The following is a 72,089-nucleotide window of genomic DNA, read 5'->3' on the forward strand; positions in this document are numbered from 1 at the left end:
CTGATGGAGCATTCAAAGGACATATTAAAATAAGAGTCTTTAACTTCAAACCTCCTGAACCAGAGTCTATAGTTGATGCTGTAGAAATAGTTAAACCTGCTGTTCAAACGTTGATTGAAAAAACACTAAAGGAAATGAAACCACTTAAATTTTATATGGGAGTAAAATTAGAAATGACAAAGGATGAAGGAGTTATAGATGCACCATACATGAGAACTGAGCCACACTTTATATCTTCATATCAAGATTTTAAAACATCAGGAGTCTATGATGAACTTATTAAACAAGAGCAAGATGTGGATAATTCAATCGTAGGAAGTGGATTCAATATAGGAAAAATTATTTACATAGACATTCATATTCTTAAATCAGATCCTCTAAAAGCTTCTTCTTACATTGATTTACCCAGTGTTATCAAAAATAGAAAAGCAGTTATCAATATCAAAAATAAAGACAATAAATGTTTTCTCTGGTCTATTTTAGCACACTTACATCCTCCACATTTTCATGATGAAAGAGTATCTCATTATAAAAAATATGAGAATACATTAAATACGAAAGATCTAAAGTTTCCGATGACTTTAAATGATATTCCTAAATTTGAAAAGATGAATAATTTATCAGTTAATGTTTATGGTCTAACAGAAACAAACAACATTCAGGTTTTAAAGCTTTCTGACAATTGTAAACAAACTCATATTAATCTTCTATATTTTAATTCAGACGAAAATTCACATTATACATACATCAAAGATATTGCTAAATTAATAAAACCACAAGTCTGTAAGAGAACAAATAAAATATATATTTGTTTGCGTTGTCTTAACTTCTTCAATTCACAAGAAAGATTAGATAAACATTCAAATTATTGTGGCGAACATAAATCAACGGTAATCAATATGCCTAAAGAAGGCTCAAAGATCACATTCAAAGATGAAAATAAAAAGATCAAACATCCATTTGTTATATATGCTGATTTTGAAAGTATTTTAGAAAAAATTGATACTGCTTCTCAAGATCCAAAAGAATCATACACAAATAAATATCAAAAACATACTCCTTGTGGTTTTTGTTATTATATCAAATCATCCGTTGGTGATAAATATAACAAGTTAGAGATGTATAGAGGCTCAAATACCCCAGAGGAGTTTGTGAAACGACTAGAAAAAGACTGTGTTCGATTAACCAAGATAATGAGAGAAACCAATAAACCAATGTCCTTAACAAGTAAAGAAAAAAGGGAATTTATAAAAAACAATGTCTGTCATATTTGTGAGGAGAAAATTGGTAAAGGTCTAAAGGTTAGAGACCATTGTCATCTCACTGGTAAATATAGAGGTCCGGCTCATCAAAGTTGTAATATTAATTATCAACTCCCCTCTTTCATTCCTGTCTTTCTTCATAACAACGCTCATTATGATACACATCTATTTATCAAGGAACTCTCAAAGACTTCTGGAAGTATCTCAGCAATTCCAAACACGGATCAGAAATACATTTCATTCACAAAAACAATTCACACATCTCCTATTACTCATATCAGATTTCTTGATACATTTAAATTCATGGCAAGTCCATTGGTTAACTTGGTTCAAAATCTAAAAGAGTTTCCATGTCTTTCAGAGTATTTTTTAGATAAAGATTTTCTAACACAAAAGGGAATTTACCCCTATGACTATATGGACTCATTTGAGAGATTCAATGAAACACAACTTCCTTCAAAAGAAAATTTCTATAACAAATTAAATAATAGTCATATATCTGATAAAGATTATGTACACGCACAAAATGTTTGGGAAAAATATAACATCAAGAATCTTGGCGAGTATCACGATTTGTATCTCAAAACTGATGTGCTTTTATTGGCCGATGTATTTGAAGCCTTTAGATCTGTTTGTCGCACTGGATATGGATTGGATCCTGCTCACTACTACACAGCACCTGGATTGGCCTGGAGTGCGATGTTGAAAATGACAAAACAAGATTTGGATTTGATAACCGATGTTGATATGCTTTTGATGATTGAAAAGGCAAAAAGAGGTGGAATTTCACAAGTCTGCTCGAGTAGATACGCAAAAGCAAATAACAAATATCTTCCAAATTATGATCCAACGAAAGAGAGTTCTTACTTGATGTACTATGACGCGAACAACCTGTATGGCTGGGCAATGTCTCAGGCTCTTCCTTATGGAAAACTTAGATGGGTAAAGGAAAAAGACTACAAAAACGTTTTACAAGATGTATGTATCTCTACACAAAAAGAATTGGATGAAGAAAAAGTTGGTTATTATTTTGAAATTGATTTAAAATATCCAGAGGAACTCCATAACCTACACAAAGATCTCCCATTTGCTTGTGAGAAAGCAAGTCCAAAGAAAGAATGGTTGAGTGATTATCAACGATCGTTTGATATAGGTGAATCAACAGAAAAATTACTTACTACATTATATAACAAGAAAAATTATGTTCTACACCAAAGAAATTTGCGACAATATTTATCAAAAGGTCTAAGAGTAGAGAAGATCCATAGGGTTCTAAAGTTCAATCAAAGTCATTGGTTAAAGGGGTACATTGATTTTAATACACAAAGAAGAACAGAGTCAAAAACAGATTTTGAGAAAGACTTTTATAAATTGATGAATAATGCGGTCTTTGGTAAGACTATGGAGAATGTGAGGAAAAGACAAAATATCAGACTATCAACATCTTGGGAACAAGCATCAAAATTAATTAATAGACCGAGTTTTACTCGAGCTGAGGTCTTTACTGAGAACTTTTGTGCGATCCATTTGATTAAAGAGAGTATTGAAATGAACAAACCTATTTATATTGGAACAACAATTCTTGATTTATCAAAGTCATTAATGTATGATTACTTTTATAATAACTTGAGGAAGAAATATCAAAATGATGTTAATCTACTTTATATGGATACAGATAGTTTTATTTTGAAAATTAATACCAACGATGTTTATTCAGACATGAAAAGAGACATTAATATCTATGACACGAGTAATTACAGTCCAGAGAGTGAGTTGTTCTCTTCTAAAAATAAAAAGGTGATTGGAAAGTTCAAGGATGAATTAGGAGGAAATGTTATGAGTGAATTTGTGGGATTGAGGTCAAAGGCTTATGCTTATAAATACATTGTGAATAACGTTGAAAAGACTGATAAGAAGTTAAAAGGTGTAAAGAAAAATGTTATTAAAGAAACAATAAACTTTAAGGATTATTATAACTGTTTAACAACAAAGAAAGAAGAGTTTAGAAAGATTAATGGAATAAGAAGTTATAAACATCAATTTTATTCAGAAGAGATAAATAAGAAAGCATTGGGGGCTTTTGATGATAAGAGGTTTATTTTAGAAAATGGAATTGATAGTCTCCCTTATGGTTATATAAGTATATAAGTGATAAGATATATATATAAGTGATAAGATATATATAAGTGATAAGATATATATAAGTGATAAGTTAAAAGGGGGGGGGGGTTGGGGATTTTAACGGGCTACCGCCGCCTTTTTTACTATTATATAAATGATAGAACCAAGTATCAACCAGACTAAAGAGTGGAGGTGTAATCAACCTTGGTATATAAATGGAAAACATAATGAATGTGAAAAATATCAAATAGGTATAATTGAAAAGGCAACTGGTAAAAAAGTTCACAAAACAAATAAGAGAATTAATTTAAATACCGGTGAATTGGGTAAAAAAGATGGAAATATTTTTGAGTGGACGGAAAACTTTGATGGTTGTCAGGAAAATATATACTTTAATTTAAAAATGGTATGTGGCACTGGAGGCGCTCAAGCAAGAACATTGAGGGAGGTTTACCATTTTATCTTAGCTCAGTTAAAATATCTTAATAAAGAACCAAACTCAAACATATTTTTTGTTAATATATTAGATGGTGAAGAGAGTTGTAGGAGAATTAAATTATTTCCCACGCATAAACAAATATTTGTAGGGTCGTTGTTTGAGTGGGTTATATTCACCAGATGATATTAAGAGTAAAAGGTTAAAAGGTCCATGAGGTCAGAAGGATCACAGGTGTTTAAGTGGTCTAATGAATAAGGATAACATGTCAAAAGGTTAGAAGGTTCGTAAAGAACAGGGTGAGAGAAATATAGGTGTTTAGGGGCAATGAGGGAGGGAAAGAATTAATATGGAAGTGAATGGGTCAATGTTTGAGTGGGTCAAAGATTAATCTGCCAGATGATATGTAGAAGAAGGATGATAGGTCTATAAGAGAAAACAAATATTTGTAGTGTTTGAGTGGTCTAATGAACAACATTAAGGATAGGTACTACAGACAAAAGGTTCATAAAGATGAGGGTGGGAGAAATAGAGGTGTTTATGATTTTTGAAAAAGACAAGGGGGTAAATGACATTAGATAGGGATTTCCCATGTTAAACGGAGGTGTCCCAGAAGCAACATTATTACACTACTAACATCAAGGCACAATGTCACACCCACGTCATGATGCGTCTCACATTCCAACATTTGCATCAATAAAAATAATAAAAACCACCTGGCATGGTGTGGAGTACCTGTCACCTCAGGTGAGTGGATGCAGATGGTGCAAGGAGATTTTCATCCTAACTACTTTCTAAATGACATTAACACGCTTTACACTACCCGGGGACTTTCCCTGCCAATCCATTGGCCAACTTACACTCTGGGTTCTAAAAACCAATTCCCATTGACCAAACTGTGGTGCTTCTCCATTTTGGGGTCTCACTCCCCCGATTCATCTCCCGGTGCCCTTGCACAATTTCTGGGCTGAGACGTGTAGCTCTCCCAGCAGGTCTACCCACCTGCACACCTCCACCACTGTAGTTGCCACCCGAGCTTACCTAGCACCTCACCCTAACCTAACTAACTGGGGAAGGCCCCTCCTGGCTCTGTCACCCCACTCGGTGCCCTCTGGCACTGGGCTACCCGGGTCCGTCCTCCGGATCCTCGGGCCCCATCCACAACTACCGGCTCCCAGAGCCCACCTGCGGCCTCACCTGGCCGACATCCTCACAATGGTGGAGTGCCCAAACCAACTACACACACTAACAGGCTACACGCCCAGCCATTTCCACAACACTAATGCACCCATCCAAATACCATTCTTCCACCACGCACCACAGATGCCAATATCCAACCACAATTTACCTATACCCTCTACCTAACACTTACACTACCCTCCCCGGGTATTCGTGATGGGGGTCCATCCTTCCCCCACTCACACCTTCGCACCATCCACTCCACTCCATAGTTTCCACCATACTCACTCCACGACCATCCATTCCAATACTCCATATACTCCACACTCCATGTATTCCACATTCCATGTATTTCACACAACCATTTATTCCATACACCTGTTGGTGCACACCTGTGCACTCACACCTGGTGCCACCTGCACCCTCCTTCCTTCCTGGACCATTTGGTCAACACCACACGCAATCACCACTACTCCCTCATACACTGCTCCATACACCTGTTCAGTTGCACACCTGTGCAATCACACCTGTTCCTCACACACTTTTCACAATACACTTCTGAATACACCTCCAACACTCACACGGCATCATCTAATCTACCTGTTGCCCTGCTAACTTAGTGCTCCCCGTCTTCCCTTTAAACTAAGCACATACCACGTCATTATCATCCACTCTAATCTACCTGCGTCCCCACTACAGGTGTCATTGTCACTACCTAACCTTAACGTCACCTAAGGTCATCTTCTAGGTCCCTACCCATTATCCAAACCCTCCCTCGGCGAGCTTACACTGCCATAAACCCCATATATCTAGTGCTCCTTTGCCCCCCCTGTGAGGGATGGTGGATTGGCCATCCCATCACATGGGGCATCTCTTACTATAAATTTTGCTCGTCCAATTTCCAACCAATCAAAAATTTGCCAATTACTGCCAATTCTATTCACTTTTCTAAATTTCGGATCAAAACCACTACCACTATTATCATCATCACAGTCCGCTATATCCTAGCCTCGGTGCATCATGACATCATTAAACTCGGCTTCGTAAAGCCGAGCAATGAATTCGGGTGGTTTGGTCGCCTGCAGGTTGAATCCGTCCGGCTTTCGGTTCAAGGGAGGTGGTTTGGTCGGGCCGAGATTCCACGCACCATCTCGGCGCGGTACCTTGCGGTCCCGGGCCCGATGACCGAGGCTCGCTCGTTCGGAACCCCGTCCCCGCGAGGGGGCACCGTTCTGCTTCCTCCCACTCGCCCTTGAACCGGACCGGACGCCTCGCCCGCCAAGGTCCGGACTCGACCGTGCAGGGCGGGGCCAAGCCCGAATCGGCACCGACGCTTCGAAGAGAAGCGACGCCGCATCGATCCGCGCCGGGCCTCGCATCCAACAAAGCACACCGCGCCCCGAGTGCTCGCATCGGCTATCCATCGCCCTAACCGCTAACCCGGTTACCGTCGATGCTTCACCTGCATGCTCACACGCATACGCTACCCCTTTCATCCTCACAAAACCCGGCGTTCCAACGCCGTCCGTCCATTCCACCAACGCACTCCCTGTTACACACCACACCTCTCGCGCACACTCGCCGTTCGCACACCTCGGTCCACACCTCTCCTCCGTTACGTCCTCCGTAACACTCACCATGGGCGTGCACTCTTGCATCCACCCACTAACGCGCTCAGATGGGCTTTCCCACACTCGCGCTACCACCAACCCCGGTGTGCTTCCTCGCACACGTTCCATCACCACCTTACTCTCTGTGTCACACTCCATACACCCCGACATGCATTCTCGCTCGCACTCGGTTTCACACTCGCGCTCCGATGTGCCCTCTCGCACCTGCGCCATCACCAACTCACTCTCCGTGTCACACTCCGTACACCCCGACGTGCATTCTCGCTCGCACTCGGTTTCACACTCGCACTCCGATATGCCCTCTCGCACCTGCGCCATCACCAACTCACTATTCGTGTCACACTCCGTACACCCCGACGTGCATTCTCGCTCGCACTCGGTTTCACACTCGCGCTCCGATGTGCCCTCTCGCACCTGCGCCATCACCAACTCATTATTCGTGTCACACTCCGTACACCCCGACGTGCATTCTCGCTCGCACTCGGTTTCACTCCCACACTTTATAACACACCCACTCGCCGACGCACACTTTTCTTTCACACGCGTGCCATTTCCACTCACACGGGACCCTTCACCAACGCCCGGATGCTTCCTCGATCCCAAGCGCGCGAAAATTCTTTTGTCGCCAAACATCCTCTTACAAAATCTACCCGCACAATATACAGCACGACTCACCTGGGGGATCCTTTTCTCCACGCGCACCTGCAAACTCTTTATTTGGCTAGTGAGCACATCATCATGATTTGAGCAGGGACTTTGTACATATTCCATTTCTCCCTGCAATTCCCGGGCTACCTCCGTCGTCTCTTCAATTTTAATTGTACCCACTACTGCTTTGTCTTTGTTCCCCTCGACGACCGTTGGCTTTAATAAAATTCCCTCTACCTCATCGGTCGCCGGCTTTTCCAAACCCCGTGTCGCGATTTCTACCCCCGTCATTGTACCCGCGCTTTCCTCCGCTTCGCTCAACCAGCGCTTCTCGACCCGCGTTACCTCCTCGTGCACCCCTGGGACCCTTTCGCCCAACTTGCGGTCTCTGTCCCTCTGCTCCCTTTCCTCCCTATCGGCCCTCATTCCGTTCGTTATTGCTTCAATTTTATTACTCAATCGCTCACTGTTCCTGTCCAAAAGGGCCTTCATTTCAGCCATAATTAATTGCATGTCTTCCACCATTGGTACAAAGGGCGCGGCTCTATTTGGTGCCGCTGTAACCACGTGCGCGAGAGCGCCATTTTGCGCACCTGAAACCCCCTCAACCACATTGCCAATGTTCTTCCTCTGGTCCTGGGTTACCCCTAACCCCTCTTCTAGCTCACCCACCTGCATCCGATCGCCTTGACCAGCCATGGCGCGATTTCAAAATTCGGTTTTGCTTTAAAACAACACAAATTTCCAGCAGCTCCAAATTTTGACCAAATTTTTTTCCTAGATGTTTTTAAAAATTTGGTTCGGGCCTCGAATCTCACTCCCAGCACCAATTGTTACGGTTCGCGGTTAAGGATGTTATATTTGCCGAGCGGAGGCCCCGCGACCTAACAGTTTTTCCCGACTCACCCGATTCACCCAGACGTTGGCCGTATCGCGCCACAGCTATTCAATGTGGAAAACTCTAAAGCGACCGAATGCAAAGAGGAAGAAGAAGAAGACGTACTGAGGAATAACAGGTTTTATTAATTATTTTCACAAGCCAAAGCAAAGAGAGCAGTTGGTTATATACAGAAAATGGAAGGAGCAGGCACACAGTGAAATCTTTAGCTTACCTATACAAGCTTAATTAATAAACCCCAGGACAACGTTGAAGACAGACAGACGATCACACTTACATGGGGAAATGCAGGCAGGAAGGAATGGCTTGGAGATGGGTGGCTTTTAGAGGCAAGGAAGGTTCAGCGGGTACTGGGCACGGTTGGGCCAGAAGGCACCGCCGTCATGAAGCCGAGCTTTGGTCCCTAACTGCGCGGGCGAAGTTCCTTTCTCTGTACTGGTGCCTCGTGCGCTCCTTGCGTTGCCCCGGTCCGCTTTTCCTGCAGCGCGGCACATCTCACAGCGGCTCGGTCACACCTGCTCGTCTCCAGCGCATCTCCTGGACCCATCTCCGTCAAAGCTCATCTCGTATCTCTTTGGGGAACGTCCCGCTGCGGGTTATATAGGCCCCGCCCTTCACCCTTTTCGAACCTTCCCCAAACGTTCTCTCTCCGCCCTCTCAAGCCAAACCCCTCGTTCTGGGTTGGATGAGCAGGGCTGACTTACTCCTCCCCTCTATGACGAGGTGGAGACCCGCCTTTCTTCTTCGGCGTTACCTCGTGCGTAATGGAGTCAAATGCAGCACAGTGGACGGCAGATGGAAATGCAGCAAAGTGCCTAAAGAGGCAATTGCAGCAAAGTGGCGAACCTGGCACTTGGAAGCTGCCATGGGGCGTCAGAGGGCCTACTCTTATTTAATTCGGTGCAATGAAGAGTCAAACTAGTGGGAAACACATCCTTAGCCTACACAGAGAATAAGCGACTAACTATTTAAAAGGATATATCGTGTCCTGTGTGTAGGTTTATGGAATTAACTAAGAGGACGAGCTGCGACCATTCTTTACATTACGAGGGTCAGTTACACACAACAAAACCATACTTTTCACATTCGTTACACTTTCTCAAAATTGTTACACTTCTCAAATCCGTTACACTTCTCAAATTCGTTACAATATATATATATATACATACACAGACTTGGCATTTAATATGGAATTTTTTTTTCTTTCTTGAATTGGGTTTACTTTCTGAACTCAGTTTATCAATCTGGTGAGTTTCTTTTACGCTTCGGTGATTTCTTTGTGAAAAGAACCATGTCACTGATTGTCTGTCGCAGCAAGAAGTCAATAACAGGTTTATATCACAGGTGGCGTGACAAAATGTACGGACAGGTACATTTGACGATTGGCCTCACAATCGGGTATATAAGGGTTGTTGCGTTCTGTATTAGTGGAAAACAACTGCTGCACGTCTACAAAAGTTATTGCCGCTTCCCCTGGAGATGGTCCGTCAAGTCGACAATGCTGTTTGTCATTTAGTGGTGGCTTTACGAAATTCCAGCATGAAACAGCGTGCTATTGCTCGGCAGTATGGCATCACTCAAGGTCAGGTGTCAAAGATCCAGAAACGAAATGCTCAGAGGGGTGTCCCTACTCCAATACCGAGGTCAGGACGTCCCCGCAGAACCACAAGGAGGGATGATCGCAAGCTGCACCGGTTAGTCTGCAATGGCCATACCAAGTCAGCTAATCGGCTTAGGGCTGAGTGGCAGCAACTGACAAATGTGCCTGCATCCAGAAGGCTAGTCAACCAACGACTGGTTCAAGCAGGCTATCGTGCCAGGCGTCCCCTGAGAAAGCCACGTCTGACCAGACAACACCGCCAGCACCAATTGCAGTGGGCCAGAGAGCACTGTCAATGGCAGCCAGGACACTGGAATCACATGATCTTCAGTGACAAGTCCAGATTTCTGGTCTATCGTCAATATGGCCGCGTCCGAGTGCGCAGACAAGTGCATGAAGCCTACAACGAAGATTGTATAGTGCCAAGAGTCCAAGCTGGAGGTGGTGGGGTGACCGTTTGGGCTGCTTTTCATGCAGGGGGCAAGACTGACCTCATTGTTCTGAATGGAAACCTGAACCAGTTCAAGCACAGGGCCATTCTGGAAGAAACATTGCTTCCATTTGTTCGTGCAGCCTTTCGAGGAAACTTTGTCTTCCAAGATGACAATGCACGGCCTCATCGTGCTCGCATGATCCAACACTTTCTTGCTGACCGTGGTGTAGAGCATATGGAGTGGCCTGCCATGTCCCCGGATATGAATCCGATAGAGAACTTGTGGGCAGAATTAACGCGTCAAATCGACAACTTGGACCAGCAGCCTGCCTCTGTGCGTGAATTGCAGCAGGCTATTGTCACTGCATGGCAAGCGATTCCTGTCCAAACCTTGGCAAATCTCGTGAACAGCATGCCTCGACGTGTACGTGCTCTCCTGAATGCTCGTGGGGGTTACACGAAGTACTAAACTGTAATTTTACTGTCCGTAATCCCAGTCGTAATTTAACTTTTGTTTTTGTTGAAAAAAAAATTCGGCTAATGTGCAAAATAAAGAGATACTTCTGGAAAACGCACAGAAGTTTGACACAGTACTGTCCGTGAATTGAGTTCGATATCAGTTTTCATCACTTTCAAGGATCAATTTATTTGCTTCGAAATGTCAAATGTGGTTTTTGTTTCTTTTAAAGGTCACATTAAGAAAACCTAGAATAATTTCAACATAATTCCAATGAACTTTTGGTTCTAAGTCATTTTGAAAAGTAAGTTCACCCCACAAAAAAAATATTCTATATTAAATGCCAAGTCTGTATATATATATATATATATATATATATATATATATATATATATATATATATATATATATATATATTTACATACATACAGACACATATATATACATTTGTGTTCTTGAATAGTGTAAAAAGTGCTATGTCAATCCAATGATTGGGTTTACTCTCCATGAAATGGAGAGTAACCTATTATATTACTGCTAGAGTTTGTTTTTTTTTCCGCCCTATTTTGCACCGCCGAAAACTTCATAATTAATGTTCTCAGCAACTGCTGGTCGGATTGATAGGAAATTTTCATCAAATGATCGTCTCGGCTCCTAGAATTTTAAAATGCTAATTATGACGTCATAGGTCACGTGGTGTGGGCGCCATCTTGTAAAACACATTCAACTTTGCCCCTCTGTATCTCCGAAACCGTTCAATGGAAAAATTTGAGGAATGGCTCATTCTAAAGAACTCTTCAATGGGAACAAAAGACATGTGTATCGAGTATATTAGAAATGCTAACTTTAAGAGGTTAGAATTCGTCAAACAAAACATTTTCTCCCACGAAAATGGGATTTTTTTTCCAGTTGCTTAGTTAAAAAAAAGTCAGAATGCAAAAGATTTTGAAATCATACGTCACATGGTTCGGCCGCCATCTTGTTTTTCGTGAAAAAACACAAAAACCCTTTTTTCTCCGCAACGGCTGAACGGATCGAGCCCAATCTTGGCATGCGTATTCGCAAGCGCATGACGAACAAAAAAGCCTTCGAGCACGATGTCATCCGACACATGGTTTCAGAATTATGACGTTTTTAAGCTCAAACTAGAAATGGTTTCACCTCCATAATTTGTGAAGATATCGAGTGGAAACTTTACACAAATGTTCCTCATGGGGGGTTGTTTCAATGTTACTTGAGACGTTTTGATAAGTCACATGGTTTGGCCGCAATAAATAATGGAAGGTACATTTTAAAAAGCTTGTAACTCTTGAACCACTGCATTGATCGACTTGAATATTTAATGCAATGTAGCTCTCATCAAGCGGAACAAGTGTGCAAAATGTCAAGATGATTGGATATACAGTCTCGAAGCTATAAGTCTTTATTTTTTGAAAGAAGAAGAAACGCACTATTTTGTCCTTCTAGGTCGTGATCACGATAACGCGATCTCCCGCGGTCATTTGAACCTCAAATAAAATTCCAATTGCAGATTTGTCAATAGTTGAGGTATATTAACAAACGAATGAAACAGATTTGGTCAAATTCTGACTTTTTAAAACTCGATCGCATTTCACACAAAGTTGTGCGACACGAAAGAAGAAGAAACCTCGTTTGGCTTCCCAGATAAAATAAATAATTCTGTCTGCAATTTCAGGTTAATTTTCATTGAAAAATCGCTTTCTCTGCAATCAGTGCATGGATTGACATGTGTGGATGTGTGTGTGGGTGTGGGGTGGGGGGGATGTGTGTGTGTGGGGGGGGGGGGGGTGGGAGGGATGTGTGTGTGTGTGGGGGGGGGGGGGGGTTGGTGTGTGTGTATGTGTGTGTGTGTGTTAGGGATGGCCGGTGTGTGTGTGTGTGTGTGTGTGTGTGTGTGTGTGTGTGTGTGTGTGTGTGTGTTAGGGATGGCCGGTGTGTGTGTGTGTGTGCGTGTGTGTGTGTGTGTGTGTGTGTGTGTGTGTGTGTGTGTGTGTGTGTGTGTGTGTTAGGGATGTCGGGTGTGTGTGTGTGTGTGTGTGTGTGTGTGTGTGTGTGTGTGTGTGTTAGGGGTGGGGGGGGGGGGGGTGGAGGGATGTGTGCGTGTGTGTGTGTGTGTGTGTGGTGGGGGGGAGGGTGTGTGTGTGTGTGGGGGGGGGGGGGTCTGGGGATGTGTGTATGTGTGTGTGTGTTTGTGTGTGTATGCATGTGGGGATGTGTTTGTGTGTATGTGTGTGTGTGTGTGGATGTGTGTGTGGGTGTGTGGGGGGATGGGTGGGGTGGCTATGTGTGTATGTGAGGGGGTTGGGGGGGGTTGGGGTGTGCATGTGGAGGAGGGGGTGTTGGATGTGTGTGTGTGCATGTGTGGATGTGTGGAGGGGTGTGTGTGGATGTGTGGAGGGGTGTGTGTGCATGTGTGGAGGGGTGTGTGTGTGTGTGTGTGTGTGTGTGTGTAGGGGTGTGCATGTGGGGGGAGGTGGAGTGTGTGTGTGTGTGTGTGGATGTGTGGATGTGCGTGTGTGTGTGTGTGTGTGTGTGTGTGTGTGTGTGTGTGTGTGTGTGAGTGGGGGGTGGATATGTGTGTGTGGGGGGGGGGGGGGGTTGGGGTGTGCGTATGGAGGGGGGGGTGGATGTGTGTGTGTGTGTGGAGGTGGGGGGGGTGTGGATGTGTGGAGGGGTGTGCGTGGGGGTGGAGGGGTGTGGGGGTGTTTGTGTGTGGGTGGGTTTGGTGTGTGTGTGTGTGTTAGGGATGTGTGTGTGTGTGTGTATGTGTGTGTGTGTGTGTGTGTGTGTGTGTGTGTGTGTGTGTGTGTGTTAGGGGTGGCGGGGATGTGTGTGTGTGTGTGTGTGTGTGTTTGTGTGTGTATGCATGTGGGGATGTGTTTGTGTGTGTGTGTGTGTGGATGTGTGTGTGTGTGTGTGTGTGTGTGTGTGTGTGTGTGTGTGTGTGTGTGTGTGTGTGTGTGTGTGTGTGGGGGTGGGGGGATGTGTGTGTGTGTGTGTGTGTGTGTGTGTGTGTGTGTGTGTGTGTGTGTGTAGGGGGGATGTGTGTGTGTTTGTGTGTGGGGGGGGTGGGGGTTGGTGTGTGTGTGTGTGTGTTTGGAGGGGTGTGCGTGTGGGGGGAGGGGTGTGGGGGTGTGTGTGGGAGTGGGGGGGTGGATATGTGTGTGTGTGGGGGGAGGGGTTGGGGTGTGCATGTGGAGGAGGGTGGGGGGGGGGGGGTTGGATGTGTGTGTGTTTGTGTGGAGGGTGTGTGTGTGTGTGTGTGTGTCTGTGTGTGTGGAGGGGGTATGCGGGTGTGTGTGTGTGTGTGTGTGTGTTTGGAGGGGTGTGCGTGTGGGGGGAGGGTGTGGGGGTGTGTGTGGGTGTGGGGGGGGTGGATATGTGTGTGTGTGGGGAGGGGTTGGGGTGTGCATGTGGAGGAGGGGGGGTTGGATGTGTGTGTGTGTGTGTATGTGTGGAGGGGTGTGTGTGTGTGTGTGTATGTGTGGAGGGGTATGTGTGTGTGTGTGTGTATGTGTGTGTGTTGGGGGTGGGGGGATGTGTGTGGTGTGTGTGTGTGTTTCGGGGGGATGTGTGTGTGTGCATGGGGGGGAGGGATGTGTGTGTTTGTGTGTGTGTGGGGGGGGGGGGTCGGTGTGTGTGTGTTTGGAGGGGTGTGCGTGTGGGGGGAGGGGTGTGGGTGGGGGTAGGGGGGATGTGTGTGTGTGTGTGTCCGTGTGTGTGTGTGTGTGTGTGTGTGTGTGTGTGTGTGTGTGTGTGTGTGTGTGTGTCGGGGTTGTATCCAAGGAGGTTGTGTCAAAGCATGTCCAATGAAAGTGGGGTTGTATCATAAGTGGGGTTATATCAAAAGTGGGGTTGTATCAAAAGTGGGGTTGTATCAAAAGTGGGGTTGTATCAAAAGTGGGGTTGTATCAAAAGTGGGGTTGTATCAAAAGTGGGTGCGAGTAAACCGGTCATCACTGCCAGCAGTTTTATAGTGGCAGTTCTAGTTATTCTTATTATCACTATTATTACTATTGTTCTTTCCTGAAACATCCTGCCAGAGAAGAACCAACCGTAGTGTATAGTTCAGTTGAACCCACATTAAACCCACAATGGACAGGTAATTTTACTCCATGTGTACATCTTGTCGGAAAGCCTAAAAATAATATTATAGTATAACAAAAAGTATTATAACATATCAAAATAATATATAATTATAATATATTGTAATCGTTTTTTTTTAATGTCAGAGTATTCTCGGCTTGACTGACGACATTGAAGTGGCAAGAGATTTGGAGGATGGAGCCAATATTGTTGAGTTTCCTGTTGAGGGCAACGTAGGATGTGCTTCCCTTCAATGTCTTCAGGTGGTGGCAGAATATTTAAAAACAAGCATTCTGAGTATTGCGCTGCAATACATGTCCCCTACCAAAGTTCAAAGTGCCATAACTTTATCAAAAATGATCGAATATGCAAATTTATGCACGGTTGATGCTGGTTTTCAAACTTGATCTGAGGTATGCTGAGACACGTGTGTGTCACGCCTCGCCTCGTTGATAAGCCCGCAAGTTCGCTCCGTGGAGCGGCCTGCACGTATTGCACTGTGTGAATTATATAAATTATTACCAACTCACGGTCTGAGGTACTAGCGATTCAAGAGATATCCATTTTTTTATGGCACATTGGAGAAGCCAATGCGAGGTTACTTCTTCCTCAGCTTGTCACAACTCTGTCAAATGCGATCGAGTTTTAAAAAGTCAGAATTTGACCAAATCTGTTTTATTCGTTTGTTAATATACCTCAGCTATTGACAAATCTTAAATTAGAATTTTATTTGAGGTTAAAATGACCGCGACAGGTCGTGTCCAACGATGCTTTCAGTCTGTACATGTGATAAATAATTAAATCCGCACACTTGATGCCTCTTCTTCTTCACGCAATAACAACTTCTAGCTTCCAGACCGTACATCCAATCATCTTGAAATTTTGCACACTTGTTACTCTTCATGACGTCTACTATAGTATGAAGTTTCACGTCGATCAATAAAGCGATTCAAGAGATATCCTTTTTTAAAATATTTTCGTTTAATTAACGATATCTGCCAAACCACGTGAGCTATCGCAAATTCCAAAAGGACATTTTAGTAGACTGACATGCGGAACAGATCTGTGACGTTTCCCCTCGATTGGATCAAAAATGAGGGAGGGGCTCGGTTTTAAATGTTCATGCTTAAAAACGTCATAACTCTGAAACCATGTGACGCATGACGTCATGCTCGCTGACTTTTTTGTTCATCATGGGTATGCGATTCTGCCTGCAAAGTTTGGCCTCGATCTGTTCAGCCGTTGCAGAGAAAAAGGGGTTTTCGTGTTTTCACGAAAAACAATATGGCGCCCGAACCACGTGACCTGTGACGTCATAATTACTATTAAAATATTCTACAGACCGAGTCCCTCCTATGGTGGAAATTTGATCTCAATCGGTCCTATTATTGCAGAGAAAATCTTTTTTTAAGGAAATTAAAACTTAAAATGGCAATGAGTTAAGGATCATCAGAATTATCAGAATTCCCAAAGTTCAAAGTGCCATAACTTTGTCAAAAATGATCGAAACGTCGTGAAGTTCGATCTTGATCTGTATCTTATCATGAGGAAACGATGTGCCAAGTTTGAAATCATTAGCATTAAGCGTTTAGAAAAAAAGTCCGGAAAACTGTTCTTTGCGTGACGGACTGACAGACTGACAGACTGACTGACGGACTGACGGACGGAGGGACGGCGTGCAAACCTATAGTCCCCTCCGGTGTACACCGGTAGGGGACTAATAACAAGCATTCTGAGTATTGCGCTGCAATACATGTCCCCTACCGGCAGTCTGTCTTCCAGAAAACTGTTGGGGAAATTACCAAAGTTCAAAGTGCCATAACTTTGTCAAAAATGATCGAAACGTCGTGAAGTTCGAACTTGATCTGTAAATTATCATATGGAAACCATGTACCAAGTTTGAAATCATTAGCATTAAGAGTTTAGAAAAAAAAGTCCGGAAAACTGTTCTTTGCGTGACGGACTGACAGACTGACGGACTGACGGACTGACGGACTGACGGACTGACAGACGGAGGGACGGCGTGCAAACCTGTAGTCCCCTCCGGTGTACACCGGTAGGGGACTAATAACAATGTATCAAAAAGTCTTGCTCACAATTTCAGTCCATAAGGGTTTCTGTAAAATGTTTGATTCGTTTTAGCACAGACTTCTACACCTGAACAAAGTGTAATTGCTTCATTTAACTAGTGAGTTAATCTAACACCTTTACCCCACACAGTATTTAAGCATATAATACAATTTAAATAAAATAAATATTTTAAAGGTCGTATAAAAAATTAATTCTGGTTTACCACCATTTTGGTTTATTAATAAACCATAATTCTGGTTTACCAATTAATTAATGGTTTACCACCATTGACGCAGCGTCGTTTACACCATCCTATCTAACACGTTACATGAGTACTTAGAGCCTGTTATCTGTGTCCTTTATAACGTCCATAAAAAGGTAAGGTTCCTGTTTGGAATGATTTTTCAATTTTGTTTGACAGGCAGACAGAGTAAAAAAAATTATCTCTCTCCTCTCTGCATATGTATGATTGGGATAAATTCAGAGCCAAAGTCCGGTAAAACGGCAAACTTGTCTTCCTATTCATGTTCCGATTCGTGTTCAAAGTGTTACATTCAATTTCAATTGAATTGTTCCTCGATCATAAACTGATGTTTGTGGACGGACGGTCGGACAGACAGACAGATGTGAACCATAATGCGCATAATCCCGCTTTTCGCTTCGCGTGCATCAAGTAATTAAGAACAATCACTGGTTCCATTGGGGAACATGTTTCATGGATTTAGGGACTGTTTTACCTCTTCAATCGTAAACAAGAAATAACAATAGCGTACTAGAACGACAATCAGTAGAGAGCATACCTCCGCCTGGTTGGCCATATCACTCAATGGTGAAAAATCACTTTAAAAATTCTACGAGCCGGATCTTCACCAAAATTGAAGCTTTTTCCTTGTCACACCAACAATCTGTCCAACAAGTTTCGTCAAAGTCCATCCATAACTTTTTGAGATATCCTGCTCTGTATCGTTTTTTTTTGGCCCTATCTCCCAATGATGAAGAGTTACTTAAAAAATAAATAATTCTCATATCCAAATCCATATTCAGATCTTCACCAAAATCGAATTGAATTGTCCTCATCACATGCATAACCTGTCCATCAAGTTTCGTCCAAATCCGTCCACAACGTTTTAAGATATCCTGCTATGTATTGTTTTGGCCCTATCTCCCAATGGTGAAGAATCACATAAAAAATTCTAGTAGCCGCATCCGAATCCGGATCTTCACCAAAATCTAATAATTTCGTCGGTGTCACATACGCTACATCTCTGCTAAATTTGGTCCGAATCCGTCCACAACTTTTTGAGATATTTTGTTCACAAACGGACAGACAGACAAACAGGGGTGAAAACATAACCTCCATCCACCTTTGGTGGCGGAGGTAACGATGAAATTCGCTCTAAAGTGTGCCACCACCATGAAAGACCTTACACATTAGTACATCAAACTGGAGCATCAATGTGTAATTAAATGGATACATTTATTAGTTAGTAAGGACTCTGAACTTCCTATTGGATATAACGCGTCACATGTCGCTGATGCAGTTTCTTTCAAAAGTTTAAAAACCGATTTCTACATACGTTTACGAGTTATCGTTATGTAGTACCAAAGCATAACTTGGTGCAATGAGTTGATACAAGGCAAGAAACTCAAGAACAAGTTTTTTGTGCGTTTTGGGAGTGGATTTAAAAACGGCTCAGTCAAAAGAGGTGCATTTGTAAAGTTTAATGATCATTTTTCAGGTGCGCAAAACATTCTTCTCATCGATTCGTCCGTAAAGGAAAGTTAAGGCAAGAACGATCTTGGAAATGGTTGTGTTGCGAGTCCAAAGAACATCGTTTCATTTTATAAATGCAAAGCGATTCAAAGTTCGGAAGGTGTGCGTACCTTGCAGGTATACGCTCAGCGCCTTTGAAAACGAGAGGTTCGCACACTGCAGGTAGGCAAGCAGGTATTACAAAGTCCTAGCAGCGACGAAGAAATCAAATAAAAAGACGACTTCGCGAATCGGTATCCATCGCCGATGGTGACTCTGACGTCAAACTTTTTCGTTAAAAAACCAAATTGTCCAAAATGGCCTCCCTCTCCCTCTCTCTCTGCACAGTTAGAGCACCTGGATGGCCACACATTCGTGTCGCTCTGCACACCTTCATGTACGGTGACGTCATGTTATTAAACGCCAGAAGAATTGAGTGATTGTAGATCCGTCTTGTTCCCGATGATGTTGTCGATCGTGAAGGCCACGGCGTTGGGTTTAGTGCGCGACGGGATGGGGAAGCATGGAGTTTCATCCATGGAGGATTGTCGAAAAGACAGAGAAAAAGCAGGGAGTGGAGGCACCTGGGAGACCGAGGAGGCAGGTGGAGCCACCTGGGAGGCAGGTGCTCCGAGGGGCCGACACGGGAAGCGCGACGATCCCACGGACAGAACGCAGCTCGTAAGAGGACCCGGGGCCGCCGTGATGGAGGTGTGCACCCCGGTGGACCACGACGTGGATCCGACGACGAGGTCACCTGGAACGAGACGCTTGAAGCGCCTCCTGCGGCGCAAAAACGATCCGTTATCGAACATGTCCGCGGAGTTAGGGTCCAGCGTCCAAAAGTTTCCCTTGCCGGGATTCCCGGGCTCCCGGGCCACCTTGATGAAGCAGTCGTTGAGCGACAGGTTGTGCCGGATGGAGTTCTGCCATGCGGGGAACTTGTGCCGGTAATAAGGGAAGCGCTCGCTAATGAAGTCGCAGATCTCGCTGAGCGTCAGACGCTTCCCCGGGCTCTGCAGGATCGCCATGGTGATGAGAGCGATGTACGAGTACGGGGGCTTCACCATCGCGGACTCCGAAGGACGACTCTTCGGTGACGCCGTTTGTTGCCCCCGCACCGACTCCGCTTCGCTCGAATCGCCCACGACGTCGACGTCCGAGTCGTCGCTTGCGGAGCCGGCGTGTTCGCTCTCGCCCGATCTCAACGGGCTCATAGTTGGAGAAGAAGTGCAATCGGGGATTGAAGGGCTGCGAGTCGAGGTTCAGGGGAATTATTAGGGACAAGGTTGACTCATTCGCCTAGAGTGACGCACGCTGCCGTGCAGGTGATGCTCTACCTGCAGCTCAACATCAACAGGATGCTTTCCAAGTCACCTTGGTGTAACCGAAGCTTCTGCAACGTTTTCCACCATCAGCCTTCTCCCTGCAGTTCCCCCGTTCTGCCCCCACCCAGCTCTTCCATTTCTTTACCCCCTTCCCTGCTGTTTCGCTTCTTCGCATCACTTTAGCGTCATCATGACGCACCAGACCGGGGACTCCCCATTCCCCCTCCCATCACCACCAGCCATTGATCCCACATACACAGTGTCCTATATTGCCTCCATGCCCCCCAAGTAGTATTACCATACACAATCATGTCCGCCCGTACTCCCTTGCAGACCAAAGAACAGACACAGGTGCGCCTCTTTCGACTGTCGACCACCTCTCAGGCTACAAGGTGGAAGCATATTTGGGGATCAAGGCAAGGTAACTGAACTATGGATGGTTTTAAACCATAATCCCTGATTTAAATGAAGGTTTTAAAAGTTCATAGGGCAATCAAAGAGTTTTACCAATGAGATAAATTAATCCAATGTTAGTTTGGCGCATGTGTTTGTTTGGTGGATGTGTTTGTTTGGCGGATGTTTGTTTGGCGGATTTGTTCGTTTGGCGGATGTGTTCGTTTGGCGCATATGTTAATTTGGCGCATGTGTTTGATTGGCGGATGTGTTCGTTTGGCGGATGTGTTGGTTTGGCGGATGTGTTAGTTTGGCGGATGTGTTGGTATGGCGGATGTGTTGGTTTGGCGGATGTGTTTGTTTGGCGGATGTGTTGGTTTGGCGGATGTGTTGGTTTGGCGGATGTGTTGGTTTGGCGGATGTGTTGGTTTGGCGGATGAGTTGGTTTGGCGGATGTGTTGGTTTGGCGGATGTGTTGGTTTGGCGCATGTGTTTGTTTGGCGGATGTGTTGGTTTGGTGGATGTGTTCGTTTGGCGGATGTGTTCGTTTGGCGCATGTGTTAATTTGGCGCATGTGTTTGTTTGGCGGATGTGTTAGTTTGGCGCATGTGTTGGTTTGGTGGATATGTTAATTTGGCGCATGTGTTTGTTTGGCGGATGTGTTAGTTTGGCGGATGTGTTGGTTTGGCGGATGTGTTGGTTTGGCGGATGCGTTGGTTTGGTGGATATGTTAATTTGGCGCATGTGTTTGTTTGGCGGATGTGTTAGTTTGGCGGATGTGTTGGTTTGGCAGATGTGTTGGTTTGGCGGATGTGTTGGTTTGGCGGATGTGTTAATTTGGCGCATGTGTTTGTTTGGCGGATGTGTTAGTTTGGCGGATGTGTTGGTTTGGCGGATGTGTTGGTTTGGCGGATGTGTTGGTTTGGCGGATGTGTTGGTTTGGCGGATGTGTTGGTTTAGCAGATGTGTTGGTTTGGCAGATGTGTTGGTTTGGCGGATGTGTTGGTTTGGCGGATGACGGATGTGTTCGTTTGGCGGATGTGTTGGTTTGGCGGATGTGTTGGTTTGGCGCATATGTTAGTTTGGCGCATGTGTTTGTTTGGCGGATGTGTTAGTTTGGCGCATATGTTAATTTGGCACATGTGTTTGTTTGGCGGATGTGTTCGTTTGGCGGATGTGTTGGTTTGGCGGATGTGTTGGTTTGGCGGATGTGTTGGTTTGGCGCATATGTTAATTTGGCGCATGTGTTTGTTTGGCGGATGTGTTCGTTTGGCGCATATGTTAATTTGGCGCATGTGTTTGTTTGGCGGATGTGTTAGTTTGGCGGATGTGTTGGTTTGGCGGATGTGTTGGTTTGGCGGATGTGTTGGTTTGGCGGATGTGTTTGTTTGGCGCATGTGTTTGTTTGGCGGATGTGTTTGTTTTGCCGAAGTGTTTGTTTGGCGGATGTGTTTGTTTGGCGGATGTGTTCGTTTGGCGGATGTGTTAATTTTGCGCATGTGTTTGTTTGGTGGATGTGTTAGTTTGGCGGATGTGTTTGTTGGGCGGATGTGTTTGTTTGGCGGATGTTAACTCTTTCACGAGCCTCGACTCTGTATCCAAAAAAAAAAAACCAAGGCAATGCTGTGTGAATATGGATAATTAAATAATACATTCACGCACTTTCTCACTAATCATGTAAATAAAAAGTACAGCTGTACAGATACATTCAAAGTACACCACCCCCATGCCAAATAAATAAATAACATATCCTCCAGCCTTCAGCGCCAGGCGATGCCACCGTGCAGCACATAGAGATGATATTGGGAGGGAGAGGTGTACAATAAATTGATTGATTCATTCCGTAATTAAAATAAATAAATAATAATCGTAAAATAATTAATTTCTTCATCAATTGGCTCATGGATTATCTAAAGCACCAGTGTTTCATCTGAATTTTCATCCAATAATGAATGAATCGAAAAAATTAGTTAATTCATCAATTTTTGATTAAACAATAAATAATTAATCGATTAATTGCTTAATCAATACATCAAAAATACCCTTTACAGCCAAATCATGGTCATTGTCATGTCCGAATATTAGCTTCCTAGCTCAACAGGTGCCTGAGATATTGCCCAGATGAGAAAGGAAAGAAATGAGTGATCAATAATGAAAATAAATAAATAATAATCGTAAAATAATTAAATTATTAATCAATTTCATAATAGCATACCTAAACCACCACCGTTTCATCAAAATCTGTAACTTTTTGAAAATCAATTAACTGAGTGATGAATCGAATAATTAAAAAATTAATCGATTAATCAATCACACTAAAATATGCAATTTGGTGTCTGTCTGTCTGTCTGTCTGTCTGACGATTTTTGACTGCGATGCATTCGGTCATTACTTATCCAATTTCAACCAAACTTGACAGGGGGACTAATGGTCACATGATGAAGGTTGTAGCAAATTAATTTGCCCCCCATCACAAGGGGGTTTTCCCCACCAATGGGGTTGCGTGTTGAGGTGTATATCTGTGTTCAGATAGCTTTATGGTGGCGTTTTTCCAAGGACACTTCTAATAACAATGCTAATGATAATAGCATAATGTTAATGTTATTACAAAACAATATTAATACTCATAATATCCCGTCTCCCTAGGGGGTTCCTTTCTCCTCCTTGAACAAACGCCGTGTTTACAGCTTATCAGCTTTTAGCTGTTACAGCTTTAGCTTATCGTGCCGTTTTCATGGGAGCACCGACCCCAACCGGAAGTAAAATGATCACAAACCACAAACACGTATGCTTACCTTTGGAAACAGTCGCTCCTGCTGTTTAACATGAAACTGAAAGGGTAGAAACCCAGGGTGTGTCCAGTTGCCAAGCAGTTAGCTGGCGCTTACAAGGCCAGCTGTTCCTTATCAACAGTTTTGAATGGAGTGCTTGCACAAATGCTTAATCCACTCGGCGATCGCTCCACAATAAACTTGGTAAATGAACACCCCCCCCCCCCCTCCACCCTCCTCCCCCGCTCCACCCTCCTCCAATGTTCTGGAGGCCCAACCCTAGATCTACTGTAATCTATATATCCCAGAGAGGAATGACCCTTCCTGCCACCCCCGTAGTGAGCAGGTGTACTAGTAAATCAAAAATACCCTTTACAGTCAAATCACTTGGTCACTGTCGTGTACAAATATCAGCTTCCTCGCTGAAAATGTGCCTGAGAGGTTGCCCAGATGAGAAAGAAAAAAAATTATTAATAATTGAAATAAAGAAAGAATAATGGTAAAATAATTAGTTTCTTAATCAATTAGCTGACAGTATGCCAAAACTTTTGCCAAAGTACGTGCTCACTATTGTGCCCAAATTTCAGCTTCCTAGCTCGAAGGATGGCTGAGATATCGCCCAGACAGACAAACAAGAAAATAAACATATGTCACCCACAGGGTGAACCGTATCTTGCCAAGTGACCTTGACCTTTGACCTTGACCTTAATAATTTCGTATGGTGAATAGTATGTCTTCATGACCAACGCACATGAAATATTGAAAGATTTTGATGAGAACTGAGGAAATAATTTTTTCATGAAAATTCCGTTTTTTCGTCATGACGTCATCAAATGACGTCATAGCGTCAAACTGTTTACAGATCTGGGAAGCACTCATCAAGGGCATTCATATGAGGTATTACTCGATATGGTACCTACGATTTCAAAATTTGACCTTGGGGTCAATAATTTTCGACCTCCAGCGCTAACCATGAAGGTCAAGGCCGATCGCCACCAAAAACTAATCAGCTGAGCGCCGGACCATATACTAGATTCCCATGAAGTTTGGAGACGATCCGATCAAAGTTACTCAAAAAATTAGTGTTTCGTCGACCTCCATGATTGGCCGCAAAGTGACCTTGACCTTTGACCTTGACCTTCATAATTTTGTGTGTTAAAGGGTATCTCTAAAAGACTCTGATATGCGAACTTACAAGAGTTTCCAAAGGGAACTGTGCTCTACAGAGTGACCTAAACAATGCGAACTAAAGCAATACAATATACATGAAAAGTGCAGTTTTTTCGTCATAACGCCGTCAAATGACGTCACATTGTCAAACTAGTTATATGTTTGGAAAGCACTCAACAAGGGCTTCAATTTGAGGTACTACTCGATATGGTAACTGAAACTTGAAAATTTTACCTTTTGGTCAAAATTGAATGACCTTCAAAATGACCTTGAAGGTCAAGGCCGATCGACACCAAAAACTAATCAACTGAGCGCCATACCACACCCTATATACCCACCAAGTTTGGAGATCATAAGATCAAAGTTACTCAAAAAATAAGGGTTTCGTAATTTGACCTTGGGGTCAATAATTTTCGACCTCCAGCACTAACCATGAAGGTCAAGGCCGATCGCCACCAAAAACTAATCAGCTGAGCGCCGGACCATATACTAGATTCCCATGAAGTTTGGAGACGATCCGATCAAAGTTACTCAAAAAATAAGGGTTTCGTTGACCTCCATGATTGACCGCAAAGTGACCTTGACCTTTGACCTTTGACCTTCAAAATTTTGTGTGCTGAAGGGTATCTCTATAGGACTCTGATCTGCGAAGTTACAGGAGTTTCCAATAATAACTGTGGTCTACAGAGTGATCTAAACGTGAAAAAACAATGATTAACCACAAACAAAAAAACAAACAAAAAAACAAACAAACAAACAAACAAACATACAAGCTGACTGATACATCTTGCAAAAACTTCGTTTTGGCAAGATAACAAACAAACAAACATACAAGCTGACTGATACATCTTGCAAAAACTTCGTTTTGGCAAGATAACAAACAAGTACAGATACATTCAAAGTACACCGCCGCCATGCCAAATAAATAAATATCCTCCAGTGCGGCATTGCCGGACCGTTGTGCAGCTCATAGAGACTGTATTGGGAGAGACAGGTGTACAATAAATGGATTGATCAACAACAACAACAACATGCATTTTAAGGCCATTTTCCCTGCCAGAGCGGGGGTTAGCCTTGCGGTCCCCATGACAATCTTCTCCATTTTGCCCTATTTTCTGCATCTCTCCTTGTTAACCCCCTTGCCCGCATTTCTTCTTCCACCATCTTTAGCCAAGTCTTTCTTGGTCTTCCCCGTCCTCTACTTCCTTCTACATTCATTTCCATCACTCTTCTCAACCAGTCACTTTCATCCTTCCTCAACACATGAACAAACCATCTCAACCTGTTCCTCTTCACAGCATCAATCACAGGCTCTATTCCCATCATCTTTCGCAATTCATCATTTGTCTTCCTCTCTCTCAACAATACTCCGCACATCCACTGAACCATTCGCATTTCCACCCTTTCCAGCCTTCGTTGCTGCTCTACATTCATGACCCATGTCTCGCTCCCATAAATCATAACACTTCTCACACATGCAGCATACACATTTCCCTTCAGCTTCAACGACACTCCCCTCCTCATCAGCATGCCACTCAGTTCCCGAAACTTCTTCCATGCACATCTCACTCTAGCAACCGTTGCCGAGTCTGATCCACCTTCTCCATTCAGCATGTCTCCGACGTAGCAAAATGTTTTCACACCTTCCAGCTTCACGCCGTCTCCAAGATCCAACTCAACATTTCCTCCATCTGCAGCTCACTCTGTGCACACCTTACATTTGAATGTAGCTGCCACACTGGTTAATGACCCTCTCAGACTGCTACATATTTGATGAACCCACTCAGCGCACATTGTACATTGAATGGAGTTCACTCCGACACCCTTCCTGCACACAGCACATGGCCACTTCCCAGATCTTTCCACCTCACCACATGCTTTACCACTTGCCATCACCTTCATCTTTCCTATATTCACCTTCAGACCGAACTCTCTTCAGACTTCTCCTTCAGAACTCCTTCAGACTTCAGGACCGAACTCTCTTATCTGTCTCCCTCTTCCAAATCCTGGTGGCGTCTGGTCAAATCTGTTTCTGGTGTTTGTTCCCCCTCCATCCCCTCCCTCACCTCAAATGGCCACACGGCTGACTCTGCACGTGAAAAAGCTGAATGCCTCAACTCTGTGTTTGCCTCTAAATCTTGTGTCCCAAACCCATCCCGCTCTGTACCCACCGTACCCAGTCGTACCCAGCTGCTCCTGGACTCTGTGTCCTTTCCTCCTGACAAGGTGGAAAAGTTTCTGTCAACCCTCGACTCTGATTCTGCAACTGGACCTGACGGCATCAGCCCACTGGTCCTAAAATCATGTTCTTCCGCTCTTTCACTCCCTCTCTCTGTTCTCTTCACCCTCTCTTATGCTCAAGGTCAACTGCCATCTGCTTGGAAATCAGCCAACATCACCGCTTTGCACAAAAAAGGTGCAAAAACAGATCCCAGCAACTACAGACCAATCAGCCTTCTCCCAATTATCAGCAAAGTCATGGAATCCATCATTGCTTCAGATATGAAATCTTTCCTCTTCTCCAATGGCTTGATCTCTGATCATCAATTTGGTTTCAGACCTGGACACTCCACTCTGGACATGATGCTTCTGCTTTCTCAACAATGGATGGAGGTCCTCAATGCCAAACAGGAAATTAGAGCAGTCTCCCTTGACATATCACGTGCCTTCGATACGGTCTGGCACCCTGCTCTGCTCACCAAACTCTCCTCTTTTGGTATCCATGGAAATCTCCATGCATGGCTGGAGGACTTCCTCTCTAGTCGTAGTCAACGTGTGGCCCTGAATGGGTTTCTCTCATCTCCTCTTCCTGTTCAGGCTGGAGTTCCCCAAGGCAGGCAGTGTTCTGGGCCCTGTGCTTTTTCTGGTCTTCATCAATGATCTCTCTGACTCTCTTGAAAACCCTCTCTATCTCTTTGCCAGGCAGTGTTCTGGGCCCTGTGCTTTTTCTGGTCTTCATCAATGATCTCTCTGACTCTCTTGAAAACCCTCTCTATCTCTTTGCTGATGACTCTACTCTCTGTCGCTCCATTCCTCATCCCTCAGATCGGCAGTCTGCAGCCTCCTCACTCTCTGCAGACCTGGACAAAATCACAGACTGGGCAAACAAGTGGAACATGTCTTTCAATCCTGACAAATCTCACACTCTTACGATGTCTCTCCGAAAAGACCGACTGGACAACCCTCCCATCCACTTTCTGAATAATCCTCTCCAATAAGTTCTGTCACTCAAGCTTTTGGGTCTCACTATCTGCCATGATCTTTCCTGGGGAAACCACATTTCAAATCTGGCCTCCAAAGCCAGTCGCCGACTGGGCATCCTCCGTCGTGCGAAGTCCTTCCTTGGCACACCTGAGCTCCTCACCAAATACAAGGCTTTCATCCGCAGCTCAATGGAATACTGCTCTCCCCTCTGGGCTGGTGCTCCTGCCTCACACCTAGCTCGCCTTCACGCTGTTGAAACCAAAGCATTCAGAATCATTGGAATCTCCCGCGATGAAGCTAACTCCAAGGGCCTCTCACTCACTCACCGCAGGCAGGTTGGTGGTCTTTCCGTCTTCTACCGACTCCTCTCTGGCCTTGCCCCCCCAGCTCTCTCTGGGCTCTGTCCCACAAATATTCCTGCAGGTCGCACAAGATCTGCCTGCAACCCTCTTATGGTTAAACTGCCAAAATCAAGACTCTCTGCTCACCTTCACTCCTTCATTCCTCTTTTCTCCCGCCTCTGGAACAAACTCCCTCACTCTCTTCAATCCCACTCCACCCTCCAAGTCTTTAAAACAGCTGTTCACCACCATCTCTTATCTTCCCCCATCCAAAACCTTGATCTTTTCTACCCCCGCTAATTTCACCCCAATTCAACTTTTTTGAAATACCAACTTCTGTCCAGGAAGTCCTTGGTGTCCTTGTGTTTTATACTTCTCCCTCCCCCCCCCCCCCCCCCCTTCCCATGCCTCCTCCCCCCGGGCCCTCTCCCTTCCACACATCTCCCTGCTCTCGGATGTTGTGTTTGTGTGCTTCCCCTTCTCCCCATCTTGTCTTCCGCTCCCTCTTTTTGGGTATTTTGTTTGTCTGGTTGATTTGTTTGTGAAGTAAATGTTAGCTCTTTCACGAGCCTCGATTCAGTATACAAAAAAAAGAAGAAAAAAAAAGAAAAAAAGACCTTTTGTCTCCATACATTCCTTCCACTTGTTCATCTTTTCCTTCAGTCCATCCATACTTTCTGCAATCAACACCAGATCATCTGCACACAACAACTCCCACGGTAAACCCTCCTTTACATTCTGAGCCCACACCTCCATCACAGCTACAAATAGTAGTGGACTGGCAACATTAGTACCGACCCCTGATGCACTCCCACCTTCACCTCAAACTCACCACTGTTCCCGTCCTACGTCCTTACAGCTGTGCGCGCTCTTTTGTACATTGCCATCACTACTCTGATCAACCATTCCTCCACTTCTAACTTCCGCAATGCCCATGTCAATACTTCACGTGGAACCCTTTCGAATGATTTCTCCAGGTCAACAAGCCCAAGAAACAACTTCTTCCTCTTCTCCATGTACTCCTCCTGCAACTGCCTCACAATAAAGAGCACGTCTGTCGTTCCTCTTCCTGGCATAAATCCAAACTGCATTTCGTCGATCTTCACCTTCTTCCTTATCCTCCTCTCCAACACCCTTTCCAATACCTTCATTCCGTGCTCCAATAACTTTATCGCTCGGTACGAGCCACACTCCAGAGGGTCACCTTTCCCCTTGTATAGAGGGACGAGGGTACTCAGTTCCCAAGCCACTGGAATGCGGCCTTCTTTCACCACCAGATTACAGATCTCTGTCATTCTCTTCACACCCCAACTTCCTGCTGCCTTCAACATATCTCCCACAACTCCCGTCGGCCCTCCCGCTTTTCTACTCTTCATTGCTTTTATCTCTTCCTCAACTTCCTTCTCAGTTATCTTCTCTGCCAGTCCTAAAACTGGGTTACTCTCTATGTTGCCATCCCATTCATTCTCTGTGTTCAACAGCATTTCCATATATCTTTTCCAACTTCCTTTAATTCCATCTGGGTCCACAATGATTTGTCCCACTTCATCCTTCAAGCAACTCACCCCCTTCACATCACACCTCTCTTTCGCTATCTGCTTTGCAATCCTGAATACCGCTCTCTGACCCTCTTCCGAATCCAAGCGTTCTCCGAACATTTTCCTACATGCCTCCTGCGCCTTTGCTACCTCTTTCTTTGCAGCCTTCTTGGCTGCCTTATAACTTTCATGCTCTGCTTTTTCTGCCCCCATACCCTTCGCCTTCTGCCACTCCTTGAACTTCTTCCTCTTCACGTCAATCCTCTTTTCAACTTCATCATCCCACCACCATGTTTCCGAGTGCCTCGGTGGTCCTTTTGTCCATCCACATACCTCACCAACTGCTCCCAACAGACTATCTTTCATTGACATCCATCCACGTTCAAGCTCAACTACATCATCCTCTACCCTACTCAGCCTCTCTCTTAATGCCTCCCTTACTGTCACCTCTTTCAACCTCCACACCTTCATTCTCGGTATTGGTACTTCACCCGCCGAGCTCTCCTCGCACCTTTCACCCTTATGTCGCAGACAACCAAGTGGTGCTGTGAAACAGCCTCCTCCCCTGGGATCACCTTTGTGTCCCGGAGGTGCCCCCTATCTCGCCTACGCACCATCAGGTAGTCAACGGTTGTCGTCGACCCACCTGACGTGTATGTGACAAGCTTATTATCCTCTTTCTGGAACTGAGTATTACAAATCAACAAATGAGCTCCATCAGCAAACTCCAAAATCCTTTCACCTTCTCCATTTCTCACACCATATCCGTAACCCCCATGAACTCCCTCAAAACCGTCCATACTCCTTCCCACATGTCCATTTAGGTCTCCTCCTACCACAACAACTTCCTCCTCTTTCACGTTTTCCATCAGCTTCTCTATCGCACACCAGAACTTGTCCTTCTCTTCATCGCTCCGACCAACCTGCGGAGCATATCCCGAGATGACGTTCACCAAGAGCTTTCCAATCATCATTTTCACCATTATCAACCTATCACTCACTCTAGTCACACTCACCACACTGTCTACAAACTCCTTAGAAAACAGGACACCAACACCATTCACGCCCTCCGGGCACCCTTGCCACACAAACTTGTATTTCTGTCCCTGCCCACCCTTCACCATTCTCACACCACTTCCCTTCCATCTCGTCTCTTGCACACAACATATGTCCACTCTTCTTCTGACCAATACTTCCACCACTTGTCCTGATCTCCCTGTCATTGTCCCTACATTCCATTTCCCAAACCTCAGAAACCGATCTCCACTTCCGGCTGTACCCTGCCCATATGTAGTTGTAATTGTCATGGTTCTCTTTTTGAGGCAATGTTTTTATGGCCGGATGCCCTTCCTGACGCCAACCCTCTTAGTCGCCTCTTACGACACGCAGGTCGCAGGGATATGGTGTACCTATTCTAACCAGGGTACACACCGGGAACAATAATTGATTGATCAATTGCATAATTAAAATCAATAAATGATGATCATAACATTTTCTTAATCAATTGGCTAATAGCATACTTAAACCACCAATGCTTCATCCGAAGCTGTAACGTTTTGAAAATTAATTAAATAAGCCATTAATCAAAAAAAAAATGTAATTGATGAATCAATAAATCAAAAATATCCTTTAGAGCCACATCACTTGGTCACTGTCATGTCTGAATATCAGCTTCCTCGCTCAAAAGGTACCTGAGATATTGCCCAGGTGACAAAGAAAATAAATAAATGATTGTTAATGAAAATAAATAAATAAAAATCATAAAATAATTAAATAATTCATCAATTGGCTCATAGAATACCTAAACCACCACCATTTCATCAGAATCTGTAACTTGGGGGAAAAAAAATTAAGTCATTAATCAAATAATTAAATAATTAATCGATTAATTGATTAATCAATAAATCAAAAATACCCTTTACAGCCAAATCACTTGGTCATTGTCATGTCCAAATATCAGCTTCCTAGCTCAAAAGGTGCCTAAGATATTGCCCAGATGAGCAAGGAAATAAATAAGTACTTAATTAATCGATAATAATTAAGTAATTGATCAATTACTTGATTAATCAAAAAAAATAACGTTTTTGCCAAAGCACTTGATCACTATTGTGCCGAAATTTCAACGTCCTAGCTCAAAGGATGGCTGAGATATCGCCCGGACAAACAAACAAGAAAGAAAGGAACCAGAGTGAAAACTGAGTACTCCCTTTCAGTGCGCGTTATCGCCAGGCCCCCTTCAGTGCCCGGCGATGACGTCATGCAGCGCCTGGAGATGGAATAGGAAAGAAGCGGTGAAGAGATAAGTGAGAGATCTCACAATAAGTGAGAGACGGAACAAAGGGAGGAAACAATGAAACCAGTAAGAGGGTTGGGTTAGGAAGGGTTATTTGGGAGAATAATGATCATGGGTCTGGATGGGGAATAATATGAGGTGATGGTGCTCTATACAGTTGTGACTTCTAAAAAGTGCGGCCTCTGGAAGGTGTTTCCTTAGATGGGAGAAGTGAGGAACACGGAAAGACGAAGGGGCACAAGCCAAAGGGGAGAACAGTGATCCGTCAAGCTGCGGAGAAGGCTTTGTAGGTGGATAAGAGTCCAGGTGTGCCAAGGAAGGACTTCGCATGAAGCAGGATACCCATTCAGCGACTGGCTTTGGAGGCCAACTTAGAGGTGTGGTTTGACCAAAATAGATCTTAGCTGATGATGAGGCCCAAAAGTTTGAGTGACTAAACTTCATCGAGAGGATTGTTGAGAAAGTAGATGGGAGGGTTTTCCAGACGGTAATTTCGGAGAGACATAGTAAGAGTGTGAGATTTGTCAGGATTGAAAGACATGTTCCACTTGTTTGACCAGTCTGTGATTTTGTCCAGGTCTGCAGAGAGTGAGGAGGCAGCAGACTGCCGATCTGAGGGTTGAGAGATGGAGCGACAGAGAGTGGAGTCATCAGTAAAGAGATAGAGAGGATTTTCCAGTCAGAGAGATCATTGATGAAGATGAGGAAAAGAACAAGGTCCAGAACACTACCTTGAGGAACTCCAGCTTGGACAGCAAGAGGAGGAGATGAGAGAATTCTATTTAGATTTACATTACAGAGCGCTGATTGCCCATAACCAATTAGTCCTTCAATGGACGTGCCAAATTGCAATAGCGATCACGACTGCCCAAATTTACCACGAGACCAGGTATATCTATAAAAAAAAGCATAGGGGCAATACCCCTGGTGCTCACCTGGTAGAATAAACAGTATACTGCACTGACTAAAGGTATTTTAAAGCAATGTCAATGGTTGCTAGAAGACAGGGCAGCATGTGGAATCATACGAACATAATCATAAGACTTTAAACAAACAAACAAAAAAAATACCTATTTTGGGGGGCAACTCCTAACCCCCCCTCCCCCGTCCCACCCCGTGTACCTCGTCAGACCCCAATTTTTCGAATGCCCTGAACAATCATTAGTGCATGACGGATGATGAAGGTAGTGGTGAAGTTTCATTGAAATTGTGTGTGTAAAAAACAAAAATATTCCCTTTTTAAGGCCATTTTCCCTGCTAGAGCGGGGGTTATCCCTGCGGGCCCCATGACAATCATCATGGTTCCCTTTTTGAGGCAATGTTTTTATGGCCGGATGCCCTTCCTGATGCCAACCCTTTAGTCGCCTCCTTCGACGCATAGGGATACGGTGTACCTATTCTAAACCGGGGCACACACCGAACAGTACATTCATCCCAGCAAGCTGGTACTCAATTTGCCGACCTCGGAAGGAGGACAGGCTGAGTAAATTGTGTATGTAGTTTTAGAGAAAAGAGCAAATACCTATTTTGGGGGGCAACCCCTCAGTAGACCCCTCATGGCCCATTTTTTTTTTTAATGCTGTGAACAAACTTTGGTACAACACGGGTGATTAAGTTTGTGGCGAAGTTTCATCAGAATTACGTGTGTATATTCTGAGAAAAAAGCAAATACCTATTTCGGGGGGCAACCCCCCATACACCCCTTCAGGGCCAGATTTTTATAAATGCCTTGAACAAACTTTGGTACATCACGGGTGATGAAGGTTGTGGTCAAGTTTAATTGAAATCGTGTGTGTAATTTCGGAGAATAAACCAAATATCTATTTGGGGGGGGGGGGGGGGTCAAAGCTGGACCCACTTTGACCCCCCATAAAACCCCTTTCAACTTCGATTTTCTTCATGCCATGAACAAACTTGGGTACATCACGGGGGATGAAGGTTGTGGTAAAGTTTCATTTAAATATTGTGTGTTTTTTCAGAGAAAAAAAGGAAATTCCTATTTTGGGGGGTGTAAACCTGGATGCACTTTGACCCCCGGTAGACCCCCTAAGAACCCGATTATTTTCAATGCCGTGAACAAACTTTAGTCACAACACAACAAATATCATTTTTGACAAATTTGGTCACAATCCCATCAGCGGTTTCGGAGAAGAAGTTTCAAGTATTTACGGACGGATGAACAGACAGACAAACATAAAGACAGGGGTGAAAACATAACCTCCATCCACCTTTGGTGGCGGAGGTAATATAAGGCAGTGCGTGTGTGTGACTCATAGTTAGTTACTGTGAGAGTCATAGTTACTCCCGCTATTTACCCGTGCTGCTGTGAATATCTTCACAAAACTGAAACCTCATACCTTAAGGATTTAATGTGGGGAATGATGATGATTATTGTCATTTTTCCTTCAATGCTACGAGCGGCCTCACGGGTTTATTTTAACTTCCATTTGATTTCTGTTTTCCGTTTTGGTGGTTGTGGCAGTGGTTTCACACTCTACTACAAGAACTTTGGTGAAAATCCAATGACTTTTGACTAACTTACAACCCTTAATTACATAACGTTGGGCATTCAGGAGCCGCTTCGTTCTCTCTTTTTGTCATTGTTATCATAATGGCTCCAAATGTTCTTCAGGACCTCACAGACTCATTTTAACTCCGATTCGATTTCTGTTTTCTTAGTCAGAGGTCGATAAAAGCCCTGGTAAATCAAATTTGGTGAGAATCAGTTCCGTTTTGACTGCAGTATAGCGACATGTGGTGAGGCTTCGCTCTCCCCTCCTCCTTCCTTCGTTCTCTCTCCCCCTGCCATTGTCTCTCTCTTCCCTCCCCCCCTCCCGCTCTTGCTCCCACGCCCCCTCCCCCTCCTCGCACCACTGCTTCCTCCCGGAGTGTACATTATAGTGACATGTGGTGAGGCTTCGCTGTCCCCCCCCCCCCCCCACCCCCAACTCCTTTCTCCCTACCCTCTCTCTCCCCCTACCCCTCTCCTCCTCCCTCCCCTCCTCTCTACCCCCTCCTCACTCTTCCCCAACCCATCTCTCCCCTTCCACCCCTCCCCTCCTCTTTCTCACCCATCCTCTCTCTCCCCTCTTCTCTTCATATTCCCATCACAAAACGACTCCGCATTACCTGGCAATGCCGGTACCTTTGCTAGTTTCATATTAAAAGTTGCATTGGAGACAGGAATAACAGAGAAAACAATAATAATTATGATGCAACCAAAACCCCTTACCCACTACCGATACCATGCCCATGACGCCAAAGAATAATAATAATAATAATAATGCATTTATTTTATATAGCGCTTTTCAGGAAGCCCAAAGACGCTTTGACAGAGTGCAAAACATAATGCATAGCAAAACATAAAAACAATCTGTTGTTGCAAACAACTCGGTAACATTGTCGGCCTGGATAATGTCCTCGCTGCCTCCAGGATGAACCACAGAATTGTGGTTTTTGTATCAAAGGAACACCTCGTTAATGAGGTGGTGGAACACGGTTTGTCCTTATCCCAGGGCATCTACATAAGTGTTAGTCCGATGGACACACCGGCGGTCCGAATCATTTTGTCGAACTTACCGCCGTTTATAAAAAGCGAGCACATTGTCTCTTCGCTTAATCGTTTCGGCACCGTCGTGTCCCGGATATCGATGATCCCCCTGCGACTTCGAGCAGACGCCTCGCTCCGACACATCATGACCTTATGATCATGATGATTATGATCATGATGATGAGCAGAATGATCGAAAGATTGATTAATATTATCTATCTTAGGGCCCCAGTCATACCAGGTGAGATAGACAACAGATAGGGGCGACAAGACAGGAATACCTCGGCTGTGCCTGGTGGGACACATTGGGAACCTATGCAGGACGGCAGCCCAGGTGCATCTCTGCAGCAGGCCCAGTCAGTGTGCAGCCCAGGCACTTGAAATGAGGATGAGAGGTGTGGCTGGGTGGGGGCATGGCTCAAGCATGCAAGTCTGCAGACATAACACATCTCTTCATAGGGTGGTTCTCGGGCAGCTCTTCCCTTTCCCCTTTCTGCCCATGCTTTTAAAGTCTCAGGCCTCCACCTTCCGCCGTGATGCACCACACCGCTCCTCACTCACTCTCCATTGACCTGAAGCCCAATATCGAGGTGGGGTGAACCCCTCCAAGGGGTTCACCCTTCCAAAGGGTTAACAACCTGCATTCAGATGGTCCTGGTGCTGTGGGACCAATTGGGATGGTGGAGGTAGCTTCTCCCGCCTAAACTACATATGCCAATCAGGTCGGTTGCGGAAAGTGGACGTGATTGGCGACACCGTGCAGGGGCCAATAAAAACCTGGGATGGAGTGATTGGAGTAGAGTTGATGTGCATATCTGGTGCAGTCCGAGTCCAAGGAGAGAGCAGCCCAGATCCTGAGGGAGTTTGCGTCCAGTCCGGGGGTGAACACTAGAATGTTACCAAGCAGAATGCGAGGTCACTGAGTGAGAAGAGCATTACCAAGCAGAATGACAGGAAGCTTCCCAATGCTACTGAGCAGAATGCAAGGGAGCAAAGGAGGGTGCACCTCAACATGTCAGGTGGCACGGGTGTTCCTCACGTACTGGTGATGCAAAGGTATGACGGGTGGCGCTCCCCAAACTGCCAGGTGGAAGTCACGCTGACCGAGCTGGTGGAACTGATTTCCTACACGTCTTTCACACACTCACCATATATCCTTGCATTTGTCAGCACATACACCTCAGAGCTCTCCTGTTGTAGAAGATCAACAAACAGTTCTTTTCAGAGTTAAGCACCATACAATACTGCATGACAGCACACCTCCCACCCACTCTTTTCACTTACCTGCATCGACAACTTATTGAGACCCATGGAGGCCAGGCCTGCTCAGGAACGGGTGAGGAAGGGGTCGCCAACACGTCCCAACTTCTTCTTTCTTTCTGTCACCTTGTCTGTCAAATTTCCCCAAATGAATGTGGTGCCTCTCTGTGTTTTGTTTATGGCTGGTTGTATAAGGGATATCTTTAAGTGCTAGGGGTAACACTGTTTCTGATGTGATACTGCATTTCTGTAAATACTTGCGTCTTTATAAATATGTGCCGTTTGTGTAAGGTAATACATTATTTGTTGTTTCCAAACCTGCTCGATTGTCTCTTTCCTTCATTAGATAGACAAAGCATGTGATAAATATTCGGGATGTTGAATCCCGAAGACAGAATATTCTGGATAGATTGGGATGTTGAAACTGACTGCGCTAGTCTAGCCGGCAGCCCACCTACGGTTTCGCTCGGCTGTACATAATTTATAGACAAAGGTGGGAGGTCGTCGAGAGCATGGTTCCTATCTGAGGTAACTAGGTCACCAGGAAGGTAACACGAGAGTTTGACGCGGGGACCCTGCCCGATTTAGTCACCTTAGCTGGTGTCCATGGTTGCTTAGCACCCTGTCGGGTCACAGTCAAAGGTCGGGAAGCGGGTCTGAGAGAGGCCACTCGGAACTGGCAACAGGCCTGTAACAATATATTATATACCACTTCTGTTGCGTCTTCTGTGGATATATATATATATATATATATATATACGTATATATATATATATATATATATATATATATATATATATATATATATATATATATATATATATATATATATATATATATATATATATATATATATATATATAATTAGGGTGGTCCTCAAATGTACACCAAAAAATAAAATTGGGCTTTTTTCAGGTGCTTGTTGCTAAAATTGTTCCTTATTGTGAAAAAATGAAATGTGCCAAAGATGGTTTCTATACGACTTTATTTACTAGTCACACATGGGTTGAAAATTACATTTCTGTATCGACACACAAAATTGTTTTTAATAAACTAACACTCAGATGTAATCCCAAATCAGTAAGAATGTATGACAATCATCATAAACACACAGAGTAGGAGTCCTCCAGACCATTGTTTCCTCATTAATAAGTTATGTGGTAAATTATTTCCTCCTTATCTTGTTTGCGTTGGGGAACTGATGGCGATGCCACTCAACAACTTGCAACAGGTACTGGCGCTGCTGTTCATCCTTTGTCAAGACTTGATTGTAGTCCTGTATTAATGCTACACCACATTCTGCAAAGTCGTTGACAGTGGCAATACCGCGCAAGACTTGCTGTGATGACTGAAATGATGGGTCATCGGCCCACTCACCAGGGTCCTTTTCTAGGAAGTCAGTATTGACTTTGAATGCAGTAAAAATTCGCAGTGAGGCAGAAGTAACAAAATCTGCAACAGTCTTGGCAGCGATGGCTTCTTTTGCTGTAAGATCCACATATACCCGTGGTTGAGGATTCTCTTGGCATTCTTCTTTAAGAGCAGCTACTATCATTCGCTTGACATCAAGCTCAACACTATCGTCAAACAGAGCAAGTCCTGCCAGTTCTTCGCTGAGGTACCACAAGTGATCGGAAAGCTTTTTGCTGGTGGCTTCGGCAATCACTGAATCAGGATAGAAAATGAGTGCTTTTAAGAGAGCTAGGTCTCCAGCGGGAGCACCATTGGCAGATGGAGCGCTGAACCAGGCTTTGGTATACACTGCTCCAACAAATGCTGTAAAACGCTTTATGCCAGTGAGTTCCTTTGGGGTCAGTCGAAACTGATCACGGAACAAGTAGATCTTGATTCCATAAATCACACGGGCCATCCATCTTGCCCGATGCATGGCTCCTGGCTGCATGAACCTGAATCCTCTCAGAGGACGCTCACCAAACAGAATAATAGTCAACTCAAGAAGTTCACGGTAGTCATCTCCTAGTTGGCCCGATTCCAGTTTCTGGATGCAGAATGAAACGACATCTTCTTTGCAACTTAAAAATACACCTGAAACTACAGAGTACAGGTCATCAGGCATCATTGGCTTAAACCTGCTTTGGTCAATGGAATTCCAGTTTGACTGGAAACACTTGAAGACGGCTATCTCAGGTCCTTTTGATGGACCAAGAAATGGTTTGAATGCTGCCATTGCTGCCTCTACCACTAGTTCCAGAATGTGATGCCGGCATGCAAAATGTAATAGTGGTCGTCCAAGCTTTTGCTGAAAAATAGTGCATGCACCAAGTGCTGAACTAGTGTTGCTGGCTGTCGTGTCAAAGCTCATACCTGCCACCATGTCTTGCAAATGCCATTCTTCGAGGCATTGCATAACAGTAGCAGCTGTTGCTAGTTCAGTTCCTGCTGGCAGCTTTGGCACACCCAGAAGCTTTCCAGTTCCTTGTGGGTCACTGACAATGACAGGAAGGCGATCAACTTTTTTAGTCCCATCGTCTGGAAGGAGCTTGCCATCCCAATGAACCACCAGACTTGTGTTTGGAGCATAGGATGCCTGGATGTCACCTGCAATTGTCTTCCGTTGAATCCGCCTGGATTTCCTGATCGATGTGCGGTTGATGGCCAACTCTGAAGGGTCGTGTCCCAGAGCAGAGGCTGCTGCTGACAAGATGTGAACAGCTGATCGATCGCTAACCTTGGTGCGGTCGAGAGCTGCTGTTAGGTCCGGTGTAACAATGCTACTTGCACGCTTTCGGCTCTGCCTCTTTTAAGCAGATAGAACAGCAGAGTCGTCATGATCACTGGCTTCAGCACTGCTGTCTGTTGATGATGCTAGCTCAAGAGTCTCCTCTCGGGCTGCTTGCTTCTCTTTTTCATGCTGCTCTCTTTCAGTCAACACCTTGTCGCGTTGATGTGCCCGCTCCTCTTTTCCTGCTAGCACCTTGTCAACACCAACCATAAAGCCCCGTCGACCTGGCTCCCGTTGTGCCTTAAGGAATTCACGGTCCTCTGGTATTTTGATCAGATCAAGGACATCAACATGAGCAATGTCAAATAAGTCACGTAGACCGGTTTGAAAGTGCTCTTCTTTCTTTATCTGAGGGACAGATCGCCGGCTCTTTCCTTTCAGGATGGATCTGTATTGTTCTACTTTTCTCTCTAGTTTTGCAATGATATTCCGCTCATCTGCAGTGGGGATCCGTGCTTTCTCCCAGATGCATAATGTCTCAAAAACAACAGTTGTTGCGGCACTGCTTATGTCCAATTTCTCAGCATGATGTAGCTTAAAGTATCGCTGCAGAATCTCTTGCCAAGATGGGAGCCGAGTTTCTGGTAGTTTTTCAATATGGCAGCCGATCAGCCACACATGGTTCTTTTTTCAGGTTGCTCTTCTTGAAGTACTTGCACTCGCCATCATAACTGAAACAAACCGAAATAATTTCTTTTTTCGTGCTGATTAGCAGATTAGCAGGGGCCATGTGACAGTGGTAAAAGTTTTCAAAATGAAATGAAATTTTACCCAATTTGTTCTCTCTGCAGGTGTAATAAAAAAAATGGAAAAGCACTTCAGAAAAGTTAATGTTTACATTTGAGTACCACCCTAATATATATATATATATACAGTATATATATATACAGACTTGGCATTTAATATGGAATAATTTTTTTTGTAGGGGTGAACTTACTTTTCAAGATGACTTAGAACCAAAAGTTCATTGGAATTATGTTGAAATTATTCTAGATTTTGTTAATGTGACCTTTAAAAGAAACAAAAACCACATTTGACATTTCGAAGCAAATAAATTGATCCTTGAAAGTGATGTAAACTGATATCGAACTAAAATCATGGACAGTACTGTGTTAAACTTCTGTACGTTTTCCAGAAGTATCTCTTTATTTTGCACATAAGCCAAAAATTTTTTCAAGAAAAACAAAAGCGAAATTATGACTGGGATTACGGACAGTAAAATTACAGTTCAGTACTTCGTGTAACCCCCACGAGCATTCAGGAGAGCACGTCCATGTCGAGGCATGCTGTTCACGAGATTTGCCAAGGTTTGGACAGGAATCGCTTGCCATGCAGTGACAATAGTCTGCTGCAATTCACGCACAGAGGCAGGCGGCAGGTCCGAGTTGTCGATTTGACGCGTTAATTCTGCCCACAAGTTCTCTATTGGATTCATATCCGGGGACATGGCAGGCCACTCCATATGCTCTACACCACGGTCAGCAAGAAAGTGTTGGATCATGCGAGCACGATGAGGCCGTGCATTGTCATCTTGGAAGACAAAGTTTCCTCGAAAGGCTGCACGAGCAAATGGAAGCAATGTTTCTTCCAGAATGACCCTGTACTTGAACTGGTTCAGGTTTCCATTCAGAACAACAAGGTCAGTTTTGCCCCCTGCATGAAAAGCAGCCCAAATGGTCACCCCACCACCTCCAGCTTGGACTCTTGGCACTATACAATCTTCGTTGTGCGCTTCATGCACTTGTCTGCGCACTCGGACGTGGCCATCTTGACGATAGACCAGAAATCTAGATTCGTCACTGAAGGTCACGTCATGCCAGTGTCCTGGCTGCCGTTGACGGTGCTCTCTGGCCCACTGCAATCGGCGCTGGCTGTGTTGTCTGGTCAGGCGTGGCTTTCTCAGGGAACCCCTGGCACGATAGCCTGCTTGAACCATTCGTTGGTTGACTAGCCTTCTGGATAAAAGGCACATTTGTCAGTTGCTGCCACTCAGCCCTAAGCCGATTAGCTGACTTGGTACGGCCATTGCAGACTAACTGGTGCAGCTGGCGATCATCTCTCCTTGTGGTTCTGCGTGGACGTCCTGGCCTCGGTATTGGAGTTGGGACACCCCTCTGAGCATTTCCTTTCAGGATCTTTGACACCTGACCTTGAGTGATGCCATACTGCTGAGCAATAGCACGCTGTTTCATGCAGGAATTTCGTAAAGCCACCACTCCATGACAAACAGCATTGTCAAGTTGACGGACCATCTCCAGAAGAAGCGGCAATAACTTTTGTAGATGTGCAGCAGTTGTTTTTCACTAATACAGAGCGCAACAACCCTTATATACCCGATTGTGAAGCCAGTCGTCAAATGTACCTGTCCTTACATTTTGTCACGCCACCTGTGATATAATCCTGTTATTGACTTCTTGCTGCGAAAGACAATCAGTGACATGGTTCTTTCAACAAAGACATCACCGAAGGGTAAAAGAAACTCACCAGATTGATATACTGAGTTCAGAAAGTAAACCCAAGGCAAGAAAAAAAAAATATTCCATATTAAATGCCAAGTCTGTATATACAACAACAACAACAACTACATGCATTTTAAGGCCATTTTCCCTGCTAGAGCAGGGGTTAGCCTTGCGGTCCCCATGACAATCTTCTCCATATTGCCCTATTTTCTGCATCTCTCCTTGTTAACCCCCTTGCCCGCATTTCTTCTTCCACCATCTTTAGCCAAGTCTTTCTCGGTCTTCCCCGTCCTCCACCTCCTCCCACATTCATTTCCACCACCCTTCCCAACCAGTCACCCCCATCCTTCCTCAACACATGACCAAACCATCTCAACCTGCTCCTCCTCACAGCATCAATCACAGGCTCCATTCCCATCATCCCTCACAATTCATAATTTGTCCTCCTCCCCCCCAACGACACTCCGCACATCCACCGAACCACCCGCATCTCCACCCTCTCCAGCCTTCGCCGCTGCCCCACATTCACGACCCACGTCTCGCTCCCATAAATCATAACACTTCTCACACATGCAGCATACACCTCTCCCTTCAGCCTCAACGACACTCCCCTCCCCATCAGCACGCCAACCAGCTCCCGAAACCCCCTCCATGCACATCTCACTCCAGCAACCGTTGCCGTGTCTGATCCACCTTCTCCATCCAGCATGTCTCCGAGGTAGCAAAATGTTTTCACACCTTCCAGCTTCATGCCGTCTCTAAGATCCAACCCAACACCTCCTCCACCCGCAGCCCCCTCCGTGCACACCCTACATTTGAATGTAGCTGCCACACTGGTTAATGACCCTCTCAGACAACTACATTTTTGATGAACCCACTCAGCGCACATTGTACATTGAATGGAGTTCACTCCGACACCCCTCCCGCACACAGCACATGGCCACCTCCCAGTTCTCGCCACCCCACCACACGCTCCACCACTTGCCATCACCTTCGTCTTTCCTATACTCACCCCCAGACCCCCTGTCTCCACACATTCCCTCCACCTGCCCATCCCTCCTTCAGTCCATCCATACCCTCCGCAATCAACACCAGATCATCTGCACACAACAACTCCCACGGTAAACCCTCCCCCACGTTCCGAGCCAGCACCTCCATCACAGCTACAAATAGTAGTGGACCCAGCACCAACCCCCGATGCTCTCCCACCCCCAACCCAAACCCACCACTGCTCCTGTCCTTCGTCCCCACAGCTGTGCGCGCTCTCTCGTACATTGCCATCACTACTCTGATCAACCATTCATCCACTCCTAACTTCCTCAATACCCATGTCAATACTTCGTGTGGAACCCTATCGAATGCTTTCTCCAGATCAACAAACCCAAGAAACAACTTCTTCCTCTTCTCCATGTACTTCTCCTGCAACTGCCTCACAATAAAGAGCGCGTTTGTCGTTCCTCTTCCTGGCATAAATCCAAAGTGCATTTCGTCGATCTTCACCTTCTTCCTTATCCTCCTCTCCAACACCCTTTCCAATACCTTCATTCCATGCTCCAATAACTTTATCGCTCGGTACGAGCCACACTCCAGAGGGTCACCTTTCCCCTTGTATGGAGGGACGAGGGTACTCAATTCCCAATCCACTGGAATGCGGCCTTCTTTCACCACCAGATTACAGATCTCTGTCATTCTCTTCACACCCCAACTTCCTGCTGCCTTCAACATATCTGCCACAACTCCCGTCGGCCCTCCTGCTTTTCTACTCTTCATTGCTTTTATCGCTTCCTCAACTTCCTTCTCAGTTATCTTCTCTGCCGGTCCTAAAACTGGGTTACTCTCTATGTTGCCATCCCATTCATTCTCTGTATTCAACAGCATTTCCATATATAGGGTTATATACACACAATATATATATACACACAAGTCAATGTATTCGTCTTCTAATTTTTTCACCTGACAAAATTTAGCTTCAAGACAGATATTGTCCTCAATAGTGACGAATGTAAGCTTGTGCTGGACGGCCTACTAAGTGAAGTGATGATTTAATATTTGTACATTGTTAGCTGTAGTAGTCGACTAGCTCTACTAAAGGATGTCCAGAAGCTCCATTCTTCGTGGATTTCGCCTTGCAAAGTCATCAACCATGACATTTGTATCCATATCATAGTGAATGTGCGTTAGTTGCAGTCCATTCATCTGATCTTCACACGTTGTTGTCTGCAGACGTCTAAGTCTGTTAATGGACCGCTCACACTCACATGATGTTACGGGCAACGTGCAGAAGAGATGCATCAGGCAGTGGATATTGGGAAAGAATCATCTGTCTGTTGGTTTGAGGGTTTTTCCTGCTGTGTTTGGGACCTCTGATGTTGACTTGCCTTTCCACTCTAACTGACAACTGTGCACCTCTGTGTCAACTAATATTGGTGATGGCAGGTCATCTTGGTAGAATCCACCAGTTCATTGATGACGTCTGTGTTTACTGTCCCAAACAAGCAGATCACAGGCAGGATGAGGTGCAGTGACCCGTCTCATGTGCTCAGTGAAGCGGGTCTGTAGTTCTGTGAGCAGGTCCGAAGTCATAGGCAGGAGCCAGTAGCGGCAGAAGTATCATTGGATAAGAGGCACCAGATGTGGAGATGCACGATGGTGCCGGGGCTGACTCAGTTTCCAGGGCCAGAAAAGATGATACCTTGGACTCTGTAAGTTGCGTACAACTGAAATCTGTAGCTTGTGGCTTGTTTGCCTTCTTCTTGGCGTTTTTGTCCAAAGTGGTAGCGCAAGGCCTGCAATACGGAGAAATCAATACACGTCTTACTTTGAGGAAGCAACTTTTGTTTGTAGTTAAGACACACTAGTCAACACACCAAGTGGAAACACTGGTTTTGTTTGTGATAGACCATTTTAAAATGATAGCTCCATCATGGATGTTGTGATTATTTACATTTGTTAACAAAGACCATATCTCCGAGAGTCACACCCAAGTACACAAAACAATAAAAATTGCAAATGACTCGAGGAAAAAGCAGTTAATTTATCCGGAGCTAGTGATATCCAACCATCAACTTACTTTTGTTGCAGGAAAATTCAGGGACAAATTGAGGTACTCGTACTCGATGATAAGGCCCCGGGCCTGTCACTAACTGAGTCTAAAGAAGAGCTGAAGGTTTTGGAATCTTTGCGACGAATGTTTACAACAATGTAAGTACAAAAAAAAATTACGATACAGATCAACAAAAACATTATAAAACGTCCACAACGTTTTGAGATATCATGGAGAGGGGAGTGGGAGAGAGTGGAGGGGGAGCAGGGAAGGGAGAAAGAGGGTTGATATAGGGGATTTGTGGGGGGTGGTGGAGGAGGAAGAAGTTTCCATCTGTATCCATCCTGTCCACCCCATTCCTCCCTACCCCATTGTTTGTCCAATTCTCCCGAAATGTTGTCCTTCAACTCCACTATTGGTGCCCCACCCTCTCACTACTGTTTCTTTTGTCCGATTGCATCCTGATCCGTTTAGTGTTCTAGCTCTTCCGCGAGCTTTGACTTTGTATATTTAAAAAACGGGGTTGGCAACCATTGCACAGGCTTGTTGGGCTGAATGGTCTCTCTCTGTGTCGAGGTTCCATGGAAGGGATGTCATCTATTATATATTGCAAACCGTGGTGTCTGTCTGTGTGTTCGCCTGTCTCCTGTTTACGGTGGTCACTTTCCACACTGCGTTTGAAAAGCTCAACATTCACTTTTAAAATGACGTTGATGCCAAATTTTATTTCGCAAACATGATATCTTGCACTCTTTTGAGACAAATCCAATCTCCGCAGCCCTATGGTGCACCACCATTATGGTGTGGGTGGTATACGAAGCTCAGTGTTTTGGCTCTGAGCGAAACCAGGCGTGCAACACGAATTTACACAATTGACATTTTTAAAGTCTATGTATATATATATATATATATATATATATATATATATATATATATATATATATATATATATATATATATATATATATATATACGTATATATATATATATATATATATATATATATATATACGTATATATATATATATATATATATATATATATATATATATATATATACAGTGAAACCTTGACTTACGAGTTTAATTCGTTCTGTGACCGAGCTCGTAACTCAATTTGCTCGTTTCTCAAATTAAATTTCCCCATTAAAATGCATTGAAATGCTATTAATCCGTTCCAGCCCGCCAAAAACCACACCAATTTTTTTTTAAATATACAGTATATATAAAAATATCTCGCGCTTTATATTTCACCTGTATGCAGCATACAAGTTGGCAGGATGGCCTGGACTGGAGGTACGCACACTTGACATCTAAACTGTCCAGCCTGGGTTTGAATCCCGACCCAGCTATAACCTGTCATGTCGGTGTTTCACAGGCAGGGTGATTCATCAATGTGTGTACCGCTAAACTGGGCACCCCGTTTGCGTCCCATTAGTTGTTGGATGTTAAGGATCTCACCGTGTTTTCCACAAAGAGAAGGCGAGCTATCGCCGGCACTCTGAACAAGTTGTGGCCTGGCATGCTCTTCTCCTCTGCCGTTATATACGTCCTCCTCGGCATCTTTTTCCAGAAGAGCCCTGTCTCGTCACAGTTTAAGATTTGCTGGGGGATGTATCGTTCGGCTTCTATCAGTTCGGCAAAAGTTATAATAAAATCTTCAGCTGCCTTCACATCCGCCTCACCAAGTCGACAACACGCACACCTCGCTCATGTTTTTCGACGATTGCGTGTTTTATATCCAAGCACATCATCCTCTTCTTCTTCTCAGTACTGCCCTTGGCACTCAATTTCTTAGGACCCATGGTTAAAACTAAGAAATTTTCCAAAATAACCAAAATGCGAAAACAAAGCAGCAGCTATATACGGCAGAGATGCTTGCACGGCAAGATAACCACGTGACCGGAACCCACTTGGTGGCGGGTGGCGTAAGCTCGTAACTCAGATCTCGGCTCGCATCTCAAAGCAATAAACCGCCCGAGCGACGGCTCGTATCTCGGAAAACTCGTAAGTTGGTGCACTCGTAAGTCAAGGTTTCACTGCATATATACTGAAACGCAAAAGAAACTTACCACCTTTGAAACCTTTAAATATCAACAATAACACTGCGTGTAGTAAATGTGTGAACTTATTTGTGGACAATAGTGTCCTCACTGTCAGACAAAACGGTCATGGATGGTCACTTGAACCTTCAATGGTCACTTCATAGCACAGCTGTTGAACAGCCGTTTTGACTGTCAGTGATTAGCCAAGGGGTACGGGATGATTTTAATGAGCTGCACGTGATGTCTTGATATTGGCTTAAAAAAGGCCAGTGCAAAATGGGCATTTTGACCAAAAAATTTGACCATTTTGACCAACTTCAAAAAGACCGAAAACGCAAAAGAAACTTATCACTTGTTTGAAATGTAATAAAATTGTAACAGTTCAAAATAAAACAAACCAACAATTGCTAATTGAAACATTGGCATTTTATTGATGACATGTCAAGTTTTTGACCAAGATACACCATCTCATCAGTTTGTTCTACAGTACAGAACAGCACAGGGTGCAATGTCATTCCCCTTTCAATAGCGTGTGTGGCCACCATTGTTTTGGATACAGGCAGTGCATCGTCGGCGTATACTGCCTACCAGTCTTTGGATGGATTGCTGCTGGATTCTGTCCCACTCAGTCCTCAATGTCTGAAGCAGCTCTGCCCATGTCTTGGCCCTGCCAACTACGCATCTCCCAAGCTCATCCCACAGGTGCTCTATGGGATTCAGGTCAGGGGAGAACGCAGGCCACTGCATGGTGTTGATGTTCTCGCCTTGGAGAAATGCAGTGGTAAAGCGAGCAGCATGGGGACGAGCGTTGTCATGCTGAAAGGTTCTCAGTTCTGGGTGGTCTAGCAGGAATGGCAGCAGATGAGGTCGCAGGATGTTATCCACATACCGCTGGGTGTTAAGATTCCCATCCACAACCACCAGTGGCGTCCTGTACCGGCCTGATATGGCGGCCCACACCATCACACTTGGGCCACCCCACCTGTCGGCTTGACGCACGCAACAATCGGCATATCGCTCGCCAGTTCTTCTCCAGACACGCTCACGCCCATCAGGACTGTCCACACAGAACCTTGACTCATCGCTGAAAGCGACCTCGTTCCACTGCGCCAAGGTCCACCGCTGATGCTGCTGGCACCATCTCTGTCGGTTGCGGCGATGGGCAGCCATCATCACGGGGCCTCTGTATGGTCTTCTGGCAGTCAGACCATAGTCATGCAGTCGTCTTCGTGCAGTATCATTGGAGATCCGTGGTTTGCATGCCCCGGAGTTTCTGCCGCAGTGCGGGATGCTGGACGGAATCGATCCTGCAGGTGACTTCGGACCATCTGCCTGTCCTGCCTTGCAGTGGTGACTCTTGGCCTCCCTGATCGAGGTCTGTCATCTGCAGAGTTGTGGAGGGTGTCTCTGTCCACCAGGGCCGATATCGTCTGGTGTGAACAGCCAAGGCGACGTGCCACCTCACGGTAGCTCAGTCCGCCTTGCAGCATGCCCAGGGCACGCTGCCGTTGATCCCTTGACAATCGTGGCATGTTGATTGAAATGCCCATTTTGCACTGGCCTTTTTAAAGCCAATATCAAGACATCACGTGCAGCTCATTTAAATCATCCCGTACCCCTTGGCTAATCACTGACAGTCAAAACGGCTGTTCAACAGCTGTGCTATGAAGTGACCATTGAAGGTTCAAGTGACCATCCGTGACCGTTTTGTCTGACAGTGAGGACACTATTGTCCACAAATAAGTTCACACATTTACTACACGCAGTGTTATTGTTGATATTTAAAGGTTTCAAAGGTGGTAAGTTTCTTTTGCGTTTTCGGTCTTTTTGAAGTTGGTCAAAATGGTCAAATTTTTCGGTCAAAATGCCCATTTTGCACTGGCCTTTTTAAAGCCAATATCAAGACATCACGTGCAGCTCATTAAAATCATCCCGTACCCCTTGGCTAATCACTGACAGTCAAAACGGCTGTTCAACAGCTGTGCTATGAAGTGACCATTGAAGGTTCAAGTGACCATCCGTGACCGTTTTGTCTGACAGTGAGGACACTATTGTCCACAAATAAGTTCACACATTTACTACATGCAGTGTTATTGTTGATATTTAAAGGTTTCAAAGGTGGTAAGTTTCTTTTGCGTTTCAGTATATATATATATATATATATATATATATATATATATATATATATATATATATATATATATATATATATATTGTTATGGACACGGCTAGGATGTTGTTTGCTGAGCGGATGGCCGCCGCGCCCGAACAGTTACCCCGACTAACCCGATTCCTGGACGTTGGCCAAAATCCGCCACAGATATTCAATAGGGAAAAGACAAAGGCGACACGGATGTGAAGAAGAAGAAGAAGAAGAAGACAAAAAGGTTTGAAATGCTACTAAATTTATTCCTACTATTTACACAATCAAAGAAACCAAGGAGAAGGAAGGATAATAAAACAATTTACAGAAGAAATCAGAGACACAGTGAAAATACTAGCTTATCTAACAGGCTTAACTTATTCCCTGGACAGAACAAACAAAGACGGACTCACACGGGGAATTGCAGAGTGGATTGGCTGGAAGGAGGTGGGTGGCTGGAGGGGGAGGAAGGCACGGAGCTGGCTGGAGCTTGATCCCGCACGGGACGTCGGGCTGGACCTCGACGGCCGCCGATGCCACCGATCCTGTCGTGTGTGCGGGATCACGGGTCGGAGCTGCTTGGTGGAGCCGACGCGCTGGTGGGGGGTCTGGCGTGACGGGTTCTCTCCTCTCTCTTTCTTAGTCCAACCCAGTCCAACAACTTCCTCTCTTGCTTAGTCCAACAACAACTTCCAGGCTTTTCGGTGTTCTGATCTCCTCCCTCCTCGACTCTCTCTGGGGGCCTCTGCCTCGGGTTATATAAGCCCCACCCTTGACCCTTTTGCGAACCTCCCCCAAACGTTCTCTCTCCGCCCTCTAAAGCCAACCCCTCGTTCTGGGTTGGTCGGCAAGGGCTGGTTCACTCCTCCCCTCTATGACGAGGTGGAGACACGCCCTTCTTCCCCGACCTTGCCTCGTGGCCAATGGTGGTTTTGGGGGCGATTCGAGCTAGCCCCAGCCAAAGGGCAGCAATGGCAATGAAGAAAACCGCCCAAAATGCAGTTGGCAATTGCAGCAAAGTGGACGGCAGATGAAATGCAGCAAAGTGGCTAAACCTGGCACTTGGAAGATGCCATGTCGGAGGGATCTACTTTATTTAATGCAGTGCAATGGAGTGTCAAATTAATGGAAGACAAATCCTTAGCCTAATACACATAATAAGGATATAACTACTGAACATGGATATATGGTGTCCTTCGTGTATGCTTTATGGAATTAACTACGGGAACGCCCTTTGACCTTTATACAACACTGGAGTAAGGAGGGCGATATTTTTACAACTATTTACACAACAACAACAAAAAAAACAAACCATTCTCATATCCACAACACTGCACCCTCCTCCTCTTAGGCATGACCCGGGCCTCTTACCTTAACTTTTAGTGTGGCACGTAGGTGTAGTTCCCTCTATATTTAACCTGACCCTGAGTGCGACAGTTTTAAAACATAAATAAATATGTCCCGCTGCTCCATTGCACCCTGCCTAACAGATTCACGCCCACAGCTAACCGAATTGCGGAATGGTCTTCAAACTATACATTTACGGTGGGGGCGCATTATTTACAATGACTCTACTTTTATTTACAATACACAACCCAGGACCTGTGATTGTTCTTTCTGGGGGGGGGGGGGGGGGGGGGGAAGACAGTCTGCCCTGCATCGACGCACCAGAAAAGCACCCAAAAATACACCAAAGCACCCTTAAGCACCAATCGGTGCACAGTCATCACTGTTCAATAAAAATAACCAAACAACCCCTAACCCTGCTGGTGGTCTCTTGCTCTTCAGCTCCCTCTGCTGGCTATTGCTATCTTCCTGGTGTTGTCATCTTCTTTGCTGGCGGCCTATTTGGATTAAAATAAAATGCACCCAACGTGTCCATTGTTATTTATTTATGGCCCACAGGGCCGACTAGTGTGGTTCACCTGTGGGGCATAGGTGCCCTGTGGCCAAGGTCTGCCAGCAAGATCTCGGGCCTTCAGGGCCGGTTCCAGCAGAGGGGCCATGCCCCAACCCATGGGGTCCATAAGTGGTGCTCAGCCACAGACATGTGGTCCATAATGTGGTGCATCGATGCAGACAGCTGGTTCTGGGAGTTCCGGGCGCACAATGGCGGACTCCCGCACGCTCCCCTCGGCGCCCAGTGGCGCGCAGTCCTCATGTGGGAGACAAGGGGGGAAAAGACAGATGAGCGAGGGGTAAGGTCTCAAGGGTACACATCAACAAGGCAATGCAAGGCGAAGTGCGTTCGGAGAGCGAAGTGAGAAAGCCCGTCTGTACCGTACGTCACCCCCCCTTGTCACCTACTCTACCCTTGCCCTTACCCCATATTTACAACAATCTACACATTTACAAATTCGTCACTACTACCACGTCTTCCCCATATCTCTCCTACACCAAATTCGTCACCACAATCCCTCTAACCAAAATTTGCCATCACCCAATTCATCATCAATCCTCATAAGGAGGGAGAGATGGAAAAGCACAATGTCACACCCACGTCATGATGCGTCTCACAATCCAAAACATTTGCATCATAAAAATAATAAAAACAACCTGGCATGGTATGGAGGTACGTCATCCCAGGTGAGTGGATGAAGATGGTGCGAGGAGATTTCCATCCTAACTATTCTCTAAATGACATTAACACACTTTACACTACCCGGGGTCTTTCCCTGCCAATTCATTGGCCGACTTACACTATGGGTTCTAAAAACCAATTCCCATTGACCAAACTGTGGTGCTTCTCAATTTGGGGTCTAACTCCCCCGATTCATCTCCCGGTGCCCTTGCACAATTTCTGGGCTGAGTCGTGTAGCTCTCCCAGCAGGTCTACCCACCTGCACACCTCCACCACTGTAGTTGCCACCCGAGCTTACCTAGCTCCTTGACCTAACCTATCTAATTGGGGAAGGCCCCTCCTGGCTTTGTCACCCCTCGGTGCCCTCTGGCACTGGGCTACCCGGGTCCGTCCTCCGGATCCTCGGGCCCCATCCACAACAACGCTACCGGCTCCCAGAGCCCACCTGCGGCCTCACCTGACCGACATCCTCACAGTGGTGGAGTGCCCAAACCAACTACACACACTAACAGGCTACACGCCCAGCCATTTCCACGTCACTAATGCACCCATCCAAATACCATTCTTCCACCACGCACCACAGATGCCAATATCCAACCACAATTTACCTGTACCCTCTACCTAACTCTTACACTACCCTCCCCAGGTATTCGTGATGGGGGTCAATTCTTCCCCCATTCACACCTTCGCACCATCCACTCCACTCCACAGTTTCCACCATACTCACTCCACGACCATCCATTCCAATACTCCATATACTCCACACTACCCTGTAATCCACACAACCATTCTCCATACACCTGTCGTTGCACACCTGTGCAATCACACCTGGTGCCACCTGCACCCTCCTTCCTTCCTGGACCATTTGGTCAACACTACACACATCACCATCACTCACTCAAACACTGCTCCATCCACCTGTTCAGTTGCACACCTGTGCAATCACACTACAACTCACAATCATTTACTCATACCCTGCTCAATACACTTCTGATCCTCAAACACACGGCATCATCTCATCTAACTATTGCCCTGCTAACTTAGTGCTCCCCGTATTCCCTTTAAACTAAGCACATACCACGTCATTATCATCCACACTAATCTACCTGCGTCCCCACTGCAGGTATCATTGTCACTACCTAACCTTACCGTTACTTAAGGTCATCTTCTCTAGATCCCTATCATTATATCCTAACCCTCCCGGGCTAGTTTTCACTGCCATAAACCCCATAAATCTAGTGCTCCTTTGCCCCCGTTGTGAGGGATGGTGGATTGGCCATCCCATCACATCGGGTATCTTCCACTACTAATTTTGCACACCAAATTCCAGCTAATCAAAAATTTGCCAATCATCTGCCACTCACTCTACCATTACCAATCATCACTCTGCCAATCCTTTGCCAATCATCAAATTTTGTTTTTCTAATTTCGGGGCCAAAACACTATCCTCATCATCACAGTCTACTCACTAGTGCCTCTCGGTGCGCCAATTCATCTCCAAAACTCGGCTTCGTAAAGCCGAGCAATGAATGCGGGTTGCTTGGTGCCGGCGGTTGGATACGTCCGGCATTCGGTGCAGGGAAGGACGCTTACCCGGGCCGAGATCCCACGCACCATCATGGCACAGAGCCGTCCAATGGCCCAATCTCGACCTGCCGGAACGCCTCAACAAAAAGGGGTCGCCATGACGACCCTTCCTATCGGGCTGCCCGCTCCGCCTAGTGGAGCACGGACGCGGCCGTTCAAAGCGCGGCCCGGCGTGAATCCCGCACGGCGGTTCTTTCAAAACCGCCGCGGATCCCCGTGGCACGCAAAGCTGCCCGGCGCGCACCGAGGGCCCGATTCGGCTATACGTCGCTCTAACCGCTAACCCGGTTAGCGTCGATTCTCCATTCGCATGCTTACACCCCGCAACCCGTTCCTTGCTCATACATCCAGCCGTCTCCCTGCTCTTTGTCATTGCACCTTCCCTGGCACACCCAGGTACACTCAATCCGCTTACCGACTTTGTCACACACCTGACCACCGCACACCTTTGCACACACTCTTCGTTCGCACACCTCACCAACACACCTCTTCGCGCCCCCTTCTCGGTCACCTCCTCCGTGACAACCACAGGTGTGCTCTCACTTGCACACCCAACCACGTACCTCACTACCAATTTCAGTGTGCATTCCCATACGCGCTCTACCATTTCAGGTGTGCATCCTTCTATTCCAGGTGTACATCCTCTCTCACCTGCCACAACCAACTCACGCTCCGTGTCACTCTCACTACTCTCACCTCCACACTCGGTCGCGCACTCACCCTTACTCTCGCCAGCGCACTCTTTCCTTATGCACCCGTCCGTTACACACCTTTCTCACGCATCCTCTTGCGCACTCTCTCCCGTTACATCCTCCGTAACACTCACCACAGGTGTGCATTCTCCCTTACTCTTGACAGCGCACTCTTTCCTCATGCACCCGTCCGTTACACACCTTTCTCGCGCATCCTCTTGCGCACTCTCTCCCGTTACACCCTCCGTAACACTCACCACAGGTGTGCATGCTTCCGTCACATCTCTTGTAACACTCCTCATCCCGCTCCTCCATGTGCCCCCTCGCACACGCGCTACGACCAACTCACTCTCGACAGCACACTCACTCCTTGGCGCGCACTTTTTCCTCACACACCCCATAGTCAGACATTCTTGCACACCTCCTCCTTCGCACTCCGTACCTGTCGCACACTTCACCAACGGCCTCTCACGAACACCCGGATCCAAATCAACCCCCAAGCCGACTGAAGCTTCCCTCACATCATATACATTTCCACGTATATCGCCACTCACCTTGGCACCTCATCTCTGCACCTCCTTCGCCACCTGCAAACTCTTTATTTGGTTAGCGAGCACACCATCACGATTTGAGCACCGACCTTGTACATATTCCATCACCTCCTCCTTTATCTCCCTCTTAGTTTCCGTCCGTCTCTTCTTAATTTCACTCACCCCCTTTTCCACCTTCTCTAACTTTTGCTTCACCTCTTTTATTTCCCGGTGCGTCTCCTCAATTTCGTCCTCTAAGGCTACCTTGACCGTTTCTATGTGCGTCCTCATCTCCCGGTCCTTTGTCTCCATTACTTCTGTCACCTCGTCCAACCTCGTTGTCAGTCCCTCACGTACCATCTGACATTGCCTCTTCGTCGCTATCAAGTCATCTTTTAGTTCTTTTTGTGTCGCCTTTAACCCTCCTAGTACCGCAGTGTTCCTTTGTACCTGCTCCACTAACTCCGTCTGTCCCACCGTCAGCTGTTCCACCTCCTGCGTCAGGTCCTCTATGCCCCCTTGTAACCTAGCCGTATTATTCCTCACCTCTTTCTCCATACGCTTCTCACCTCGCTTTACCTCCTCGCGTACCCCCGAGACCTCCTCGCTTACACCTCGTCGTATTTCCTCCTTCATCTTCTCCATCTCTTTAGTAGATGCCGCCCTCATTTGTCGCAATTCATCCTTCTGAGCATCCAATTTACCTTCTAACCCGATTTTCACCTCCTCTATCTGGTTCCCCATTTGTTTGATTTCCCGGGCGGATTGCGCCCCTATTTCCCGCAACTTGTCATCCATTGTATTTTCCAACCCCATTAACCCATTCTTCACCTCTTTTATCCCATTGTCTAACCCTTCAAATTTATTGTCCAACCCCTTTAAATTATTGTCTAACCCCTTTAAATTATTGTCTAACCCCTCAAATTTACCCTCAAATTTAGCTTCTAGCCCCCCGATTTGATTTCCTAGTCGCTCCCCCATTCTGTTTTCCATTTTTTCCATTTCCCTGCTTCTTTTTTCGTTGTCGCACTTCGACTCTGCCATATATTCACCGAACCGTGCCATAAACTGCTGAATGTCAAACAGCTGCATGTTAAAGCCCGCTGGTACAGCGGGCTCGGCTACGGCGCGCTCGTACGAGGCGCCATTTTGCGCCTCTCCAACCACGTGCGCGAGGGCGCCATTTTGTGCGCCTGATACCTCCTCAACCACCTCCTTATTTCTCTCCTCCATTTCTTCCCTCTGATCCTGGGTTACCCCTAACCCCTCTTCTAGCTCACCCACCTGCATCCAATCGCCTTGACTAGCCATGGCGCGATTTTCAAATTTAAGTTTTTATAAAACGAATTTCGGCCCACTCGTAATTTGAGCACACTAAGCGCTTCAGGTCCGTTCTCGCTCCTGGCACCAATTGTTACGGACCGCGGATAACATGTTGATTTGCCGAGCGGATGGCGCCGCGGCCCTAACAGTTACCCCAACTAACCCGATTCCTGGACGTTGGCCAAAATCGCGCCACAGATATTCAATAGGGAAAAGACAAAGGCGACACGGATGTGAAGAAGAAGAAGAAGAAGAAGACAAAAAGGTTTGAAATGCTACTAAATTTATTCCTACTATTTACACAATCAAAGAAACCAAGGAGAAGGAAGGATAATAAAACAATTTACAGAAGAAATCAGAGACACAGTGAAAATACTAGCTTATCTAACAGGCTTAACTTATTCCCTGGACAGAACAAACAAAGACGGACTCACACGGGGAATTGCAGAGTGGATTGGCTGGAAGGAGGTGGGTGGCTGGAGGGGGAGGAAGGCACGGAGCTGGCTGGAGCTTGATCCCGCACGGGACGTCGGGCTGGACATCGACGGCCGCCGATGCCACCGATCCTGTCATGTGCGCGGGATCACGGGTCGGAGCTGCTTGGTGGAGGCGACGCGCTGGTGGGTGGTCTGGCGTGACGGGTTCTCTCCTCTCTCTTTCTTAGTCCAACCCAGTCCAACAACTTCCTCTCTTGCTTAGTCCAACAACAACTTCCAGGCTTTTCGGTGTTCTGATCTCCTCCCTCCTCGACTCTCTCTGGGGGCCTCTGCCTCGGGTTATATAAGCCCCACCCTTGACCCTTTTGCGAACCTCCCCCGAACGTTCTCTCTCCGCCCTCTAAAGCCAACCCCTCGTTCTGGGTTGGTCGGCAAGGGCTGGTTCACTCCTCCCCTCTATGACGAGGTGGAGACACGCCCTTCTTCCCCGACCTTGCCTCGTGGCCAATGGTGGTTTTGGGGGCGATTCGAGCTAGCCCCAGCCAAAGGGCAGCAATGGCAATGAAGAAAACCGCCCAAAATGCAGTTGGCAATTGCAGCAAAGTGGACGGCAGATGAAATGCAGCAAAGTGGCTAAACCTGGCACTTGGAAGATGCCATGTCGGAGGGATCTACTTTATTTAATGCAGTGCAATGGAGTGTCAAATTAATGGAAGACAAATCCTTAGCCTAATACACATAATAAGGATATACCTACTGAACATGGATATATGGTGTCCTTCGTGTATGCTTTATGGAATTAACTACGGGAACGCCCTTTGACCTTTATACAACACTAGAGTAAGGAGGGCGATATTTTTACAACTATTCACACAACAACAACAAAAAAAAAAAACCATTCTCATGTCCACAACAATATATATATATATATATTGTTACAGACGTGGCTTAGATGTTAGTTTACCGAGCGGTTTTGGTATGACCACGTCTGCACAAGTTACCGATTATACTCGACGTTGACGAAGCCGCGCCACGCTGGCTCAATAAGAAAAAGAAGACACCCGGCTGGGTTATAAAATGACGACACCAGGGATACGGTTCTCAAGACCTCCGGAGGAGATTATATTCGTTACGGGAGGTCAGATTACAGGGACGAGAGGTACAACATAGAAAGACAAGCACTTAGACACAATCTTATATTATTCCCCAACAGACGACAGGCAAACGGGACAACGGCTGACTCACACGGGGGTTGATGGAAAGGACAGGCGGGTAGCGATGGCTCCAGGTGCACCTGTGCTCAAAGGTTAGAATCGACCCGGTCCGGTCCAGAGATGCGGGAGGTTTCACAGCGCTCGGAGGGGACGTTCTTTCACAGGCGGGCCTTTCTCTCTCAGCGCTCGCAGGTCCTTCTTTCTCCAGCTCGGGGCGCATCTGTCGTCACATCCGGCGCGGGGCCGCGTATATCCGGCGGGGAGTGACACGCCCTCGGCTCGTTAGCGCCGCCCCAGATGGAATCGGCACGTTGCTTCTCATTGGGTGCGTGCGGGGGGGTTTACCAGGCTCCGCCCTTGACGAGGAGCTGACAAGGAGCCCCTTCGTGGTAACCCCGTGGAGCGCGTGGTCAATGGCGCTAATCGAGCCGGTGTGAGGACGCATCCTCCCCCGCTCCGCCGCCATCTCCTCTGTTGTTGTTGTAATTGTTGGGGAAGAAGATGGAAGGAGGTATGGGAAAGGTCCTAAACTCACTACTGATGCCATATAATCACATTCTGGTGCAACGAAGAGTCATAATTAATGGAGACGAGGCCTTAACTGACATAGACTAAGAATAACTAGGAAGATGTCCGAAAGTTGTCTACGTGTGGTGCGGTGGACCTGGGCACGACATTTAATGGGGGAATAAGGGGAAGGTCGGCTCTACTGATTGTTATTTACATGCAATGGGACTAGGGAATGGGGGATTGGGGAAAGTTGGGGAGTATTGGAGAAAATAGGGGAATATTTACAAGCGGATATGGAGGCCAAATTCCATATTCGCAACATTGCACCCTTCTCTACCCTCGGGGCGTCCCGACCCGATAAATTTTTACCTACTTTAGTGTGGCACGCAATGTAGTTCCCTCTACTATTAACTCTACCCTGAGTGCGACAGTTTTACAGATATTCACAAATGAGTAAATATGTCCCCCTGCGACGTTGCACCCTTCTCCTCTCAGAAACACACCCACAGGATAACCGAATCCGGAAAGAATTCTCAAACTAAACATACAGCCGGTAGGGAGCATTATTTACAAGATTACGCTGATATCTACACTACGATCCAGGACCTGTTTTTGGAGGAACACATGCAGATGTTATGCATAGAGAGAGCGCGCTTGCCAACATCGATACACCAACCCACGAGTGCTCTGTGGCCGACGGCCTTTAATAACGTGCAGAGCACCCTTTCCCAGCATCAAAAGCACCACCCCACCACCAATCGGTGCAGTCACCATTGTTCATTGGAATAAAAATAAATTCGACAACCCCTAACCCTGCAGGTGTCTCTTGCTCTTCTTGTGGTGCACTTGGTGTTAACTAACAGTGGTTCACCTTTATGGCATAGGTGCCACGTTGACCCATAGGTCCATCAACGGGTGGTGCTTGGCCGCAAACGAACTGCGGTCCATTGTGGGTGGCCACAAACATTGCGGTCCATATGGTGTACCGATCCAGGCAGCGAACAGCGAAAGTGCAGGCCCACAACTGCGCAGCCAGCACCTCTCTCCTCTCTCTCTACCCCAAAGCCAGATCCTCGGAGGTGGGAGACAAAAGAAGCAGACAAGTGAGTAAGGTGGTAAGGGCGCAAAAGTGCACGCAATGTAAGGTGATGCACACTGGGGGCACATGGGAACCAGGTGAGACAGGTACGTTCCTATCGTACGCCCCCCCCCCCCCCACCAGGTAACCTACATGGCCCCTCCCTTACCCCTTACTGTATCCACAAAACACAACACTACCCATAAACATCTACTTTACAAATCAACAAACATCCCTACTGTCTTCCCCGTTCCTCCCATAAACCAAATTCGTCTTCTCTCCCTCCTAACCAATCAAATTTGCCATTTTCAACTCTCATCAAAATTTGCCATCTCCAACTCAACATCATAATTTGCCATCACCAATTCATCATCAGTCCCTCCTAGGGAGGGAGAGATGGAATCACTCCAATGTCTCATCCACGTCGTGATGCGTCTCACAAATCCTCACAGCAATCCTTACTTCTGCACAAAACAAAGGAAACACAGGTGTGGAGTCATCATCATCACCTCAGGTAAGTGGCTGCGTATGGTGCGACAGGTTCATCAATCCTAACTATTTCCTAAATGACTTTAACAACTTTACACTACCCGGGGTCTTTCTCCGGCCAAACCATTGGCCCTCTTACACTATGGGTTCTAAAAACCAATTCCCATTGGCCAAACTGTGGTGCTCTTCAATTTGGGGTCTCACTCCCCCGATTCATCTCCCGGTGCCCTCGCACAATTTCTGGGCTGTGGCGTGTACCTCTCCCAGTGGGTCTACCCACCTGCACACCTCCACCACTGCAGTTGCCTCCGAGCTTACCTGCTCCTCACCCTAACCTAACTACCTGGGGAAGGCCCTCTGGCTCTCTCCCCACTCGGTGCCCTCTCTGGCACTGGGCTACCCGATCCACACCCGGGATCCTCAGGCACCCACTCACAACTACCGGCTCCCAGAGCCCACCTGCGGCCTCACCTGGCCGACATCCTCACAGTGGTGGAGTGCCCAACCAACTACACACACTAACAGGCTACACGCCCAGCCATTTCCACAACACTAATGCACCCATTCACAACACCATTCTGCTACCGCACCACAAATGCCAATATCCAACCACAATTTACCTGCACCCTCTACCTAACACTTACACTACCCGCCCCGGGTACTCGTGGAAGGGGTCCACTCTTCCCCCATCCACACCTTCGCACCATGCACACCACTCCGTACCACTTACTCCAACTCTCTCCACACACCTGTACTTGCACACCTGTGCTCTCACACCTGGTGCCACCTGCACCCTTCTCTCCCCAAGCGCATTCGCGCTGATCCACAACACTCACTACTCATACACTGCTCCACACACCTGTCCAGTTGCACACCTGTGCAATCACACCTGTTCAATTCTCACACACACAGCATCATCTCAGCTAACTACTCCCTTCTGAAACTTGCGCTTCCCAGTCGTCCCTTTAAACTATTGCGCTCCCACGTCATTATCATCCACACTAATCTACCTGCGTCCCCACTACAGGTATCAGTCACTAACTAAACTTATCGTCACCTAATGTCATCTTCGCTAGATCCCTATCAATATAACCTAACCCACCCGGGCTAGTTTTCACTGCCATACACCCCATAAACTATTGCTCCTTTGCCCCCCGCATGGGAAGGGTGGCAGATTTGCCATCCCACCCCATCGGGGGTCTCTCACTACCAATTTTGCACATCAAATTTCAACAAATTAAAAATTTGCCAATCATCTGCCAATCACTGTACCATTACCAATCATCACTCTGCCAATCCTTTGCCAATCATCAAATTTTGCTTTTCTCTAATTTTGGGTCCAAAACACTAACCTCATCACCCAGTCGACTCACTAATACCTCTCGGTGCGCCAATTCCTGTCCAAAGCCCGGCTTCGTAAAGCCAAGCCATGAATGCTGGTTGTTCTGTGCCAGCGGCTGGGTGCGTCCCGCATTCGGTGCAGGGAAGGAGGTTTACCCGGGCCGAGATCCCACGCACCATCTCGGCACGGAGCCATCCAATGTCCCGATCTCGACCTGCCGGCACGTCTCACCAAAAAGTGGTCGCCATGACGACCCTTTCTATCGGGCTGCCAGCTCCGCCTAGTGGAGCCTGGACGCGGCCGTTCAAAGCGAGGCCCGGCACGCACCGAGGGCCTGCTTCGGCGAAAAGTCGCTCTAACCTCTAACCCGTGTAACGTCGATGCTTCACCTGGACGCTTACACCCCGCAGCCCGTTCCTTGCTCACACATCCAGCCGTGCCCATGCTCCTCGTACCTTTCCTTACACACCCAGGTACACCCATTCCACTCACAGCCTTGGTCACACACCTGACCACCGAACACTTTGGCACACATTCGTTGCTCGCACACCTCACCAATACACCGCTTCGCGCCCCCTCCGCGGTCACCTCCTCTGTGACAATCACAGGTGTGCCCTCATTCGCACACCCAATCACGTGCCTCACCACCAACTCCAGCGTGCATTCCCACTCACGCTCTACCATTCCAGGTGTGCATCCTTCCATCCCAGGTGTACATCCTCGCTCACCTGTCACAACTAACTCACGCTCCATGTCACTCCCACTACTTTCACCTCCATTCCTGACAGCGCACTCACCCTTACTCTTGACAGCGCACTCTTTCCCCATGCACCTGTCCGTCACACACCTTTCTCGCGCACACTCTCCCGTCACACCCTCTGCAACACTTACCACAGGTGTGCATTCTTCCTTGCCTTTGACAGCGCACTCTTTCCCCATGTACCTGTCCATCACACACCTTTCTCGCGCACACTCTCCCGTTACACCCTCTGTAACACTCACCACACCGCGCTTCCATGTGCTCCCTCGCACACACGCTACGACCGACTCATTCTCGCCAACACCCTCACTCCTTGGCACACACTTTTTCCTCACACACCCCAGAGTCGGACTTTCTCGCACACCTCCTCTTTCGCACACCAGACCTGTCACACACCTCACCAACGGCCTTTCACGAACACCCGGATCCAAACCAATCCCCAAGCTTTTTAAATCCCCTGGCGCATCATACGCACGACCATATTGGTCACCACTTACACCGGGTCCTCTTCCTCTTCGCTTCTCCTCCATCACCTGCGAATCCCTCATCCGGTTAATGAGCACATCATCACGATCCAAACACAGACTTTGGACCAATTCTTTTATCTCCTCTTTTATCTCTTTCTTATCCCCTCTCCGTCGCTTCTTAATTTCACTCATCCCTTCTTCCACTTCTTCTAATTTGTGCTTCACCTCTTTTATTCCCCGGTACGTCTCCTCAAGCTCATCCTCTAAGGCTACCTTGACCGTTTCCAGGTGCGTCCTCACCTGCCGGTCCTTCGTCTCCATTACCTCTATCACCTCGTCCAACCTCGTTGTCAGTCCCTCACGTACCATCTGACATTCCCTCTTTGTCGCTATCAAGTCGTTTTTTATGTCGTTTTGTGTCGCTTTTAAACCTCCTAATACCGCAGTGTTCCTTTGAACCTGCTCCACTAACTCCGTTTGTCCCACCGTCAGCTGCTCCACCTCCTGCGTCAGGTCCTCTATGCCCCCTTGCAATTTTACAGTCCCCTTTCTCACCTCTTTCTCCATGCGCTCCTTACAGTGCCTCACCTCCTCGCGCACTCCTCCGACCTCCTCACTCACTCCTCTTCTGATCTCCTCTCCCATCACTTGCATCTCCTGCCCAGATGCCACCCTCATCTGCTCCATTTCCTCCCTGTGAGCATCCAGTTTGGTTTCTACCCCCATTCTGACCCCCTCTATCTGCTGCTCCATTTGTTTAACTTCCCTTTCCGCTTGGTCCCTCATGTCCCTCAATTTGCCTTCCATACTGTTTTCTAACCCCTCTAACCCATTTTTCACTTCTTTTATCCCGTTGTCTAACCCCTCAAAATTATTGTCTAACTTCCCAAATTTCTTGTCTAACTCCTCAAAATTATTGTCTAACCCCTCACTGGTACCCCTCGCTTCGTTCCTCATTACCCCCATTTGCTCACTCTGAGCCCTCGCTTCGTCCCTTATTACCCCCATTTGGCCCTCCAATCGCTCACCCTGAGCATCCATCCGGTTCCCCAACCGCTCACCCAATCGCTCAATTTGGCTCCCCATACTCATCTGTACAGCTGCCTGTAGCTGCGCAATGAGGGCCTGTATGTCAATCGGCTGCATGTTAAAGCCCGTTGATACAGCGGGCTCGGCTACCGCGCGCTCTTGCGAGGCGCCATTTTGCGTGCCTGCTACCCTCGCTGTTTCGCTCTCCTCATGTCCCTCATGTCCCTCAATTTGGTCCTGGACCGACCCTGCTTCACTCTCCCCTACCGGACCCCAGCCGTCTTGATCCGCCATGGCGCGACTTTCAAAATTCGAGTTTCGTAACACAAATTCGAAATTTCGCCGTTATAATTTCGTCGAGCGCAGTAACCGCGGGACCGCGCTCCGGATCGATTTGGTCGAGCGCCGTACGCGCTCCGGCTCGATTTTCCCTCCCAAAATTTGGGCCTAACTAATTTAGTCCCGGGTCCGAATCCCACTCCTGACACCAATTGTTACAGACGTGGCTTAGATGTTAGTTTACCGAGCGGTTTTGGTATGACCACGTCTGCACAAGTTACCGATTATACTCGACGTTGACGAAGCCGCGCCACGCTGGCTCAATAAGAAAAAGAAGACACCCGGCTGGGTTATAAAATGACGACACCAGGGATACGGTTCTCAAGACCTCCGGAGGAGATTATATTCGTTACGGGAGGTCAGATTACAGGGACGAGAGGTACAACATAGAAAGACAAGCACTTAGACACAATCTTATATTATTCCCCAACAGACGACAGGCAAACGGGACAACGGCTGACTCACACGGGGGTTGATGGAAAGGACAGGCGGGTAGCGATGGCTCCAGGTGCACCTGTGCTCAAAGGTTAGAATCGACCCGGTCCGGTCCAGAGATGCGGGAGGTTTCACAGCGCTCGGAGGGGACGTTCTTTCACAGGCGGGCCTTTCTCTCTCAGCGCTCGCAGGTCCTTCTTTCTCCAGCTCGGGGCGCATCTGTCGTCACATCCGGCGCGGGGCCGCGTATATCCGGCGGGGAGTGACACGCCCTCGGCTCGTTAGCGCCGCCCCAGATGGAATCGGCACGTTGCTTCTCATTGGGTGCGTGCGGGGGGGTTTACCAGGCTCCGCCCTTGACGAGGAGCTGACAAGGAGCCCCTTCGTGGTAACCCCGTGGAGCGCGTGGTCAATGGCGCTAATCGAGCCGGTGTGAGGACGCATCCTCCCCCGCTCCGCCGCCATCTCCTCTGTTGTTGTTGTAATTGTTGGGGAAGAAGATGGAAGGAGGTATGGGAAAGGTCCTAAACTCACTACTGATGCCATATAATCACATTCTGGTGCAACGAAGAGTCATAATTAATGGAGACGAGGCCTTAACTGACATAGACTAAGAATAACTAGGAAGATGTCCGAAAGTTGTCTACGTGTGGTGCGGTGGACCTGGGCACGACATTTAATGGGGGAATAAGGGGAAGGTCGGCTCTACTGATTGTTATTTACATGCAATGGGACTAGGGAATGGGGGATTGGGGAAAGTTGGGGAGTATTGGAGAAAATAGGGGAATATTTACAAGCGGATATGGAGGCCAAATTCCATATTCGCAACAATATGTATATATATATATATATATATATATATATATATATATATATATATATATATATATATATATATATATATATTTGTGTGCAGCGTCTGTCCTGTCCTGTGTTGTCACTGAACTATTTTCTCAAACTTTTGTGAAATCGTACCAAACTTCTGGAATGCACATATCTCCCGTCGGTATGTCCTAAGGGTATTTTTTTTGAAAAATATTCCAATTTTTTTTTTTTTGAATTTTTTGGGGGATTTTTTTTTTGCAACTTCAAATAAGCCCGTTCCTCAGTATCGACGCTTGGTGCGGCGAGCGCAGCGAGCCGAGCCAAGCTAGTATATATATATATATATATATTATAATAATAATAATAATAATACATTTATTTTGTATAGCGCTTTTCAAGAAACCCAAAGACGCTTTAACATGGTACATAAAACAAAGACAAAAGAGACAAAAATACATAATTAAAAAACCAAACAGAAAGGAAGGAGAAGGAGAAGAGACGACCAGGGGCTGAATGCGGTGTTGAACAGGTGGGTCTTGAGTGATGATTTGAATGTGGTGAGTGAGGAGGAGTCTCTGATGGTTTGCGGTAGTGAGTTCCAGAGTGTGGGAGCAGCGATGGAGAAGGCCCTGTCCCCCCAGGATCTGAGTTTGGTCTGGATTGGGAGGGGGGGGGGGGGACAGGAGGTTAGCATCAGCAGAGCGGAGGGTGCGTGTGGGAGTGTGTCTGGGGAGGAGGTCAGTCAGGTAGGATGGGGCCAGGTTATGAAGGGCTTTGTAGGTCAGAAGGAGGATTTTGTACTGGATTCTCTGGGAGATGGGGAGCCAGTGGAGCTTGTGAAGGACGGGGGTGATGCGGTCCCGGGCCCGGGAGTGGGTGAGTAGACGGGCAGCGGAGTTCTGAATGTATTGAAGTTTATTGATGATTATTGAGGGTGAACCATAGAGGAGGCTGTTGCAGTAGTCCAGACGGGAAGTGATGAAGGCGTGGATGAGGGTTTCTGCAGCTGTGGAGGAGAGGGATGGACGGAGACGGGCGATGTTTTTCAGATGAAAGAAGGCTGTCTTGGTGATCTGTTTAGTGTGTTTGTCGAAGGAGAGGATTTGGTCAAAGATGATGCCAAGATTCCGGATGTGAGGGGAGGTGGATACAGGGATACCGTCGATGTTGAGGGTGAAGTTGTGGGTGGATTTGGTGGGCGTTTTTGGTCCAATAATGATTATTTCGGATTTATCACAGTTTAGTTTGAGGAAGTTGATTTGAAGCCAGGATTTTATTTCAGTGATGCAGTTTGTCAGGATAGAGTGGGTGACAGTGGAAATTGACTTGGCGGAAATGAAAAGCTGGATGTCATCGGCAAAGCAGTAGAATTGGAGACCATGACGACGGATTAAGTGACCAAGGGGGAACAGGTACAGGATGAAGAGGAGGGGACCGAGAACTGAACCTTGGGGGACACCTTGGGGGAGGGGAGCGGTGGGGGATTTGCAGTTATTGATGGAGATGAACTGGTGCCTGTCGGAGAGGTATGATTTGATCCAAGAAAGGGCAGTGCCAGTGATGTTAAAGGTGGTTTCAAGTCGGGTAAGGAGGATGATGTGATTGATGGTGTCAAAGGCAGCGCTGAGGTCGAGAAGGATGAGAATGTTGAGGTTACCGGCGTCGGAGGAGAGAAGAAGATGGTTGGTGATTTTGAGGAGTGCAGTTTCCGTACTGTGGTTGAGGCGGAATCCGGATTGGAATGTTTCATACAGGTTATTGGCAGAGAGGTGATGTTTGAGTTGAGTGGCTTCAGCGCGTTCCAAAACTTTTGACAGAAAGGGTAGGTTGGAGATGGGTCTGAAGTTATTTGGGGTGTCAGGGTTGAGTCCAGGTTTTTTCAGAATGGGGGTGACAGCAGCGATTTTGAGGGATGGTGGGACGATGCCAGTAGACAGGGAGGAGTTTATCGTTGCAGTGATAAGTGGAGAGAGAGCAGGAAGGCAAGCCTTAACAAAGCTGGAGGGGATGGGGTCCAGAGTGCAGGTGGCAGTTTTCATTCCTGTGAGGAGTTCAGAGAGTGCAGGTTGCCTTTATTCCAAAAACCACAACAATATATATACTGTATATATATATATGTATATATATATATATATATATATATATATATATATATATATATACAGTATATATATTGTTGTGGTTTTTGGAATAAAAGCAACCCCCCCCCCCCCCCCCCCCTTTAGTTAGTTGCACCACAACATGTAGCCTCGCTTAGTCAGTTATTTCTTATTAAATGTGAAGTATAGTCTCCTTCCCAGTGTTAGCCTCATTGAAGCCTGGAATGCCATGTGGTGGGCCTAGGACAAGTCGAGCAGGCCCGAGGGAGGAGCTGGAGGGCATGGATGGTAAGCAGCAAACAGCCAATGGGAGCTAAAGGGGAGTGGCCACAATAACGGCGGCCAATGAGAGCTAAAGGGGAGTGGCCAACAACGGCGGCCAATGAGAACTAAGGGGAGTGACTGATGAGGGGATATCACGACACGCGACCCCCGGCGGCCAGTGGAGGCCCGTGGAACATTCTAGTGGGGGCTCCGGGGGATATAAGACCCGGCCCGGACCCCCAAACTCTCTCTCTGGATTCGCCTCTCTCGGGATTCGCAGGCTGGACGCTCTCTGGACTCTGGACGCTCTCTGGATTCGAACATGCTCTCTCTGGCCCGACGATCTCCCTGCCTGGACTCCCTAATATAGACTCTCTGTCCCGGGATTCTGAACGCGCTCTGGACCCTGATGACCTCTGCCTGGACTCCCCGTACGTGCGCTTTGCCTCGCTGGCTTTGGGACACGCTGCGTGGATTCCCGTTCGTGCACGACTGAGGTCGACGTCCCTGCCGCGAACATCCTCGGGGGGGAATGCCCAACGAGCCGTCCAGGGCGAACTGCACCAAGCGGCCGCACTTTGTGTGTGTCCCCCTCTTCCTCCCCTTCCCCGAACGAGTCTGAGGGCCCTTGTCTGGGAAACGTAAGTAAGGTGGTTAAGATTCTCCTCTGTGTCCCTTTTCTATCACCAGTGTACATTTGTGAATAAATCTGTGGTTTTTTTCCAACTTGGCCGTTTTCGTCCATTCACCATTGGCCTCGCATTGCACGAGTTAAAACCGCTCAATCGAGTTCATAGTGATTAACGGCATGAGTCACGCGACGCACAAACCGCTCGGGCGTACCATACCGCGTGACTCGTGTGAGGTTCAGCCCCCGTCCTCGCGGCAGCGTGTGTTGAAGGTACTCGGGTTGTGACCAGAAACCCTTCCACGTGTTAGCTGTGGGTTCGGCGGCTGGAATTGCCCAGCAATCCGTCCTCCACGAGTATAGCGTGGGGGCGGCCTCGTGGACTCGAAGCTCGAGGGGGAGCAGGGCTTAACTCCCCTCAGTACGTCGGCGGGCTCGAGATCCGCAACAATATATATACATACACACACATATATACACATATACCTGTATCTATACATATAACGATACGTTTACCTATACCCTGGGCCGTATTATCCAATAGGCACAGTAGGCAATGTTGCGTAAGGTAATGTACCTATACTGTACATATAATTCGGCTTGATAACGGTATTCAAGATAATTTTGATCCCTCATTTACCTCTAGAAATCGATACACACATACAAATGCATCCACCAAAGGGCCTACGAAACAGAAGTGCCTCGGGCCTACAAGGACATCAATCCCACGATACCTATACGTACCGGTATTCCTATAGGCTACCTATAGCTATTCCGGTCCTATATCTATATACCTATACATATGAAGGGCTGACAGCATGGTCGAGAGGTACGCACACTCACTCACAAGCCATCTACTGTACATCACTCACCTGCAAGCCATCTAATGCACATCACTCACCTTCAAGCCATCTAATGCACATCACTCACCTACAAGCCATCTAATGCACATCACTCACCGATAAGCCATCTACTGTACATCACTCACCTTGAAGCCATCTAATGCACATCACTCACCTGCAAGCCATCTACTGTACGGTACATCACTCACCTACAAGCCATCTACTGTACATCACTCACCTACAAGGCATCTACTCGAGCCGGGGTTTGAATCCCGACCCAGCTATTCATCAATGTGCGTGTCCGTCCCTCGGACTCTCGGAAGGACGTTAAATGGGAATCCCAGATGCCCCATTCGCTTGTGGACGTTAAACATCCCATGGTGTCCCTTGCGAAGAGCAGGCAAGTTATCGCCGGCACCATGAACAAATTCAAAATTCGTGCCCTAACCAACAGAGGGCAGGCATTGCATCAGCACTCAGCAAGAGCAACCCCAACAACTCGCAGTTTTGTGTTGTATTAAAAAGAGGTTAAATGCACATGTGTGTACAGTAGTGTATATACAGTATATGTATGTGTGTATATATATATATATATATATATACACAAAGAATTAAGTTAAGCACCCCTACACAACGAATTAAGGTAAGCACCCCCTAATATATATTCTTTGTGTATATGTATACATTGGCATATATTCTAAGGTATGTGAGATCAAATAATGATTGGTATGACATTAGCAATTATCCATTGATGAAATGCAGATGAGTGCACTCATCTGTGACGCCCATCGCTCGTGCAGCACGATCACGTGGGTCCTACACACGTTATTGACGCAAAGATCGCTAGAGGTCTTCTCAGAACAATGACTGTACGTTAGAAAACATAAACGTCATCCACACTGTCCGTGATGGACCTATAGCTCCATACTTAAATTGAGGTGAAAATATGCCTAAAATTCCCAAAAATTTTCACCTTAAATTATTCAGAATAAAATATTGAAAACGGCATGATTGTTATGTTTTTATGTGACCATGATATCACTTCTCCAGAAAATATAGCAATATCATGGGTATATTACACTGTTTTGACGACAACAAACTTGTAATGTGCGAGGTTGTAAAAAAACGGGGGGGGTGCTTAACTTAATTCTTTGTGTATATATATATATATATATATATATATATATATATATATATATATATATATTGTTACGGACACGGCTTTTAGATGTTATATTGACCGAGCGGTGGTGTATTTAACCGCGTCCGAACAGTTACTCCCCGATTAGAACCCGATTCCACCCGGACGTTGACTAATCGCGCTACAGATATTCAATTGGGAAACCTCTAAAGCGACCGAAAGAGAAGAAGAGAGAAGAAAGACAGAGTTTGGAGGAAGAACAGATTTATTATACACACACAAGCAATATTTTAGAGCGACCAATATTATTTACAGCAACAGATGGAAAAGAGCAGTCACACAGTGCATTGTTAACTTATTCTATTTCATTTACTTAATCCCCAAGACAAACGAGTAGGACAGGACGTTCACACTCACACGGTGGATATTGCAGGCAGGTAATGGCTCGAGGTTGATTGCTTGAGAGGAAAGGCCAGGTCGGAGGCCGCAGCACCCCTCGCGGTTTTGGCGGGAAAACCTCCGTCGCGTATCCGCGGCCGTCACGCGCTGGCTCGGCACACCTGCTCCTCTTCCTGGGGTGGAGCCGTCTCCCTCCGTTCAGCGCGTCTCTCCAACGACAGGGGGGTATTGCAGGCAGGCAGGTAGGTAGGTAGGTAGGTAGGTAGGTAGGTCTTGCGGTGGATTGCGCTCCTCTTCCAGGTCATCCCCCAGCGTATCTCTCAAGGCCTCTCTCCAGTCATCTCTCATCTGGCCTCCTAAAGCAGTCCCCTCCAGTTGCTTTTATCACCTCCGGCGGAATTAAGCCGCCGGCTCCGAGGGCACGCCTACCGGGTCACTCACCGCGGTGTTGATTGGCTGTTAGGGCCGGTTCACTCCTGCCCTCTTCTGACGAGGTGGAGACACGCCTTTCTTCTCCAACCTTACCTCGTGGCCAATGGTGGTTTGAAGAAAACCAGCCAAAATGCGGAAGGCAAATGGAAGGGAGGTTTTGGGGAAATTGGAAGGGCCTACGCTTATTTTGTTTGATACAATGCAAAGTCAATCTAGTGGAAAACACATACTTAGCCTACATGGAATAAGGAAATACACTATTTAAAAGATATATCGTGACCTGCGTGTATGTTCTATGAAATTAATTAGGAGGACGGCTGCGACCATTATTTACATTACCAGGATGTTACCATACCAAAACCATACTCTTCACATCCGTTACCCTTCCTCCAAAATTGTTACACTCCTCAAAACCCGTTACACTTCTCAAAACCCGTTACACTTCTCAAAATCGTTACACTGCACCCTCCTTTCTTCAGGCACGTCCTCGGGCCTACTAGACTTAACTGAGTGTGACATGTAGGTGTAATTCCCTCTACAATTAACCTGACCCTGAGTGTGACAATTTTAAAACACAAATAAGTATGTCCCCCTATTGCATTGCATCCTGTCTAACAGACTCAAGCCCACAGCTAACCGAATTACGGAATTATTCTGAAACTATACATTTACGGTGGGGAGCATTATTTACAATGACGTGATTTCTTATTTACAACGCAACCCAGGACCTGTGTGTTTTTTTCTTTTTCTTTTTAGGGAACAAGAGAAAGAAATTCCTGTTGGGAGGGAGGAGACAGCACGCATTGCATCGATGCACCAGTACCAATACCACCAAAGCACCCAAAAGCACCCAAACACCACAAAGCACCCAAAAACACCATCCGGTGCGGTTACCATGGTTCATAATAAACACAACAAAACAACTGGTGGTGGTCTTCTCCTTCTCTGCTGGGCCGATGTTCTTCCTGACGTCTCCTGGCTTCATGCGGCCTATTTGGACATAATAAAAAGCACAACTTGTGTTCGTTTTTTATTATTATTTAGGGCCTCAGGGGCCAACTAAGGGTGGTCCACCTGTTTGGCATAGGTGCCACCTTACCGAGGTCCGCAAGCAAGATTCCCTGGCCACTATGGCCGGTCTCCAACAGAGGTGCTCTGCCCCAGAACCTGGGGTCCATCAAGTGGTACTTGGCCGCCGAACAGCGGTCCATAAAGTGGTACATCAACGCAATGCGTGCTGGTTCTGGGAATCTCGGGCGCACAATGGCCACCTCACGCACGCTCCCCTCGGCACCCAATGGCGCACAGGTCATGTGGGAGACAAAAGAAAGACAATTGAGCGAGGGGTAAGGTCACAAGGGTACACGTCAAACAAGGCAATGCAAGGTGAAATGCGTACGGAGGGCGAAGTGAGAAAGCTCGTCCCTACCGTACGTCACCCCCCTGTCACCTACACTACCCTTGCTCTTACCCCATATTTACAAAATCTACCCATTTACAAATTCGTCACTACTGTCACGTCTTCCCCATATTTCCCTTATACCAAATTCGTCACCACAATCCCTCTACTTCAAAATTTGCCATCATCAAATTCATCATCAATCCTCATAAGGAGGCAGAGATGGAACATCAAAGCACAATGTCACACCCACGTCATGATGCGTCTCACAATCCAAACATTTGCATCATAAAAAATAATCAAAACATGGCATGGTGTGGAGTACCTGTCACCTCAGGTGAGTGGATGCAGATGGTGCGAGGAGATCCTTCA

Source organism: Myxine glutinosa, chromosome 2 (genome assembly GCF_964187855.1).
Source record: "Myxine glutinosa chromosome 2, kmMyxGlut1.1, whole genome shotgun sequence".
Lineage (NCBI taxonomy): Eukaryota > Metazoa > Chordata > Myxini > Myxiniformes > Myxinidae > Myxine > Myxine glutinosa.